This window comes from Corvus moneduloides, chromosome 5, assembly GCF_009650955.1.
Source record: "Corvus moneduloides isolate bCorMon1 chromosome 5, bCorMon1.pri, whole genome shotgun sequence".
Classification (NCBI taxonomy): Eukaryota; Metazoa; Chordata; class Aves; order Passeriformes; family Corvidae; genus Corvus; species Corvus moneduloides.
The window spans coordinates 64,228,083-64,300,171 of record NC_045480.1 but is presented as its reverse complement, the minus strand read 5'-3'; the positions used below and the strand labels follow the sequence as shown (position 1 = coordinate 64,300,171).

Here is a 72,089-nt window from a genome sequence, read left to right as displayed (position 1 = left end):
ACAGAAGAGTTAAAACCCAGGGAAGTTTTTTACTTCCTTGCCCCACCTCCTTCAGCTATATTGATTTAAAAACTTTGGTTTGATACAGCTCTTTTTAACAGACAATGTAAGCTTTCTTTCATTTCTGGAAAGAAATAGAATCACTCCAGGACCATTCTTGAATGAAAATCTAGTTTAAAAAAAATTTACAAAAAACTTTAGTGACTCAACAGTAATCTAAACTACATTTTGTTTTTTATGTTGAACTGCAAATTTCTATGTGAATTTTATCAGAAATTTAATAGTTCCAGTATGCCATTTAGTTTTTTCACCTTCCTAAGTTTTCATTTAATAGGTAAATGAAAATACTGACATTGTTGCTTTTCTGGTCTTGGTTCTATTTTTAAGCCAAGTGAAAGACTCGAGAATATTGTATTCTTCTATACCAGCACTGAGGTATGTTGCTGCACATGGCAGAGGCAAGTGTCTTGGGGAGGGGGAGGGGAAGCTCAGAACAGGCAGCAACAGAGGTACACAATACATCTCTTTCAGAACACAACTTGCTGACATATTGGTTACTTTGGCTAATTCATCTGCTGTCCTTGCACAGCCATTTGAGCAGCCTTGTCAGTTCATGAGCACCCAACAGAACAGTGCTCATAGGAAACAGGGATTTCACTGTCCTGGCACTTACCCATGGAATGCTTAAAATGTCTTTATGTACTTAACTCCCGTATTCAGTAAATTCTCAAAGATGGCTTGTTTTGTGTAATATGAATTGAAATTGGTTTAAATAAGCCCTTATTTTTTGCAAGTTTTCTAAGCTCAAATACATCATGTTTTTTTCCAGGGAAAACAGCATATTCATCTTTCTCCAATGTATTTAAAGTTTGATTCAAGGTTTCCAGATGTCTAACAAAGTATATTTACTGGCTTCTTAAAATAAAATGCATCATAAGACTGTAACATTTACCATATTATATAGTACCATTTAAATGAGCAACTCTGAGACATTATTTGTAAGCACTTAAAATACTTACAAAAATTTGGTAAGAAATATTTCACAGTTATCTGTTTCTGAGATACATCCTTTAAATTTTAAAGAATAGGAATGTCAGAAAGGCTTTGCTTAACACCATCTCAAGTATAAAATAGATATAATAATTCTGTCATTTTCTTCTTTCACAGGATTATCTTCATCACCATCATGGTTGCGTTAATCAAGTTACAAAATCAAACATTATTAACGCAATTATTCAATAATATGTTTTACTGACCTCCTAGATCCACTAATCTACTGATCTCACTAGATCAACTCTTGGAAGCCACTGCAACAATGTCTTCAGAAACAGTATTTCTATCAATTTTGTATTATGAAAGCAACAGATTTTTTTTTCTGTGTTGACAGGAAAAATTAGCTTCATAAAACCATGATGTTGTTGTTTAAGATACCAAGAGGGTGTTTAGATTAAAACTGGAAACATAGTAGTGTCAGGAAATATCTATAAATTTAAGCTTCAAGAAAGCTTTTAGCAATATGCTGAGCTGTAAGTTATGCAGACATAAGAATTACTAAGCTTTACAGACTTCTTAGTGTCAGGAAAAGGAAAACTGCATTTTTTAAAGTATTTACCTCTGAAGAAAAAGGTTATCTACTTCCACAAAACCCCCTTTTCAAACTCGTGCTAAACTGAAGCAAGCAGAAAATTACTCCTGTCCCAGTTGTCAGGAGAATTAACATTAACTTCATCCTAGTAAGGATAGTAAATTATCAGCTACAAATGAGTTTGTAATTTGGTCCAAATGTCATACAAATACATGAGCATAATCAAAGCAGATTTCAAATTCCTGGATAACTTTGGAATCATCTCAGAGCTTCTCATGCCTATTAAGAGCATATTAACAAAATCACTTTGGCACTCCTGTGCCACTTTCACAGATTGCTTTACTGAATTCTTAATTTCATCCTGTTTTTCAAAACAGACTATAACAGCAATCATTTTAGGTACAACCTGAAGTAACACTATTACAAATAGTGTTTGAAAAACCTCCTTCAGCGGTAACCAAGATACCTATAATTATAAAAATGGGAATGCTACAGTACTTATCACCCTGAACCAAGCCTCCCAATTTGCTGCATCTTCCTACATTTTTTATAACTCTAAGAGCATTTCAGAGAAGAAGATACTGTTCGTCACCATTTTACATACAGAGAATAACCATTCATGAAAGGAAAAATAAACAATAGCTTTTTCGTTAAATTCCTTTAACTGGTATTGAATGCCAAAATGTTTAAATCTGACTTCCATGACAGAACCTCGAGATTTTCTCAGCAGATTAATTATTTCTACAAAAGACAGAAGAAAGCCTTATTACTTTATTATTATTTATGTATAAATAGAAAGTGGTGATGTCAGAGAAATAGTTTTAATCCTGCTTGCTACTGTAAAACAAAATAAGCAAACAGTGGGAAGGTGACTTGATATTCCAACAACATGCAACCATTGCTGCTTTCACTCGTGAGAAAAGCACCACTGACTGATAGAATACCTTGATGTAGCCTGTACTTCTTGAAACAAACAAACGCACAAAGATTGCAGTAGAGATTTCATTTCTATTTCACATGAAGTTTGCCTTTTGTGGCCTATGAACACATAAGGGAGAAGCTTAATATATTGATATACTATATCAATATATAGGATATTCTTCCATGGTAAACAACATCACTGAAAAGTAGCTCGGAGATAACAGGTGAATGTCAGAGCAGCAGATGTATCACTCTGGAAGGGCTCCATGCAGAGTGCTCATAAGCTGTTTCTCACCTACCCCTCCCTAGTTATTCACAATATAAAAAGTTCTCCCAGCAACTAAATTAGCAGAACCACCTTGGGGACCAGGGGCCAGCAATAACTCAATGACTACTATGAAGCCTAAAGTGGTCCTGCCATCTAGAGGAAAACTGGCTTCAAGTCTTCAGAAAAAAAATTCAGGAGTCATTCAGAGGAGCATTCAGCAGCACTGGCGAACTCACTGGGCACGGACAGGAAGAAGCCCAAGTTCTTTTGAAGACACTTTGCCTTGAAAATTTTGAAGTTTAATTGATACCTATAGATCTGCATGCATTAGGGATTTGCCTCGGTATGATTTTCCATTCTAACTTTAGCAGATAACAGAAACACCAAATAAAAAGCTTGTCATAAAGTCATTAGTAAGAAAAAAGTAACAACTACTATTGCCAAATAGGTTTCTACATCACCTGCCTCCTGTGTTTATGATTTATTACATCTATTTCTGCACAGAAAGGTGATTTAGAGAGAATTTGTTTGAAATTAAATTCTGGAAAATAATAGGGGTCTGCTAGGAAGGCAAGACTGATTCAGCAAGCAATGTCCTTGGAAAAATGTGATGTAGAAAAATAATACCGCCCAGCCTAGCTCTGCTGTGGTCTTTCAATTTTTTTTTTTTGTGGGCTACCCCATTAGATAGAAGACACAAGACTCTGCTTCCACTGAACTCATGCTTCAAGGAAACAATAAAACGGGGAGAAGGGAGTTGAAACTGAGAAAATTTGGTATATACTTCAACAACTGACAGAACAGTTATCAAGTTTAGTGCAATAGATTAATTAACACTTTAAGCGAATAAAGACCCTTGGGAAAAGAAGTGGGTTTATATTTTAAAGAAGTGTCAGGCATACATATCCTCATGGCTGTTGCTCTTATTGTATTCAAAAGTTAGAAACTGGGCATACTTTTCAGTTTTAACCACAGAGATTGGTGAAGGAGTGATGTTTGCAGCTATTGCAGTTACACAGCCCAGAAGACAGCATTTACAGATGGATCAATTATTTATTTATCAATTTAATTATCAATTATTAATTGTGGGTTAAGATGTACATGCAGAAGCAATCCCATATATATTAAGCACCTAGGCTAAGTTTCAAGACATACAGAAACACAGTGTTAAATAGCAGCATATTAAAAAATCCTTGCAAATCAGGCTATCAAGAAACTTCTGTTTAATACATTATTAGCCCCATCTTGCAACTGAACCGGCATTACTCATTCTTGAGTTCAGTGCTGCACTACAGTTGCTCTCTTTCTGTGCAGATACAGGAATTTCTTTTCTATGAGGTGCTATGATAAATTGCTAGAAGGCTGGGGTTTTGCAGAGAAGCAGAAGCCAGACTCTATGGCTTCTTAACAGAAACCCAGTGCCCTAAAGTCCGCTATTATGCCACCACTACCATTTATATAAATCCAGTGTCTTCCATCATCATTGCAATGGCCCACAGCTGCTTTCACACAGCTCAACTACACTGAATACAAATCCAAGGCAAGTGTGTTCTGCTCCAAGCCAGAAGTGATCTCCTTCCCCACCCATTCCCACAATTTGTCATTTCTCACCGTCCTACAGGGAACTTCCCACCTGCTCCTGGAGAAACCTTAAGGCCCTTTAAAGGACAAGGCTCATTTACATTAATATTTACCCAAGTATATAGTGCACAAGAATCTAAAACACAGTTATTTCATTTATAAATTGCTCTCATAATAGCAACTGATGGCCTTCTGTAGTGTTCTATTTCTAGATTCAGCATTTCAAAAGGCAATTGGAGCTCTGCTTCCTTAGATAATCCTCATCTATCAAGGTAACTGGCTTCAAACTTGCTTCTCTCTTATTCTTAGGTATAGAGATTACCTCATACTATAGTGAGTGTTGATTATATTGAGGTAGTGCTGGTTTTCCTGTTCTACAGTTTATTTCTTTTTTCTTCTCTTGAAATACCACTTTTCATGTATGCTGCTAACTTTAGTATGGATTTTCTTATAAAAATGATAAATAATTTTTCTTTTAATCCTTCTGTGTAAGGAAACATCATGCTTATTATCAGGTTTGTGAGGTTTAAGGAAACACAGAAGGAAAACGAGCATTTTCTCTGCTTGTTCCCAGCTTGTTCCACTGGGAGAGCCTTCTACTATTAAAAAACATGCTGCTGTCAGAACTGACAGTCAGGTACAATCCACTGCCATTGATAAATTGGAGAGTAAGAATCAAACCAGAAAGCAGCCTCACCACTCTGGATTTTAGGGACCGAGTAATAGGCTCAGCTTTCTCACAGTTACAGCCACAAGGACAGGATACCAGTTTTTTTCCATGCCAGGCCAAGGTCCTTTACTCCAGCCTTGCCAGGCTTTTCACAGTCCTGAAGTCCCCTGCACACAGCTCCCAGGGCTGAAGCTGTATTGTGTAGTGCATCTTAAAATCAGTTCACTTCTTCACTTGCACAATAAGGTAATACCTCTTTGAAGCCTAAATTCAAACAGAAGGTCCTCCAAGACTGTTTCCGCTGTAGATCTGCGGCTTTGCATTTTCTAGATCTATTTTGTGTGCATGTTGCATTCATTGTTTCAGTACTGAAGAACAAAATCCCCGCAGATTGACTTAGAAAGCAACAAAATAAAAAATACACTTCTAAAGCATTAAAAAAAACAAACAGGCAACAAACCTGAATTTACAAATAATCTTCTAGTTATTTAAACATAAAATATAGTACAGAAGCATGGCTCCTGAGCATGAATAAGGCATTCGTGAATAAAGGCCTGGAAGTAACAGAGGAGGATGCAGCTGCTCTTAACTAGCACAGAGCAATGCTACCACCTTCTGGAGAAACAGCGGCAGCCGCTGCTTGGCTCACATTGAACTCCCTGTTTGTATGGCTGTTCCGGTTTGGCCAAATTTAGAAATATATCCTCTGAGAGAAGGCACAACCACCCCTCCCCCACCAGGTTCGGGAAAAAAAAAAAAATTTTCCTCGAAGGAAAGTGAAGAAGATAAAACTATTTATTTAACAAACACACGGGAAAGGAAAATAATGTTAAATGGTAAAATCTTTCGCTGCAGAGGAAAAACCTGGGAAAGCGTTAGAGTCCTCCCTTTGGTCTCCTTGGAGCTGGGGCTTGGGCCGGGGCCAGGCCCTCTGTGCCCGATGGAAAGTCATCCCGATGTGCTCTGAGGTTGAAAGCAGTCCAGTAGAAAAGGGAGAAAATCCGGAATTCCAGAGAAGGAAAAGCAAGGTCCAACTCTCAGTCTCTCTCCGGAGAACAAGAAACTGAAAACAACTGGCCAAAAGCTGACTGGAAAGCCGCAAGCCGGGTGCTTCCTCGCTCCCCTGCCGCAGCTGGGGGAAAAAAAACCTGCTACTATCTTTATGTGACCTTGAACGAGCTGCAAACTGCTTTGAGAAAGTTTTGCTCAGTTTTTTCCTTCCCCCTCTCAGGCTCAGTTTAGAGGCATAGAAAGACACAAAAATTAATTTCTGGGCATAGGCAGCAATATGGGATACACATCATAAGGTCACCCCAAGACAATGGCACAAGGAGCAAGATACACTTAACATAAGAGAAAGTATCATTAAACCTTCAATACAAGAAAATGTGCCCCAATTGCATTGCAATAGCAGGCAAAATTATTTTAACTTGACTGCCTTATTTCAGTGAAGAAGTTCTTCTTTTACCATGCATTATCCACTAACATGTCACAGCAACTAACAAGGAAAGTGCTTTTGCAGGTGAATTCTGAAGGAGTTTACATGATTCGCCAAAATGCACACACTCATTTTCAAACTTGTATGATGTTGTGCAGCAATGAGGTTGTGATGAGAGCTGCTCACTGTAGAAGATCACTGCCTTTCTGCAGACAAACTTTGACTTAGCAGCCTAATTCAGCACCATGGAATTCCAAAACATCTGTTGGTAAGCATTCTGCAGAGATGTAAAGGAGTTCATTGTCAAAGTAGTCATCCTGTTCTGCTCTAACAAAGAGGAAACAAACTGGAAAGGAACCTGTACAAGTATTCCTGTGACGTGAAGATGTAGCAATGAAAGAGATATTCCTGCAATATTTTTTCCTGTTTGAAATACTGCTTTTCCGGGACAACATACTCATTCTGCAGAACACAAACAAGGATACATAACATAAAAAAGGAAATACTACGGATGTTTACAAAAACACTTTTAAACTTCTAGATAAATTATAAAAGAGCGAAAGATGAATTTTAAATTCTCTAAGCTACCATGACTCCTTTATAAAGACCATATACTTCAAGTTATGTACAGAAAAAACTTAATGGCAAACCCCATAGCAAGCTATGATTACATTGAACTATACTTTTCTATTTGATAAAGAGAAATATTTTTCCTTTAAATAGAAGATATTCTCCCCAAAAGAACTGTGTTCTGGACATTACTGGCATTTAGCAAGCTATTTGCACACATCAATAGAGGAATATAACCTTCAATACATGTGATGGATGGCATAAATTGAATTCCATCTCAACTTCCAACAAGCAAATTCTTGTTCCAAAGTCTGCGTGTAGATTCTGAGTAACTTACAGATCACAGAAATGAGGGTTTGTGCCCTTTTTTTTCCCCCTGTTTGTTTTTTGGTCTATTTTTAACTCTTGTACTTTTAAAGTGGATTTTAGGCTACTTACAAATCTTTTTCCTCCAGACAGAAGAAAAAAAATCAAAACAGAAAAATGGCACTTAAACACAGTGTTATACATTTCTCCCAGATAATCTGGCATGGAGAAAAGTTTAGGAAGTCTCATTCTTAAATCTTCATCATCTTCCATCAGCCATCCAATAGTTTACATGTAATTGAAAGTTCCTTGTTTCTTCTTTTTCTCCTGCACCGCCCTGTCACCATCACACTCAAACAGTATAAAAGCCTACTGGCTTCTACTCAAAAATATTTAGCTATAGATAGTACAGATAAAGACAGAAGTCTGTTCTTATGAACACAGTCTGAACAGATCCTTAGCAGGACATGAAGCATTTAGGAAATTCTTTAATCTGCTGGTATTTGGCACATCATGTAATCATCACATGCAGAATGATCTGTTAATCGCCATAAACTAAAACTAAAAATGTATAGCAGAAGCTAAAAATGAGCAGGAAGCACTTCTCAAAGGCAAGAGTGAACCAGTCAGTATCTGGTACAGAAATCCAAGGCTAATGAATTATTTGTGCAGTCAAATTTCAAAAATCATGTACTATAGAAAAACTTGCAAAAATAATCATTAAATCATGAGAGGTGCACAAAAGGAATACAGGTTATCTGTATCAATCATGAACCGGGGAAAAAACTGTTGAAAACTTGGTCTCTCATCTAAAGCAATAAGCTTCTGGGTTTTGCTTTTAGCTAGCTGTTGTGGTTTGACACTGGCCAAACCCCAAGCACCCACAAAAGTCTCTCACTCACCCTCCCCTGCAACAGCTGGGCAGAGGAGAGAGAAATTTAATGAAGACTTCACGAGTTGAGATAAGGACCAGGAGAAAACACTCCTGCCGCGGTGCCATTGCTGGCTAGCATGCTGCCCTGAGCACCGGGCAATCTTCTGCCTGCCCCAGAGGGGAGGACGGGGGCCGATCACAGTGCAGGAGGGCAGGCGAAGCTCCTTGCCCACCAATGGCGAAGGTGCACAAAGGAGGCAGGAAAGAAGCAGAGGAACTTCTTCCTGGGGGAGAGGGCTTATTGAAGAACACAGGAAAACCATGGAGAAGCCAAGAAAATGGGACCAACACGGGATTTTATAGCCCTATGGAGTGGGCGTGGAAAACACACGGTAACCAATACTACATCAGTTAGGGGGCGTTACAAAGGTGGGGAAAAGGAGTTGTAGCAAATGGGAGAAGGAGTAGGCGGGGAGGAGTAGCAAGGGCCAATCAACTACCGAGGAACACAGAACTCTCTGGAAAGACAGCCAAATATGAGAAATAAGGGGAGGGGAGGGCAGCAGCCAATGGTAAGGCACAGATCTACATATTTTTCACAGCCTTTTGGGTGCTGCCTGTGACTTCAAGGCTTTTGGGCTGTGGAGGCATCAAACCAATGGACCTTTTGGTCCACTTGATTCGGCTGACCCTGATGTTGGCCATGGTTCACCGCAACACACTCCAAGAGCAAAACAGGCTCAATTTACAGGTACAAAGTGAAATTATTATTAACAAAATCAGAGAAAGATAATGAGAAGTAAAATAAGCCCTTAAAAACACCTTTTCTTCCCCCAACCCTTCTCTCCTTCCCACCAACAGTGCAGGGAGGCAGGGTGTGGGGGTTTGGTCAGTTCGTCACCCGAGATTTTTCTTTTGCTGCTCAGGGGTAGGAGCTCTTCCCCTGCTATGTCATGGGGTGCTTCCCACGGGACACAGTACTCCATGAACTTCTGCAGCATGACTCCAAATCTCACGAGCAGCAATCTTCCCAAAAACTGCTGCAGCTTGAGTCCCTCCCACTATGGGCAAACAGTCCTCCCAAAACTGCTGTGGTATGGCTCTCTCTTTCCATAGGGTGCAGTGCTCCAAGGACAGGCTGCTCCAGTGTGGAAGCAGGGGCCCTCTCTCCACCGTGTCTCCCACTGGATCACAGCCTCCTCCAGGCATCCACCCGCTCCGGCGTGGGCACCTCCCCCACGGGCTGCGGGTGGATCTCTGCATCCCCCGTGGATCCCCATGGGCTGCAGGGGCACAGCTGCTGCACCATGGTCTGCACCATGGGCACCTGGAGCACCTTCTCCCCCTCCTTTTCCACTCACTTTGTTGTCTCCATGTTGTTTCCCTCACATGTTCTCACCTCCTCCTCTTCTCTGGCTGGAATTAAAACTGTGCACTACTTTTCTTTTGATTACTTCTTAAATATGTTATCACAGAGGCATTACCATCATCTCTAATTGGCCCAGCATGTCCACCTTCAGAGCCATCAGGGATTTGCCTCTGCCAGACATGGTGGAAGCTTCCAGCAGCTTCTCACAGGAAGCACCTCTGTGGCCCCCCCACTACCAAAAACCAGGCTGTGCAAAACCAACGCACTAGTTTGTTTCTATAAAGAACTACTATGAAAAACTAAATTTTGTCAACAAAACTCTTGGAAAAGGAACAAGTATAACAACACCTCTTTATGATATGTAAACAAAAAGTAGTAAGAGGTCTGAAACAGGCTGTTTGTCATATTTGAAAATTATCTAAAAAGGTTACTATATAATAAAAGAAATACAGAAATACACATATTTTTCAAGAGAAGCCTAGAAAATTTCAAAACAATAAAATAAAACCTGAAATATTTGGCCTTCTTAGAAAAATAAAATTTTGGAATTGGAAAGTCTTGTAAGTAATAAAAGCATGTAGGGCCTGGAAAGTAGTAAATTGAGATTGGAAACTGGATGGTGACTTCTAATTGTTCTAGATTCTACCTCCTAGGACAGTGAGAGAAATTGCACAAAAACATGCCACTTTTACAGTACGTAAACCTCTCTGAAAAGGCCCTGGGTGCGTTGATTGATGGCAGCGGCTGAACAGGAGTCAGCTGTGCTCAGGTAGCCAAGAAGGCCTATGGCATCCTGGCCTGGATCAGCAATGGTGTGGCCAGCAGGACCACAGCAGTGTTTGTGCCCCTGTACTTGGCACTGGGGAGGCCACATATCAGTTCTGGGCCCCTCACTACAAGAAAGACATTGAGGCACTGGAGCACCTTCCAGAGAAGGACAATGAAGCTGGGGAAGATTCTGGAGCACAAGTCCTGGGGGAAGCAGCTGAGGGAGCTGGGGGTGTTTATCCTGGAGAAAAAGAGGTTCAGGGGGACCTTATTCTCTAGTACTCCCTGAAAGGAGGCTGTAGTCAGGTGGAGGTTGGCCTCTTCTCCCAGGTAACCAGCGACAGGATGAGAAGAAATGGCCACAAGTTGAATCAGAAGAGGAGATTTAGATTGGATATTGGGAAAAATTTCTTCAACAAAAGGGCTGTCAAGCACTGGAACAGGTTGCCCAGGGAAGTAGTGGGATCACCCTACCAGGAGGTATTTTAAAACATATAGATGTGGCACTTGGGGACATGGTTTAGTGATGAACATGGCAGTTTTGGGTTAGTGGTTGGTGCTGATAATCTTAGAATTATAGAATCAGCAAGATGGGAAAATACCTCTAAGCAGGGAAAGGAAGTCTTTTAACTCAATATCAGCTTCTACAACAGAAGAGGTGTAGACTTGTTAACTTAGAAATTCTTGCCCTATAAGCCCACTTACTGCAAGTAAAGAGATGTTACACTGCTGAATTACAACTACAGCCTTTTAAGAACTGACAAATATTTGAAGAAATTAGGTCTTTTTCTCAGACAGCTTATAGTCTTAGGCAAATACCTGTAAGTGTTGCTCATTTTTAAGTAGAATTTATATTTAGAATGAAAGCTACTCATGAGATGTCAATCACTGTCTATCTCAAGTTCACAGCTCCTATCTAAAGGATTCAACAAAATGATAGAACCACCATAAGGATACACAGTGCATTCCATAAGATGGAAGAGTAGCCCATTGCTTTAATTTCTGCATGTTCTTCACTGTACCTTTGAGATAGGATAACTGCATCCACTATGTACAACATTTTTTCCTATTAACTGAGATTACCATTTGCTTACTTGTTCAAGAAGTTTTTTGTCTTCTGAGTTTTCTGTCACAAAACTACAGGTAAACAAAAGACATAAGCCAGGAAGAGGGCAGAGGTAAGCACTGCTTAATCTAAAGACAGAGTTAAAATCCGGTTTAACAAAGATAAGGCTATTATACAATGCAGTCAGAACATTGGTTTAGGTTTCCGTTTCAATAATTTGAGATCAGTTCTAAGTATCCTCAGCAACAGTGCTCAAACTCACTGCCAACATAATTTTTCGATATTTAAAATATAGTGCAAAAGACATGTAGAATGAGAATGACTGAGTTTAATTTAAGTCAGAGTGACAAATGCAAACATTCTATTTGGTCATATATTTAACTCCACAAAGATTTAAATGCACACTTACAATTTTCTAATAAAAAAGTTCAAGATGTTATTGAATTTTTAAAGTATTTTTTGTTAGACAGTAGGTTCATTGTAAGACATTGACTGCACTTAAATGCCACAGCAGGGAGCATGTTCAAAGATTCTGTATTGCATTCACAAGTAATAAAAATTTGCAATAAATCCAATAAGATGAAACAGTCTGTTGAATCCTAAAATACAAAGATGATGAAGTTGCCAAACACACTTATTTGTAATTATTTTATTACATTTCGAGTTTAATTATTGAAACACTTAGTAAGAAATTTGAGTCATCTTTACCACACAGACCAAGGACTTTGCTAGTGTCATGAAGGAATCCATTCTCCTTCAGTCTTGATCCATCAGATTTCAACTAGCTGTCTGAACTTCAGTTGTTTTCTGGCTGCATTCAATTCTATAACTGCTCAACACAAGATCAGACCATCATTTTTAAGTAACACTTTTATTCTTTTTATTCATCCATAACATCCCCATTCATAGGCTAAATAGAGAAAGAAGATCAAGGGTAAAGCAGGTGATAAGTTGAAGACTTAAGCCAGAGCACTATTTTGTTACTAGAGTAGAATGGGGGAGGAAAGGGGGAGAACAAAAAAACCCACAAATACTAACATTCTATTTTACATGTAGGTACCAAAATCACTACCACAGACGCCTCCTAGAAGTCAGAGGCATATGGATTTCATGCCTCTGAAGCCAAGATTTTACGCAGGATTGATGCCCTGAATACAATTACACAGAGCTCTAAACCAGCTGGTTTCTATTTTGTTGTAGAAAAAGGTTAAATTTGACATCCCTAAAACTGAAGCAGATGAACCCAGAATCTGTACGCTGGGATGCTTCTTCCTACATCTCGATCACTTAAAAATTGGGCATGCTCTTGTATTTTACTGATAGTTCATAAAAAGTAACTAAAATTAAAAGGTTGAAGGAAAAAAAAACCTTCTGAAGGGAGAAAACTTGTGAAATTTGGTTATTTTAAATATTGTTTCCCACAATTTATGTACTGTTCATCCAGTCTTGAAGTCTCAAGTTTATCTGAAAAAAGTTCCAAGCAACAAATTTATATTTGGGCTGCAAGTTAAAATAAAATATATATTGAGAGATTTAACTGGAAGATTTTAGCTGAAACTTTTCTAGCATGTTTTTACCAAAAAAAAAAAAAAAAAAAAAAAAAAAAAAGCTGTTCCAAAGCTGTTCCATGGCTTTCTTATATCATTTTTGGCTCTAAATCATGAAAGCATGTAAACATGATAACACACTTGGATTTCATTGATTTCATTTAAAAAATAGTAAAGCCTGTAGCATTTGAAGTATTTCCTCATTTTAATCAGACTTCTAATTCAATAAAAACAAGATTTGAAGATGGGTTTCTTTAATATAGATAATTGGATTTTATTTTTTTAAGTAGATGTTTATATTTACTTCTGAATGGAACTGAACCAGTTCTCCCAATGCACCTCTTAAATTTCTAACTAGGCCAACGTACAAAACCAGAAAAAAAATATCACCCATCACTACTATTGATTACATGAACACTAAAAATAAAAGATCTGGTAGAGGAATGCTTATATTTCGTAATAGGATTGCTTGTTTGATGCAGAACTGTTATAAATTATCAAGGCGGTGTGGCATAGAAATCAGGCTCTAAAAGTTACAAATATAAAGAGGTAGGTACACGGAAACACTGAATATTATATCCTAATATATAAAGAATCAAAAAAAAGAATAGAGTGGGGCTGTTTTTAAAAAGGTTTTCGTAATATCTGCAGAGGAAGCAAAAGGCAGAATGCAAATAAAGTAGTCTGATCTTTTTCAACTAGCACTTTCATTAGTCACACATTGTCATTCTAGGATTTGTTTCTCAGCTCATCAATGAATAGTTCAACTGTTACCTTTCTTCTCTTTCAATTTACAAGCACTTCTCTATGCCTCAATAAGCTTAACAATCTAAGGTTTCTTTTTGCATATGCAGTTATTTAGGGTGTTTTTGTGTGTTATGTTAGGAGAGGGAGGAGGATGCATTTCATTATTATTTCTTAAAACTACCAAGACATCGAAAACAGGTCCAGAAAAGCTTATAAAAGAGAACGACAGGTTAACATTATTTATATTCACCTTTTCAATCGTCTTGAGGTATGTAAGTGGCTTAAAAAGTATTTAATGTAAAAAAAGAACTCTATCATCACATACAGTCATTATAAATGATGATCCTTGTGGGTCCCTTTCAACTCAGCAAATAAATAGATATTCCTTAAGAGGAAAAATCCAATGAAGGATTTTGCTACTTAATACTTTAGAAGATGATGAAGTTCTCTGGCCCTTAGGTCTAGTGAAAGTGTGTTAAGGAAGCATATGAATACTTGTCAGAAATTGCCATTCAACAATAATGGCCATGCTGGAGCCTATAAAATACAGCATTTATTTGAGTTTATGCATATAGTTTACTTCCTGTCAAAAGCAACTTCAGTTATGCCTCTTTTTAAACTTTTTGGAAAGGACTACATTTGTGTAAAGCAAAATGTTTCCAACTGGAAAGACAGTCCCTATTAAATGACACTTGAATTTTCATAGGGCTTTCTCTCTGAAAGCTTGCACTGTAAATGGTTATGCTATCCACACCCACTACCTACCTAGCTTAAGACAGACATTACTTCTGAGATGATTTGACCTTTCCTTTTACAAATTATGTTCACAGAAATAAAGCCAAACCACAACGGGTTTAAAGAGAAATGTCAAGTCCTCTCTGCTTCAAGCAATTTCAGCACTGTACCTCTTAAGAATGGCAAGTTTTCCCCACTATAATGACACCAAAACTGACTTTCTCTTAGTCTCGCACTCAGTGAAAGTATGAAAGTACTTACTTTTAAGCACGAGGTTAACTTCATTCAAATGAACAGAGATTGTCTCCCTTAATATTAAAGACCTGCTTTATCGTTTTTGTCAAATGAATGGATTTTTGACTAGTTTAGAGCCTTATTCCAGCACCATGTAAGGGAAACTCCTTAGTCTTGCTCAAATCAATGTAGATATTACCATCAACTTCAGCAAATTTGAAATGTTACCCTAGGGTGACTTAGTCTTTGTGCTGTCTTTTTCAATGCCACTTACACAATTTGAAATTAATAGAAAATCAGGCATTCAGAATGCTCAAACAGCTTTTGAAAATTCAGACCTATTTCTAAGCAATTCAGTTAAAGAAAGAAGAAAAAAAATCAAAGTGAAATTATTCTCAGAAGTTCATAGCAACTTTTAGGCAAAAAAAAAAAAAGCATGTAATGGATATAAGTTACACGGAAGTACAAAACAAAGAAGCATTTCTGATAGATGTCAAACCACAATAGACACAAATGCATTTTATTAGATAATTTTTCTACCCAACAGCATCCAATCATTAAAGTGTAATACCAGAGCCCTGCATTTTCTACCTAGAAAGGGCTGTGGTTGACCTGACTGAAATAATAAACTGTTGGAAAATAGTACAGTCAGAGAATACTTCTAAAAAGCAGATTTCCATAGAACTCTCTCAGTGCTAGTTCAATCACACATGGCTTTTTTAATAGGTGTGTTGTGAGCACTTCTGGAAAGTAAAAGTGTTTTTTGTAAGCTGGTTTTAGTTTCATGTAGTAGTGGAAGCTATATGAAAACATGAAGACAAACACTGTAGCTGTACCATGTGTCTCTTCCTATATACAATGGAAGGAAGGGAGGGAAAGAAAAATCCCTTACTCTCTATTTACCTGGTGCTGACTTATTGCTAGGTAAGAAATAACAAGGAATACTTAACAAATAACAAAGAACCAGAGTTTCAGGCCTTCAGATGGGTCTGTCTCATCTTCATACATGAAGTACTCCATATCAGGAAGTCCAACAGATGGAGAAAAAGGAATATTGAGACACTGACGGAGACAGCAACACAGACATGGAGAAAGATATGAGTATCTACAATGTCAGTGGTAGGTTCTGCCACTCTTCAATCTCAAGTGCAAAACTGCACTTGAAATTATGAAAGGTTTAGCAAAGGCTTAAAGACAAATGAGAGAAACAGCTGTGGTGACTCAAATTAAGGCAAAGCAGTTAGAGCATCTCAAACCTTTAAAGACTTGAACACAAGATACAGAATTCAACTTAACAGGAGATGCATCTTAACTGAACATCTTCCATCCTATATATGTCTAGAGACCAGTCTTAAGAAGGAGTAATCATAAAATGAAATAAAAAAGTGCCTTAGCAGTAATTAATTCAGGTAGTGCAGAACACAAGACAGAACACTGTCTGACTAACAAGGAATGTGTGCACATTTTGCATCTGTGGCTGTTAGTGTTACATTTTATTACAAAGCAGTACTCTGGGGATATTTTTAGCTGGAAAAAACCCAAATTATTCACCAAAACCCTAGTAATTTTGCATAGTTCCGTCTCTGGCTCTTTCCTGTCACAAATGACCAGCAATAAAAAAGTGGTTTATTCCAGGTCAGCACAGAAATATAATACAGCAGTCTGCAAAGCCTTCATACTAACTTCTTAAGTTTGAGCATTAAATTTAATTATTTATCAAAAAGCTATAATGTTGCAATTCAGGTGGCAGTGGCCACTGCAGCAGAGCATTCAGAAGACTGGTGGACAGGCCTTCAGAACACAGAGGTCTGATTCTCACCCCTTGGTTACAGTGAGTGCCCATATTCCTAGTGGTTCTTAGTTTACATGTTTTAAGTTTATTTGTTGAGGAGTTCTCCACTAAGTTCATGTTTATGTATTTCCACTAGTTGCTTATGTATTAGTTCTGGAAAGTTCTCCCTTCTTTGATGGCCCATTGGTCTACTCATGTAATTCCCTCCCCTAAGTTATCCCCATTGGTTATTCCCCATTATCTCCTCCTCCTCAGTCAATCCCCATTGGTTGTTTCCCTTTGTTCCACCCCCATATAAAATCCTGGTCTTTATCCCTGGCAATAAAACAGCTGGAACCTACACACAGACCCGTCTCTCATGCTTTGCTTCTGCCAACGCTTTTACACCACCTTTGTTTGGGGTTCACTCCTGCGAAGGAGCCAGCTTTCCCTGCTTGCTGCAGCTGACAGCTTTCCCTCCTTGCTGCAGCTGACAGCTTTCCCTGCTAGCTGCAGCCGATCCCTGCCTGCAGCAACAGAAGCCAAGGACGTCTGCAGCTGGACACTGTGCTGCCTCAGGCAGCCCCAACAGTGTCACTATAACACACACCTATTCTCTAACTTCAAAAAGTATTGCCTTTAATACTGAAATATCTTCCATACTTCTCAATATTGAAATTTGCTCTTGTATAGGCTCTTTAGAACAGTGATAAGTAGTTATTTTAATTCAGCTTCTCTGCTACAGAAAAAATTCCAAATTTTTCAGCATTCAAACGAAATAATCTCCTTACTTCTTTCCCGACCAACCCTTCAAAACTTCTTGTCTTACAAACCTAAGAAATTGGCAGTCTGCACTGACTTGAAATTCCAAAAGGTGTAAAGTTCTGATGGGGGTGAGGGTAGGGAAGACATCAAGGATTTTTAAAGTTTATCTCAACAGGTTAACTACTTGGATTACAAATAATGTGGCTTCATGACATTATGACAGTAAAGTGGGCCTTAGTGGTCCCTGGTTTTTGGCAACTTCAGTGGGACTCTGTTCCAGTTCAGAAATAGAAAAATACCAGAAACAAAAAAATGAAACAACTTATTAGGGAAAAGTGTCTGCAAACAATTAAAAGAATTTTTACTCTTAACTGTATTTCTAGTTGTACCAGACAAACACAAGGATGATGCATCCCCAAGTGGGCATTTTGAAGTCATTCAGTATTCGGTGCTACTAGTTTGTTATTCTGAGGATAAAATCTAGTACTCCTCCATCATTGAAACCTAGACTGCACATTTTATGTGTAGTGCATAAAAGTAGTTTGAGGACTATTGCTAGGAAAAATATAAATGTTATCTGTGTGTGTTACTTCTTTCCAGAGATCTACTATTTTCATGGGTTTTGCCTACCCATTCAGGATTTTTATTCAGTTTTAACTAGATGTAGACAATAATTCTTTTGTCCATCATGCCATACTCTCCGAGCTCTCATCTGGTGCTAGAACTGTCTTTCCATCTATAAGTCACCGTGAGACAATCTGTGGCCCTTACTCCACATTCAGAGAGTATTGTACCAAATTACACTTATTTCAAAGACAAAGAAAAAGGAAAATAACTGAAATACATCAGAGAAAGACTAAATTAGAATCAACTGTTCTAAAGTTCCTGGCATCATCTTCAAGCACAATCAGTAATAACCCTTTAGAAGGGCACATCAGAATTACGGTGAACAATTTAAACAGATTTTGCTGGTGGTCAGTGCTCTTTCAATATTGAAATAGAAGCTGCTGTAACAGCAATAACGTAATTAAAATTAATAATGATACATATATATAAAGTATGTTTTTAGACATTATATTTTTAGACACTGGAGTCCATTATAATTGTTAGGTGCAGTGAAACACCGGCAGAGCCACACACACTATTTACGTAAGTGCACAGTAAGTTACTGTGTATGTGCTTGGGCAGTTATTTGACTGACCTACAGAAGTATATTGGCTGGGAGTATTGAGATAGCAAACTATTCGTTCCTTTTATGTATGTGTGTATGCACAAATTAATTGTATAATACACTGTAAAACTACATTATAGCCGATCACAATGATCTTTATGATATCTAGACAAAAATTATCCACAATACCTGAAAAATATATAAGCAAAGAGCAAATAAATGACAAATTTTGTCCTCATCTAGACTGATAACTTGGAAACCGCAAATCTGTGTCCAACTGCAAAGGGAAGAACAAAGAATGAGATGATTATCTCAAACACCATTGACATCTTCCATTTTCTAAGAAACCAACTGAGCTTGACACAGGCTGTTTAAGAGGAAAGATGATAGAGTAAATGAATAAGTCTTTCATCAAGACAATTTAGTATTTTATGAAACTATATTCATACATTATTATTCTTCCAAACAGGATTGCAATAAAAGGTATAGAGACAAACAGAACACTCAAAGGGTAGAAGACAATGAATTGCCAGGCTAGGTCAAGGTCTGTGACTAAAATTCAACAAGAAAACCTAATAATACACACTACAAAAATGTGTGATCTTAAAATCAGAGCAAAGGTGATGTTAAAACAAAGTGTTGCTAATCCAGTGAAGTTTACTGCAATGTATTTGGGATTATAAAAAACTCCAAATTTAGCAGTCCAACTTATTTAACCTAACTTGCAGGAATTCAGTCTCAGCCATATAGAAAGATTCTTCTACTATCCCATAATCCTACCTATTCACATAATGAAACAAGTCATACACACATATAATACACCCAGATTTTCCATTTGCCTTTACAGCAAAAAGATAAGAATCAGCACCATTTATTTTTTATTTTGAAATAAAATTACTATTAATCTCACAGTAACACCACCACCACCCCTCCCCTGATCCAGCTAGAACTCAGGAAAACTTACTACAAAATAATAATTTCTGGTTTTCAAATTGATACTAAGAATTTCTTATAAAACAAGCTAGAACATAAAATCATCTGCAACATATTCTATCACAGCACAATATTTTCTAACCTGAAATAATGCTTTAAACAAAGAATTACTGCAATCTTTATTTTCACCAGTGAGATTTGACAGTGCAACAACATATAAGCATTCTGCAGAAAACTGTCCATTGCAGCATCAATGACAACATGTAAACATGTAAGAAACATGAGGAAACCTACCACTAGACACATGATGCTTCTAAATTAAGACCTCTCAGAAGTTTGAGGCCACTTCAGAATTAAAATACTATGGACTCATTCAGTCTTCTTTCCATCAAAGACTGGATAGTGAAATAGAAATATTTTGTTTGGGCTTTTGTTAATATCCATGCTGTTACAATTTTTTTTTAATTCGATTTTCTTTTTCTAGTCAGCCCCTTTAGTACTATTGGTTAAGTAGCATTATCTTCTCATGTTACAGCTTTTCATAAAGTTTATGGCCATTCAATAATGACAAGTTATTTATATTTCAAGAAAAACCACTGTATGTTTGTCTCACCAATACAAAGTCTGGAATATACACACTGTATATTCCAATAGTCCAGTGGAGGAGGGGGGAAATCACTCCAAACTGTGCTACACTGCAAATATAACATGAGTAAGAAGGCCAAAAATTTATCACAATACTGTTTTGTTTCTACATTTATAATTTCTTTCTCCAGAAATAAATTTATTTCAGAAATTTTGGCAGCCCAGAAGAGTACAGGCAGGACCTACTTCTAAAAATATTTACTGCAACACCGTATTTCTCCAAAAAGGAGTCTGCAGGATTCATTAACCACTATATATTACCTACAAGCTAAGGAAAACCACAATAGAAGTGGGTAGTCCTAAATCTGCCATATTAAAAAAAAATTCCTCTTTTTATGAATCAAGAGTTATTCAATGTATGTTACAGTTGTGGCTTGTTGGATATTAAAGCCACTTAAGTGTAGGACTGCAGACCAGTTTTTCATAGACCTTAGTACCTACCAAGTCTAGTTTTTCTTGCAAAACCCAAGGTTTACATTTTAATTTTCTCATCCCTCTCCCCATCTGAAGTTTTACACAACTAAAAACAGCAGTTGTTTGACAAACAATATAGACAATAAGTTTTGATAAGCAACAATTTTGCCTGGCCTACAGAGTTTAGGATTCTTCTAACAGCATGTAAAGAATGAACCAATATTAGATAAACCCGAGTTCACCAGAATTTAAATAAGAATATAAAATTCAGTGCAGTATGAGCTGACATTCAAGGATCAGTGGTTGATACAGACAATTCATTACTTTTTACAGCAGTAGGTTTGCACACTGGAAATGGACATGAACAAAAATAACAACAAAAAACACCAAACAACCCAAAACACAGGTGAGATTAAAAAACCAGAAAGCAATGAATACCTTTAACTCCAGTGTTCCACAACAACAGTATATGTTTTTGCAACAAAACTTACAAATCATTCTGAAGCAGCGTCGTAATTTTATAACAGTTTCCTAGAGAAGATTGGCTTTATTAACTCTGTGCTCTTGAAGGACAAGAGGGTTGCATACAAATTCTCTTAACAAAAAAATGTGCTGTTTTAATTAATATTTAGGAAAAGGGAGATTTAGCATCTTGTCTTGGGGTGACTTTATGATGTGTATCCCATGTCGCTGCCTTATGCCCAGAAATTAATTTTGTGCCTTTCTATGCCTTTAAGCCTGAGAAGAGAAGAAAACCCGACCAAAACTTTCAAAGCAGTTTTGCAGTTTGTTTTCATGTTTTTGAGGACACAAAGATAAAACCAGTCTATTTCTGCAGCGACAGGAGCGGGAGGAAGCAGCTTGCTTTCCAGGCAGTTTTTGGCTTTCCTTTTCTCCTGAGAGAGATGGAGAGTTGAACTTTGTTTTCCTGGGACTTAATTTTTTCCTTTTTTTCTCTGCTGGACGGTTTCAACATCAGAATACATCGGGAGGAATTTACACCGAGGCCTTGGCCCTGGAGGTGGGCCCGCCACCCCCTCCCAGCTCCAAGGAGGGGGAGAGAGAGAGACTACAGAAGGACTCTGAAATTTTCCCAGGTTTTCTCTGTACAGCAAGAGGTATTATTATTTAGCATTAGTATCTTTTTTTCCTGTGTATTTGTTAAATAAATAGTTTTTATCTCTTTCAGTTTCCTTCAAGGAAAATGGGTTTTTTTCCTGAACCTGGTGGGGGAGGGGTGGTTTGTAACCTGTCTTCTCTCAGAGGATATATTTCTAAATTTGGCCAAACTGGCACAGCCTCTTAACAGCAGGGAAAAGGATAGCAAACATATAGACAACTGCTGAGATTGGTTTCAATTAAACATTCAATGCATAATTTCTGTATAAGGTCAATAGGCAAATATAAATGAAATCTAATTTTTTCTAGCTTTGAAAATGAATGCTAGAAATGAAGTTGCACTGGTTTGGGTTTGCTTGGGTTTTTCCTGGATTACTAGTTTTAGTGAGACAAGAGCCTTTATAAAGATAGTTCAAAAGAACAGTTTACAAGTAATTTAAAAGTTAGCTGAAACGTACAACTTTGTAATAGTCAAGAGTGTTCAGTTTTAACATCATAGAATATTAGTTGTATAATATAGTGTTCTCACTAAAAACACTTACTGAGTTCTGGCCCACACCATGACATCACATGGTCTGGAATATCCCTTTGGTCATTTGGGGTCACCTGTCCTGGCTGTGTCTCCTCCCACCCTCCCAGGCACCCCCAACTTCCTCACCAGCATGGCCGGTCCGAAAAGCAGAAAAGGCCTTGGCTCTGTGTAAGCCCTGCTCAGCAATAACAAAAACATCTCTGTATTTTCAACCCTGTGTTCAGCACAAATCCAAAACACAGCCCCAGTCCAGCCACTGGGAAGAAAATTAACTCTACCCCAGCCAAAACCAGAACACTTCAAATGAGCACAGCTGAAAAAAAAATAATTTAAGTAGTGAAAACAGAACCAAAAAGGGATAAAGACATTTCTTTTATGGAGGTCTTTTAAAGCCATGATTTCCTAGATTTCCGTCATATAAAATATAAAATATATCCATGGACTCCCTAACCCAATATTACTTTTACTAAAAGTACCACGTATAGGGGCTATAGTTGATAAGAGCTAAAAAGTTTCTGTAAAATATGTTTCTAACAGCATACTATAAAGAATTAACAACAAATACGTGTTAGTGTACTGAACACAGCAGAGGAAAATTATTTTTAATATGGATATTAAAACTGTAGGAAAATGGTTGTGCATTTAATAACTATATCATGAATTAGTGAAATAGATGCATATAATTTCATATATTACATCAGACATAAACCCCTCTGTTTAGTAGTAGAGTAGCAAAACAACCAGAAAGTGTTAATAAATAATGCAGTATTTAAGGTACTATAATAACTCTTAAATTCAGGAGGTAGAAAGCTATGTGGTTTTCATGCTTTCTAAAGCATAGTAAGTACTAAAGAATGCCTTATTTTTATTTTTATTTATAATTTAAATCACACAGAGCATGAGAAAGAAAATACCAAGCTGTAGCATCAATAATCACTCCATTAGCCAGTAGCTGCAAGAGAGAATCTCTGAGTACCTTATGCATAGCAGAAGAAAAAACTGAGGTTCTTTTTGGGACTTAAAAACGTTACCTTTTATGGTTCAACAAACTAATTTATTCAAAACTGGCAAACTCAACAGTCAGGCAAAAAAAGCAGTGTTGCCAACAACTTCATCAGCGGTAATGTCTAGTTTATTACCATTTCTTCTTGAATATTCAGGGAATTTTCTTGCCGTAAGGGGAGCCTACAGAAGTCCTATCTACTCTACAAATTTTTGCAGGTATGGCTTAGTTAAATTTTGACTGTTGGAACTGGCAGACCCCATAGGCAGTCACACTACCAGTTAGTTCTGGAGTTGTATTCAACAGAAAGCATTATGAAAATGTGATTTCCTATGATTAACAGACTACATTAAGTTCTTTTCTGGTTAAAAAACAACATTCAATTAATATTTTGTATTAGAATTCAGCAGAAAGGAAAGTTTTTTAATGGAATTGTCATGAGCTAGAAAGACACATCTAGGTTCAAAACAGAATACGATAATTAAGTTAAAGTACGAATTGAGTGTGTTACTGAACATGTAGGTAGGAATTTTGAAGTATGCCAGCAAAGAAGCTAATGTTAGTCATTAATAGCCTAATCTATTGATCCTAGTACCTAAAAATACTTCTCCAAAATTACCTGAAGAGTTTAAATTTCACTTACTTTTGAGCTTTTGACAGGATACCCTTCCTTCTCGGACCAGGGTAAAAGAGCAGAGGAGGTTGCTGTTCTGCTAAATTCTTTATTTCATAGTATCATAGCTTTCTTGAAGGTAGAGATCGAAGGGGGTTACATGATAAAGGCAAGCAGCAACAGCAACAGCAGGCAGAAAACAGCTTCTTATATGCTCTATATGCTCTATATAGTCTATACTCTGTATACTCTATTTTCTAGACTCTATATTTTTTCTTACAGAAGTGTGGATTATATTTGTTAATTGACCAATAACATTAACACACGATTCTAGTTTTCCTTTTCTTAACCTATCCTGATCTAATTCTAACAGTTGTAAGTCTTACACAAGTGTTACATAGGTATTACACACATTTGCATATACAGTTTCTATCAGTTCTTATCGTTTATGTGAACACTATCTAAAAAATGTGAACAGTATAATTCTATCTATATTTTGTCTAAGAACTGTGTTTAAGGTCTCTGCTACAGCTTTTTAATGTTTAAGGCACTTAGCATATATTTCTACTAAATGTTAAAAAATCTGTATTTCTATTTCACTTTGGTATGGCTTCATGTATCTCAGCTTGTCTAAAGGTTTTAATTCAACCCCTGTGCTTTGGCTTCCCTCTGGGCCTGAGTCCAGAGGAGCTTTCACTCCAACAACTTACCTTTCCACATTTCCAGTTTCCAATAAGATGTGTGCCGATTTGGACAAATCTGGAGGAATATAATATCCTCTGATACAAGGCAGGTTACAACCATCCCTCCTCCACCAGGTTCAGGAAAAAAGAAATTTTCCTCAGAGGAAAGTGGAAGAGATAAAAAACTATTTATTTAACACAGGAAAAGGATATTAATGCCTAAATAATAAAACCTCTCACTGTGGAGAGAAACCTGGGAAGATTTCAGCGTCCTTCTGTAGATGTGGTCTCTCTCCTCCTCCTCGGAGCTGGGTCGATGTGCACCCACCTCCGGGGCCTCAGTGGAAAATTCTCCCGATGTGTTCTGACGTTGAAACAGTCCAGAAGAGAAGAAGGGAAAAACTAAAGCCCCAGGAAAACAAAGTTCAACTTGCCATCTCCCTCCAGAGAAAAGGAGCCAAAAGCTGACTGAAAAGCAAGAAAGGTGCTTCCCCCGCTCTTGGCTGCTGCAGCAGGACGCAGAGGAGTGTGTATCTGTGTCCTTAAACAACTGTTTTGAAAAGTTCACTCAGTTTTTTCCTCTCCCCCCTCTCGGGCTCAGTTTAAAGGCACAGAAAGGCACAAAATTAATTTCTGGGCATAGAGCAGTGATAGGGGATACACATCATAAAGTAACCCCAAGACAAGATGCTAACCTAGTATGCTCAAATCAAAAGGGAAATGTTATTAATATTTACTGGATTTAAAAATAAAAATGGAGTACAAAACCTGGAAATATATGTAACTATACCACAAAAATACAAAACTACAGACTGCATTATTGACATCTGTAAAATATAACCTGCCCCCAGATTCTCTGCACTTGCAGAATTTTTCTCTATAAACTATCTGATCTTATCCTGTAATAGACGTGAAAGTCATGGAGCCTTTAGAAATCATGAAAAATGTTGGACATCACTTATGAATGAATATTTAAAGTGTTTGCTTCATTGCACTAGGTACCATAACCAAATCTCTTTAAATAAGTGACTGTTAGTATAGAATAGGAGAGAATTTCTATACACAAAACTCAATGCACCCGGCAAGGAGAATGTGAAGAAAAGGACAAAAATGTGAAAGATGGCCAATTTAAATTACAGTTATTTGAACTAAAACTTTAGAAGACCATTAGACTATGAAAAAAGGAAAAGCAACAAAGCTAAGACACTTCTTATCCACATGTGTACATTGACAAAACACTTGCTCATCCAGCTATGTCTCTTCTATATCTTTTATTCTAAACCATTTAGTTTCTGTAAAAAGTATTTTAATTGCAGAAGATGGTACAAAAAAAGAAACTTAACTCGATATTTACTTGCAAGAATTGGGCTGCTAAGCAGAAACCCTGATTTAGACACCAGCCTTACCTTCTCATCCCTGAAGTCTGAGAGATTACTTTCTGCAAGTCAGAGGCATTTGTGTCTCACTAAGCTGTGTCAGGAAAATTTGCTTTTAAATAAATAACTGCAATTAAGAGTTTGTTAAGTCACTTTGACTGTCACCAATCAAGAGTTATTATTAGAACTGTTATCTTTTTCCTTCCTCTTTGTGAAATTCTTTGTGACATTTTTCATAGAACATTGTGACACTTACTATAAAAAAAGTGTTTCAAATCCATCTCAATTTTTCCCCTCTAGCCCAGAGTAATAAAACCATACAACTAAAAAAGAATGTTTTCTGTTTAAGTGTGGCTATATTGCAAGACTCTCACACAGAAGAAAAATTTTAAATACATTTACTGTTCTTAAAAAACAGATTACCTGTGCAATACTAGGAAATGTAACACAAAATGTCTACATCAGTAATATGGGACCATTTTTCTTCCCTCACGGTTATATTACAGCATCTATAGACCTATGCTATAAATCTCACAAGAACAGAAATTGTCCTCTGTCAGCTTTCAAGCCTGCACAGATTCCTAAATATTTCCAATACATCTGGAGAATTTAAACAAGTTATTTGCAGTTATTAGTATTGCAAAAGCCAGCTTCTTACATCTCCACCACTCATCAAGCAACTTAGAAACTTAAGTTAAAAAACTTAAGTGACAGAGGTTAGAAAGTATGTTATCAATTTAAAATAGAAGCCTCTGCACTAAGAAATAAAGGTTTTCCTGTTCAGTTTCTAGATCCTGACAAAATCCCAATCTTTCAAGACCCAGAACTCAATACTTTAACTTTACCTTGTTACTTTGGACTGAATTACAGGAAGAACAAAAATTGTTCGACCATTCCAATATACTCAGTTGCTAAACAAATGCATTTGTAGCAAGTTTTTGTTTAAAGTGCCTTTTGCAAAGATCAAATGAACCAACTCTATTTTTGGTTAGCTGTTTATTTTTTCTATGACTAAATGTTGAAGATAGTGGCAAAAGGAATAGATTAACTTACCTAACTTGAAATAGCTCTGGTTTATGACTTAAATTTTAGCAAATAGCTTTGAACATCCAAATATTCTGGTTTGGTTTTGGTTTTGGTTTTTTTAGTTTGGTTCTTCCCAGTAATTTAAATTGACACCTCCCACCACTATTAAAACTCTTTTATCCCATTTATGCCAGATATATTTCAGTAGTGTAATGCATTTTAGCATATTTTCCCTTAGAATGCTGTGTATTTTAGTCTTTTTGCAGAGGTGATTTCTAAAGTAACTAAATACCTATTTTTAAAGTAGCTAAGTACCTATACAGAAATTGTTCTCTATGACAGGGCAGGATACTACACATCATATTTATTCCTTTCTCTATTTGCTATCTCTGAAGCAATCAGAATCCAAGGCATATGTTTTTGACTGCACAAGGGCCAGCATTCTCCCTATGTTTTCTTTCCCTCTTTGTTCATCAAAACCATTCTTCTTAAGAGAAGAGAAAGAGACAGATGCACGCACTCACATATGTAGCTTATATAGAAAGAAGCTGTCTCTGAGAAAATGTTACTCTCTTTGGCCAGCAATTAATCCATTGATTTAAATGGTTGCCACAGAGCTAATTCACTAGGAAGCAAGATAGGAACAATTCTAACTACATGGGGAATGTGCCAAGAAACATTTGTAACCACAAATACCATCCTTTCTTTCATGAATGAGACGTTTCCTTTATATAATCTAAAAGCAAACTTGCAGTGAAAAACAGATACTAGAAATCAATAAGGGGCAGAGAGAATTGAAGTGGTGACTGAAGCTTAGCAAAAAATGTATGCATTTAATTCACCCAAATTTCAAGTGCCCATAAAAATAAGTGTTTCCTAATACATTACCAGTCAGTGATAACATTATTACAATGTTTTAGTATTAAAGAGTATGAAGAACCTCTTGTTAAAATTTGAGACCATGCAATTTATTGCAGTTTTGGGTGAAGTCCCCATATCCAACACTAACAATTCAGTTGTCAGACTGATAAACTACAAACCAACCAACGTATCACCATACAACAAGAACATTCCTATCTTACACAGTCAGGCAAGAGTGAGACAATGCTTCATAGCACTGCTCAACATCTACATGCCTTAACACGCAAATGGTATTTCCTTTATCTTAAGTTTTAAATGGGCATGGTTCTGGTATAGTTGGCTATCAGGAAGGAGCTAACAGGAGTCTGTGCATCATTTTGTTAAGAGGTGACTTAATTGTCAGAATATTTCATAGAGAAAATTATTTGAGGTAAAGTTTTCAGATGTTCTCCATTCAATAATTATACTGTGCACATCTTATATAGAAATGCAAGACCTTTCTTTTTTACATAACCGGCAGCTAGGGCTGAGAACGATTTGGCCACTTGGAGCCTGGACTCAGTCTTGGTGGTTTGATCGATATTGGAGATACTGGGAGGAATCAATTTCGCTTTTTTGTTGTGGCAAATTTTTTGAATACTCATTTAATTAGGTCTTATTTCATTAACCAAAAAAATGGCTCCCACCATTGACTTATTTTGTTCTTCAGTCACCATCTTAAACTGACCAAGTATATTCAAGCAATGGAAAAGAAACAAATGCACAACAAAAAAAAAAGCTATCACTTTTTTTTGTTTCAAATATAAATTGAAATGCAAAATTAAAGCAATTATTCAAATATTTATTACCACCTGCACATACCATTTATTGTACCACACCTACAATAAATTAGCCAAGGTTGCCAAAGTAGTTGTGATTTAATTAGTTCTTAGTCAGAATGGCTTTCTAGTGAGAACTTCATCAAACTACTCAAAGAAAAAGAGACCATTTTCAAAATTTGGGTTTCATTATCATCACATGCAGCATAAAAGGAAATTGTATTCCTGTTCTTTTAAGTAGATGCCTTACTGTAGCTGTAACTACAGTACTGTACTGTACTGTAGCTACATTTCTTAGTACTATTTATACCAGATGCAGCTGAATTGAAACCCCAGTAAAAATAATCTACACAGAAACTTTTTCCAGGGGGACAAGTGCAAGTTCCTTTTTGCTCTAAGCTGAACTCATTCAGTCTCACACTGAGCTTTTATTTCCACCTTTGTAGAAGTACATCAGTCAGAATGGCAATTGGGTAGCCACAGGAGTAAACCTTCAGCATCCAAGGATTTTCATGAGTTAGAATAGCACATATTTCCTCAGGTGTGCAGAAATCCAAACCGCTTTCTCCTCTATCCAGCTCTGAGCACTTCTCACTCCCCACATGGTTTTTAGAAGAAAGGAACATAGAAGGAAGTTCGTTAGTCCCTGAAGCAGCACACTCTACTAAGATGATGAGTGTAGGGATTCATCCAGCAGCAACACATTCACTTAGTATCATGTACTAAAGATCACTTCTAAATATCATGTACTGCAAATTAGCAACAATTCTTCATTGCTTCTATCTAATAATGTGGGGGGTTCTTTGATTTAATTCTGGCTTTTTTTCACTGCAGTGTCATGCTTTTTGCATGCTGCAAAACCACTGACAAATCTAGTTGTCAGGTTATTCTTGATATACCAGAGTAAATACTGGTTTCCATAGCACCAGTACATGCTGGGAGCTCTCTCTTGTTTTAAATACTCCAGGGATTTTAAACATCATCTTCAGTGTCAAGATAAGATTGCTACTAATACTTGACTGTCGTAAAAAAATGCAGTGATAACCAATGGCAATCAAAGTAATAAAATAAACCATGATCTTGGTTTATTTTTTTTGAAATACTTTTGAAAGTGGCTGTTTAAGTAATCTCTCTGTTTTAATTAAACTAGCATTCAAAAAGTCTTTTTTACGGAATAGAGAAAAAGACACAGTCCCTCTGGAGAAGACTGGAGAGATTATTTTTCTTTTAAATGCTTGTTAAGTGACATCAACACAGTGCAGAGTGTACTTTCAGAACTCTTCTGGGAATATTGACATCCCACCAGCTGCAAACAACGTCATGATTTTAACCTTGAACTGAATACTTGAAGTCGTAAGCCTGTACATGTTAAGGAGTGAGAAAAGAGCTTCACAAATAATTTTAATTCACTAATATTAATTCCCTAGTTTATTGATAGCTGTATTCTTTTGTCAGGTAAAATTTAGAACATCTCTCTCTATGGACAGTATCCTATCACAGAAACAGATACTGGTGTGCTGGAGTTACTAGAGTAAACTAAGCATCTGAGGTTATAAATTTTGTGTTTGTCATTCAAGAGCTTGCCTTCCCTCCCTTCCTTCCTTCCTTCCTTCCTTCCTTCCTTCCTTCTGAATTCCTTCCGAATTCCTTCCGAATTCCTTCCAAATTCCTTCCTTCCGAATTCCTTCCTTCCGAATTCCTTCTTTCCTTCCTTCCTCTTTTCTGCTTCAGTTAATTCTTTCACATTTTGTCATTAAAATGAAAATACAGGTTTACAGTTAATTAGACACAATCAATCAATGGTGTCACAACAGAAATAGATTTACCTTGGATCCAGGTAGTACTTTAACAAGCATAGCATTTGAATTTTTCACTCAAATTTTCATCATAAATCCAGTATACTGCAAAGATGAAAGATGGGCACAAAATTAATATTTTATGCAGGATTAAAGGAAATTACAGAGTTTCATCTCTATATGAATACCACAAAGATACATCAAAAGCTACCATATTCTGCTAAGGTATAAATCTAATTCCTAGCAGAAGAAAAACTCTCCCTCAAGAAAGTAACTCAATTACCCTGTCTCCTTCAGTGATTCCCCACAAAATACATCAACTAGAAAACTTCAAATTAGGCAGAGCAACAGTCAAAAATAATGAGAAAAAAGCAGGTTGCAAAAAAACAACATTCCATTTCTTTTAAGCAAAGGAATAGAGGAATATTTCTCCCTTATTTATACCATTGAGTACATTATGTTTATGTGTTATTGTTACAAAGCAATGTTGTTTTTAACTCAGGAACACATCTATATTATAAAAATCTTGCAAAAGGTCCATTTCGACTATTCAACCAGCTTTTAAGGTCTGGCCGCTTCAGTGCCAACCCCTGGAATTTTGACGGTCCGAAATAATAGAGACTGGATCACATCATTCATCTTCGTTGATAGGAGAGATGTTTATCCATTTGGAAAAAAAAATCCCTTTCTTCTGAATAGTGTATACACATCTCCAAAATGCAACACAGAACCAGATTTCAATTAGGCCTCCCAGAATACGACCTCTGAGCGAGTTCTGCATCATCTCCTTGGCTAAAGGAAAGGAGCTTTATGTTAGGTTTTGTTTTTTTGCCTAATCTCTACCTTAGCCAAAGCTTCATCTTCCAAGGCTTGAAAAAGTTCCACGTTTTCAACTGTGTTATATAAGATTCACAAGCACACACATGCTTTATCTTTTGCCAGCAACCTTCACTTCTGTAGATCTGTGATCATAATACACAAGCCCTGTTAATTATGACGTCAAATATCTGTGTAATAGCTAATGAAATACAATTACCAAATTCAGATCCTTAATAAGATATTGGAAAGTTTTTAAGCAGTACATACATCTGAAAAGGCAGCTACACTCTATTCTCTCTTCCATGCAACTTGCTTAGTCTCCTTGGGCAAAAACCCCTCACTTTGGATTACCAGATGACTCTTCTCCCTTTTGATGGCAGCAACAGATTACACAATAGCTTGATATTTCTTTATTTCATCTTTGACTAAACAAGATTCTAAAAATTAATTTCGACTTAACATGAAAGTAACATCTTTCAGAATTTCTCACCTGAAAGGATTGGGAGTTAAACACTTTATTTGCAGAATTTTAACTGAAAATGAGCAGAGGGATTTAAAAATCTTCAAATCACAGAAGAGAGAAATGTGAAATAACACACTCCCAGAGAAGAGGACAGGACAGTTAACGTGCAGAAGGAGACCTAAGTTCATATTTGTCTGCTTACTTGCTTCACAGCAGAAATTGAGGTCTGCCACTTTACTGCTGTGTGCTAATGGGCTGTATTAGGTATTCTGCATGAGCCCTGTACTGCAAAAAGTGTTTTAAGTAAATGTAAAGGAGATCTCAGGTTTTCACCACTTGCACAGGTGTCCTAAAAAATGGCTACAAAGTAATTTTCTCCATCTTAATGAATATTCATTGAAGTGAAACTGTTTCTGCAGGAAAGACAGAAAAACACAATAATATTCTGTATACACAAATAAATGAGATAGCATTGTGGAAGGGTGAAAATCTTGGTTCTATTTTGTTTTCCAATAAAGCAGAATGAAGAATTGAAATTACCTCTACCAAGATCCGTGTATTGGAACTGCTAAGTAAAATAATTTAAAAATCAACAGGGCAGATACTTCGAAGCACATAGCAACCACAGAGTTTTGTCTACTTTGGAAACAATATTTCCTGGGTCTTACAAGATTTAAGTGTCTAGCTGAGAGTATCTCTGGAAGTCCTTGAACAACTTACACGATTTCTGTGTCTGCAACAAGACCTTCTGACAAGAGGGCTTCACCAAGGAACATTCCTTATTCTTTTATTCCTCCTTCCACTGTCCTTGTCTTTTGAGTTGTACAAAATTCTTGCTTTTTTTTTTTTTTTTCCCGCAGGGAACACTGGTCATTTTCTGGTGGAAAAAGTCTCTGTTGCCATATCAACTGAAGTCAAAACCAATGCCCCCACTCAATCATCCTACTATTATTAGAAGGAACAATATTTACATGATCTAGCCTCACAGTAGAACTCAAGGAAATGTTATGGAAACTTCCAGTCCAACCATCCAGGAGCCACTCTGGCAGTCACACTCCATCACTTGAGCCAGGACCGAGGCCCCTTCCCAGCTATGCCCTCATACTCATACAGTTGGACCAGGTTTCCTCACCGACTCAGCCTCAGGTTTTCCATGGCAGAGTCTCAGACATCCAGTTCCTTCAAACAATTTAATCTCAAACAAATAATTTCTACTTTGGAAATTATTTCCAGTGTATGCTAAAATATTTCTGGAAACATATTGCATGTGACTTTGTTTATCCTAGTATGCACAGTTATTTGAAATATGCTTCTCTACAATGCCATAGGAAAGTGATTTTGATATTAACTAATATGGACCTTTTACAATAGAGTTTTAATTACAGCCTCAAACTTAACATCACTTAGAAAGGGCATAGATTTGTGAAGGGAAAAAAAGACTGAAAAGGAATTAGTAATAATTTTTCAGCCCAAAAAAATTATTACATAATTTAAACTTGTTTATTTAGTTAAATATAGAACTGAGTAAGAATTCACTGTCATAAGATCATAACTTACTTGGCATCATGGTTGAGAAGACTAAAACAACATTCACCTCCTGAGACACAAGGTTTGCACAGATGAACAAGTGGGGATTTTTACTCAAAAGGAAGGTCACAGAAAGTGCAAGTACTTCTTCGTAGATCTCCACCAATACTTTTGTCCCTTACTAGAAACAAAACATAAACAAGTCTTGAAAATAATTTTCTGTCTGTGTAAAAAATGAGATTGACACACAGTAGCCTTTTTACCATAAGAAAGTAACCTCTGGCTAACAGCATCTTCCTAACATTTCTACAAATCTCAAACTTACCTTTCAGGAAAACTCTAGAGGAAAAAACATAGTTCAGTCTCCACATACTTTGTTAGTTGCCCCTTTTCTTGAGGAGACAAGTAATTGCCAACCTATGCCAGCTGTAATGCTAGTTCCTGCAGTCTGGAAGCCAACACTGGACCAGGAACATTTTAATTAATCATCCAACAATCCTTTAACATTAAGAGGTTCCTACACAAAGTCACATCTTTGCTCATTTGACATAGCAAAGTCTGATAAACTTAGTTAAGTCCATAATATTTAGGAAGCATAATACAATTAGGAAACAATATCACCTTACAAATTAAATTAAACATTGATAATTGGGAGTCACCACTGTCTATAGTACCCTGATTTAATCAATTTTATTTTCTCTTATAAGCAAACACATTGGGGAAGGTATGCACTGCAACTTGAAAATGAGGAAAATCCGAATTATAATAACCTGCCTTTAGAGCACAGTTACGGGCAAAGTGTGTCAAAACTCTTCCCCTCCAAATACAGAGGGAGTTCATCCAGATATTAACTCAACAGGTAACCTGGAGAACCATTGCTAAAGATGTATGAATATTTTTCATGCACATTTGTGGAGAAAGATCTACTTTATTCAGATCGGGGAAATAAAAATTATTTGCTTGAATTAAACCTTGCCATTTGCAGTTTACTGCCTTTGAAGACTCTCCATTATAAATAAATGTAGATGATGTATGGATGTTCTGAAATTGACTGCTGATATAAGTGGGCACAACTCCACTTTTATTTAATGAAATCATGCCAATTTATTCCAACACTGATTCTGGCCTCTTGCATCTCAGTTGGAAGCAGTCCTAACACTTGAAACTTTCTATTCCAATAGCAAGTCTCCAATTTTTCTTCCTTCAGAGATAAAAAAACTGCTATAGCTTCATTGTATACAGTCATTGCTATTCTCTGGATCAAGTGGGGAATTGCCTATTAAGTAAACTACATCTATTTTTCCATTTGTGAATTGACTGAAAATAACTGAAGATCTCCACTGATGTAATGACTAAGGCATAGACTCAGACCAGCAGGGAATCTGAGACGTTTATTCAAAGAAACCAGCTGGTTTTATACACTTCTTCAAGGCCCAGTATTTCCTAATATGGTATTTTTCACTAACCAACCTATCACACATTGCCACGTCAGCAACACACTTTCTTAATGTCATTATATGGGGGTGATCACCCATCTGGCAGCTTCTGGCAGGCTCCTCTCCGCAGGGCTCTGCTGTGTGGCAACTCCTCCCCACAAGGTCAGGCGGAGACAAGCTTCTTTGTGCTGCCATGGCGTTCTGCAGGCACATCCCACAGCCCACAGCTCAACTCCATCCTATCTCTTCCCACACTCCACAGATAAATTATTGATCCAAAATGTAGCTACCCACATAAGTTTTAAAGCAAAAAAAGAAGGGCCAAGTAGTGTTCTCAGGGATGAAATTATTTAGTGAAAAATTTAGTGGATTTGCTTAGAAGTATGCCTTGAAGAAAATTGTACAAACTTTCTTCTATAAGGAATATAAAAATATCTTTACAGGTTCAGCAGAACACCCAAAGTTCTGAACTTTACATTTAAAGTGGTTAACTCACCAGACAGTAGATGCTGGGACACTCCATTAATAAATAATGGCAGTAGATGAAACAAGACTGGCCAACATTTGGAAACAAAACTAAAATCTAATACATCTTTTTTTGGGGGGGAGAGGATGTAAATAATGTCAGCTATAGAGCGTTTGGTGCAGGTTTGTGGATTCAGAAATATTGTTACAATATTGAATCTTGAGCACAACACTGTAGTGGCAAAATAAATCTCACATTCTATTAAAAGGCTCCATTAAAAGTCTGTTGTGTTAGAGTCTGACATACTCTAAAACTGTGAATAAACCTTATACGAAAACATCACAATTTGCAGGAATTTAATATGAAACATAAACTCTTTCCAGGAACTTGTCAAGATCCTGGGAGTAGACTGACATTTACTCAAAATGTTTGAAACTTCAATCAAATTTTGCAGAAGCAATTGAGTTCCAAATTTATAAAAAGAAGAAAATTTAAAAAAAAAAATCAGAAAGCTTTGCAACTGAAGGCTTCCCAGATGTCTGGAGATGTTTCAATGTTTCATACAGTACTTGTTAGCTTGTGAATTGTTTACATTATGACTCTAGAGAATTTAGATTCTGACAACCTGATTTAAACTGGCAACAGACTCTGATAGACTAATTAAGTCTGGCACAAATGTTATCTGCATAACATAAGTAAAACATATTTTGTCTAACAGACTGGAAATAATTAAATACAACACAATCCTGTGAAGACATCACATCATCCACATCCCTTTCCTGCCCTCCCCTTCCCCTCTCCTTTAAGTTTTCCATTCCTTCCCCCCAGTTCATTTCTAATGAAACTTCTGCATCTCATGTTGTAACCTGCTGCCTCAGGATACAGGGCAAGGGTTCCATCTGATTTACACTTCACTACCTTCACATATTATTCTACAGCAAAGTAATTGTATGTCATCCTTTGTAACAGATTCAAACAGTATCAGAGCCTTGAGTGACAATGGTGGAAGGTGGTCACAAACATCACAAGTGAGAAAATAACAACCAAACAATGTACTGGTGAACCAATTTCTACAAGTGATATAGAATTAAGTAAGTACAGCAAAGCTTCCATCACAAGGTAAAATACCTGATATTGAACAGTTATGCACGTAAGTTCCCAAGGAAAGAAATAAACCAGTGAGGATAGTAGAATTTATAAAGTAATAATCTAGGTCGACTGGACAAAAAAAAAAAAAAACATAGTAGAGCAAATTGAGAATTCTTTGTTCATTTTGCATTTTTTATACATCAGTTTCACTAAAATAACCAGGGACCATTTTCTGAACAATGAGATTTGAACATGGGACTTCTCAGCATGACAGTTAAATACATTGCCCAGAGAAGTTGTGGATCCTTCCTCCCCAGAATTGTTGAGAGTCAGGTTGGATGGGGCTTTGAGAAACCTGATCTATTGAAAGATATCCCAGCCTATGGCAGGGTGGGTGGACTAGATGATCTTTAAAGATCCCTTCCTACCCAAAGCATTCTGTGATTCTCTGATCATGGTATCATCATCCCATCTCTGCAGCATATCTGAACAAACAATCTTTTATGTCAGACAGCTTCTCTTCCAATGACATTTCAGGTTGGAGAAGCCATTTGAACATTTTTCACACAAGAAAGATGTGAAGACTAAAAAATCAGGGTAGGACTGACCTCATGTTAGAGAACCAACACGTAATAAATTAACAACTAAAAAGGAATCAGATGAGATCTATCTAGATGGTGAAATGTGCTATTAGAAAGGGAAGCAGAAATAATCACTTGAAAACTATAACCCTTTCAATACAGTTCTCAGTTATGGAGTCTTATATTCCTATCCTTTATGATGAATTGGTAAGAAAAAAAATCCTACAAACTCAATTTTCAAAGACTTCAGTATAATCAAATTAGAATAATCATTTTTTGCCCTCACACAGAGATGAATATATAGCATCATTAAGGCACTTGCATTTGGAATGATCAGTGACAGAACACTTTAAGCAACCTTCTAAAAGAAAAAGAGCTTAGCCTTTGAATTTTTTCTTAATGAAGACTACAAGGAGATCGTTCTCTTACTCCATAATTTCTGGCATACATACATTCTTACATTTCAGTTTCATAGGTAACACAGAAAGCAGTTTTTTGATAAATGTTGTGAAATCTTGGTGAATAGGTAAAACTTACTTTACCTTTGGCAGGTGAAATAAAGGCCTAGTTTTCTAAGGGAGCAACCTGTTAGGCTGGTAGGTTTTTTTGAGGGAAAAATCATAGAATGGTTCTGGTTGCAAGGGACATTAGAGATTGTATCATTCCAACCCGAGTGCAATGGTGAGGTGTCAGTGTCCCTTCCCCCCTGCCATGTAGTCCTGGGAGAGGGGCCCCGGGGGGGAGACACGGGGTTTCCCTGGCCCCTGATCAGCCTCGTTCCCCATTGGTTGTTTTGTGTTCCCCTGCGCGGGCAAGGACCCTCAGGTCCCGTGATTGCAGCAGTTCCTCAGCAGAGTCCCAGCCATGCGGCTGGAGAAATAAACATCTCTGAAACATCTATCAAGAATCAGTCCGTATATATTTCTTTTCCACTGCCCTCCTTGTTTGATACGCATGTTGCAGTCTCCGCACAGTAACAGTGAGGGACACCTTTCACCGGACCAGCTTGCTAAGAGGTCCATCCAGCCTAGACTTGAACACCTCCAGGGATGGGGCATCCACAACTTTCCTGGGAAACCCGTTCCAGTGCCTCACCACCCTCACAGTAAAGAATTTTTTCTTAATATCCAATCTAAACCTACCCTCTTCCAGGTTGAAGCCATTCACCCTTCTTCCATCACTACACGCCCTTGTAAAAAGTCCCTCTCGATCTTTCTTGCAGGCTCCCTTCAGGTACTGGAGGGCTGATGTTAAATCACGCCAAAGCCAAATTGCCTAAGCCTTCTCTTCTAGACTGAACAAAACAAATTCTCTCAGCCTTTCCTTGTAGGAGAGGTGCTCCATTCCTCTAATGATCTTGGTGGCCTCCAACATGCATGTGTCTTTTCTGTGCTGGGGACCCCAGAGCTGGATGCAGCATTGCAGGTGGGAGTAGAGGACCAGTTCTGTCTTGAACATTCTGAGTATTGCTACAGGAAAGGAGACTAGTGGAGACGGTCCTGCGGAGGTGGACCAGCACTGCTCTGAGCCAATTTCCTGCTCGGCCTGGTTTTTTGAGACTCTTGCTCAATCCCCTCTCCTGTTCACTTCCTGGAGAAAGGCTGGCTGTGAGTAAAAAAGTGTGAAAAGTCTAATTTACATAAGAGGTGTGCACCAAGTTAATTATTAAAGGAAACAGATTGGGCCCCTCCCTCTCTTTCTTTCTCTGGCTCTCTTTCTTCTCACTCTTTCTCCTTTCTTTCCTTCTCTTTGTCTCACAACCCCAGCTCCAGACCGTCCATGCGGCAGACTCTAAGGACTGGTGATATTAACAAATTCGAGAGCTTCATACCTATTCTGTAATGGCACTTGGGAAGGTGAGAGATGGCAGGAGGGTATACTCTTACATCTCTGAGAAGGAACCTACTTCCGTTCATCCTCATCTTTTAGGGCTCCTCCTTAGTAATGAGGAACTGTTGAGGGCTCCTCCGACCCTTTCTGAGCTCCTGTCCTCTGCATTTCTCTCAGGGATTTCACCAGTCTATTTCTCTCTCACGCTTCCTGATAATCCTCAGCTTCTCTACTTCCTTTCTTCAAAATCTTGCCATTGAGATTAAGAACCTTACAGAGAAGCACAATTAGGAAGCCATGAAGACTTGTAAACTAATAATATAGGGGTACCCTAGATAGCTAATTCTTTAAAGAGCTGCATTTTTGATTATCTTAAGCATCCTCTGTACATACACCCAGAAATCTAAATGAAGAAATTGTACCCACTACACAGAATCTATGGCATGTACTCTTTTCACTAAAACCTAAGCAGACATTTCTATGAAAGGAAAAAGACACTAAAATATTCTGACTCAAATTTTAATATATAAAACTGGGTGCACAGTTTTCTTCCCCTATTATAATATAGAGAACTAAATGTTTCAGTTATTGCATATATAGCACAAATCTTTCATGTTAATTTCTGCTTCATTCTATAACCTGCAGTTTTCTGATTTTTATTGTCTGTCTTTTTTTTGCATAATAAACTGATGTTTAAGCAGCTGAAGTAAGATTTGGCAAAATTAAACTTTAACATTACAAAGCCAGACACTTCCAGTATCATAGGCAATACAGACTAACGTATTTTCTCTTATTTACAGTCTTAAGGATGCAAGGGGTGGTATTAATACAGTCTCCTTTTATATATTTCAGAAGGAAAATTCTAATATAATACACGATAAAAACATATAGGAAGAGGGGAACTAGAAATGTTCTTTCCTTTTCAGGGACTGTGAGAATCTTTCAGGAGAATTGCATTCTATTTCTAAGAGCATATACAGACTTGGTCCATTTGCTGTGCTAATTTACTACAGCTCTGTAAACCCAATGTCTTTCAATTTAATTTCTGGTGAAATCAAAACAGCTTCTAGCCTGTGCTATGTTCTAAATTCCTTCTCCTGTCTTTTCTGTTCTCATTTCTTTCACTCTGCAAAAAATATTTCTGCTTCTTTTTTCTATCCTATTCTACTAATCTTTGTCCTTTCTACTGATTAATCTGTTTTCCGAGATGTATCTAACAAAAATATTCTCTTATACACATAGGTGCTCATTCATAAACTGATGAGGATATAAAAGCATCTTAAGTTAGTTAAGTAATGAACAGATAGGTGGCTTAACCGATCACCAAGTGCAAAATGGGAAATGAAGTATGAAGGACATTTGACTCCATAGGTCTTATTTGGAAGAGGGACAATTTTCTGCACATGCCAATTCCAGGACCTTTGCTAGAAATAAGATTGAAAAATTGGTATTTCACTCACTTTACTAATGCAGCTCATAGCATCAGGAGACAGAGCCTTACGCCATAGCTATGACAGTGAAAAGGACAAGGAAATATTTTTCCAGGATCATCAATGATATTCTGACATTGTCTTGAGGATTGTTTATCATCCCATCCCATTTTGGGGGTTTTTGATGTGTTTGGTTTAGTTAGTGCCTGGGGTGGCTGCTGTCCCCTCCCCACCCCCCATCCTTCCTGGCTCTGGGACTATCGAGATGTTTGGGAGCCAAGCAGGGTTTCTGGAGGGAGTTGGGGGGGGGGGGGGGGGGGCAAGGGGCAGCCCCATCTTTTTTGAAGCGGGCTGTTCGACTGGACACACGCAGTCGGTGTCTATGATCAGGGATCCTGCTGTTTCTGTGGCGTTTGCCCTGCTTCAGCACTGTGACTGGGCCTGCATTTTTTTTTCTCTGCTGCTCTGCTGTCGGAAAGCCCAAAGCCAGTGTGTGCTGCATCAGTGCCCGGGACCGCCCTCGTTTCCTGCCAGGGGTGCTGCCCCCTCCTCTGCAGGGCCCAGACCCAGGGACCGGGCAGCGAGAGTGAGAAATCCCAGGGGACCTTTCCCTGCTGTGTTTGGGAGCTGGGCTACTGCTGCCCAGCCCCCGCCGTTCCTCAACTGCTGCTCTCCGGTTTTTTGCTACACTGTAGCTGTTTCACCCCTGCCTGCCGCGAGGTCCCACAGTCCAGCTACAGCTGCCGAGTTTCTGCTGCCTCTTGCTTGCTGCCAGAGGGAGCCTGCCCTGCTGTTCTGGGTTGCTGCTTCTGAGGTTTCCTGCTACAGCCCCTTTCTCTATCCAGAGGGGGCACCAGGATCGGCTGCCCCTGTGAGTTGTAAAGGAAAGCCCCTTGTCCATCCTTCTCTGCCCGCTGTTCCGCCATTACCACGTGAAGAGAGGCAGCTGAGCTCTCCCCACAGCGCCCCCTACAGGCGCAGGGGAATCATTGCAGCCACCCTGCCTGGCCGGGAGCCACCAGCGCCCCTGCCGGCTGTGAGCGGAACTGCACCCAAGGGGAAAGGGCCCGCGGCCGAGAGAGGCTGCCACTGGCTTCTGAGGGGGGGGGGGGGTGGGTGTAAAGTTCCACAATTTCAATATCTAGCATTTTTTCAATTTTTTTTGGTTAATAAACACGATCTTTTCACTTTCACTCCCTGGTATCCATTTCTTTCATTGGCAGAAATAAAGAGAGTTACTGAAGCCCTTTCTCCGTAGAGGAAATGCTCATTTCAGGGCGTTTTCTTTTGAAATTTGTCTTGAAACTGAGACAGACATTAATGGAAACTGCTATTGCATTTTCAGGAAAATTCTTTGCAAAGGGAAAAACTGAATGTTATGGCTGGATAATATTTGTGTGTTACACCTTAGGAAGAAGGGCTGGACAGACCAAGCCTGGAAGACAATGCTACAGCAAAGAACAGATGCATGAACTTCTCTTGTATTCATACTGCTCTTAATTGTTTTTCAGGTTTGTAGCTAACATGACAAGAAGTTCCTCATCCTTAAGGAATAGGGTTACTTTCTTGTGAAGAAATTACATATTAGCTCTATGGAAGAAAATGGGAGATCTCTCCACAGACAGGGTCTGCTCTGATCTGGACAATGCACCATGGGAGAACCCATCCAGGCTCCATCCAAAGATGCGTGAACACAAAGTGCCCACCATCTGAAGGGACATAAGGTTCACCACTAACTGTCTATATTCCTCTTCCTGTTCTGTGTTATCATATCAGTTATCTTATCAAGCATTTTGGTTTGGTGCCTCTATCATTAAGATTCAGAAAGAACCCTGCACCACCTCTCTCCATCACCACAGTGCAGAATATCATCTAACAACTCAACTCAAAAATAAATAATAAATAAATTACATCATAAAGGCTAAGAATGCTGGTTTTAGCTGCCTTTTATACTAAACTACACAGACCAGCACTACTGGTTATGCAAAAATCATTAGAGATAACCAAAGCTGATCATGATGAATTCCAAGCTTTACCTTCTGACTTTTGCAGAGCAGGCTGTATTTACCTCCAAATGGAAGACAATTTATGTGGTACAATAACCATAAAATGGATGAAGGTTTTCCAGGGATATTATAGGTTAGCAAGCATCAGGTTTTATTCTTTATGGAGTATTTTTTCATAAGGATCACAGTTTCTACAGAAAATAATGATAAAGTCAGGATGTCAGGAATGAGGACCACATGGTTATTGTGAGGAATAACATTTAACCTTTCTCTTGTGGCTGATGGAGGCCAATGCAGTATTTTATTATCAACATTGGCAGGTGATTTATTACCACTGTTTCTACTCCAGTAAAACCACATTAGGCTGTGCTTGATGTATCATTTGTTATCTTCAAACTCCCTATACACTTTCTGCATGCATAATCTCTTTCTTCTAACACACTTCAACAGAAAATGGTAAATATTTAAGTCATGATTCCAAATTCATCAACAGCTTAGGGACTGAAATACAGTTACTAAATGGATTGTGCAAGACAAACTTGATGCCAACATAAAGCTTAAGTCTTATAAAGAGTGATGTAATACATCTGAAACAGCAGCCATGCATAATAATGCATTAAGGTAGATTCAGGAATGACAGAAAGTAAATCATTAAGATACTTCAAAGAAGAACAGAACTTTATAGAATAAACTCACATCAGCTATTGCTACGCCATTTGCTTATGTAAAAGTAAAATTTACATCAAGAAATCTATGAAGTAACTTTTCAGATACAATTCTAATGCAATTTGCGCCTGGACTCCTTGAAATACAAAGAGATTAATGGGAAAATTTCCATTAACTGCAATAGCACAAGTATTTATAATGTATTTAATAGTCAAAATGTGTTACTCCAGTATCAGCAGACAGTTGTACAGCTAACTTTTCTGTTCTCTTCTGGTGGTTACCATAGTATTTTTCGTAAACGCAATAAAAATAAGTCCTAATTTTATAATAAAATAAAAAGAATTACAGGAGAATATCAGAAACAGAGCATGAATAATGCTGATGGTCAGAAATACACTTCTTTTGACACTCAGCATTTTGTCCATTAGGTACAAAAGGATAAAATAAGAATTCTGGCAATTTTTGCATCACTATTTCCACTTGATTTGACTTCCACCAGATTGTGTCATTACATTTTCCTTAATTCCATAGGTAAGAATATATGACAAAAATATTATGCAGTATAAGGAAAAGAGTATATAAAACTTGTTTTACTGTTTTAACTTTGTTGTACGACCTTTGCTTTTAGCAGCTTAATGTAACATACATAGTAAGTAATGGGTTTTGCCTTATTAGAAGTGTGGGGGGGTGTGTTATGGAATTTTGTCTGTTGCAATCTGAATTGTGAATCTGAGAACACTTGACTTCACTGAAAGCTCAGATCAGAATCAACACTGGCACCCACATTTACTTAGAAAATGAATGGTATTAGTAATGATAAATTATGCAGATTTATCTGAACAGCTACTTGTATCAATTGTATAGATCTTGAACTGAAAATTCAGTCACATGGCTCTTACAAGTATTACATTAGGTATCACAGCAGTTCAAAGGTGACAGTCATTATATTGTCTCATTTTCTTAGGAGGATGTCCAAGAGTCAAAACAAGGGAACAAAAAACCTCTACATCCTTGAATCAAAGAATTTTCTTACCTTGTCAAAATTTTGTTGTTGGATATACAATAACAAAGACCAGGCTTTTCAAAAGAAAATGTAAAAAGTTGTATGCAATCACAGTTCATATCTCATAGGGCTTTCTCATCTCTCTAGATATTTAGGAACAATTCTTTTCCACACTTGTGGGAAGGACTGCATCCATGCAGATCATCACTAGAGAATGGGAATACTAAAAGTAAATACATAAATTTAAAATTAAATGGGATGGCAAGAGGACATAAAATTGCCTTATATCTGAAAGGAATTATTGATGCATAAAAATGTTACAAGTTATATCTTGTGTCTGTTGCTCTGAAGAGTAGTGCTGTGCAAAATGTTGAGACTCAGGTGTAGACTAGAGAACCTTTTAACTAGAGGGATGAAATCTGAGAAGAACCAAAATCCTGATAATGGAGATGTGCATTGCCAGCGCTAATATTCATTCATGAAGTATTTAATCTGATTCAATATTGTTGGAGGTTAGAATTCTTTTTCTTTCTTTCTTTCTTTTTTTCCTTTCTTTCTTGTTTTTTCCTTTCTTCCTTTCTTTCTTTCTTTCTTTCTTTCTCTCTCTCTCTCTCTCTCTCACACAGAATTTTGTCCCATTTGTTGCTGAGACAATAACAACTGGTACTTAAGAGAGACAAAAGATATGGCCAAGGAGGAGGGGGAGGAGTGCAGCTGGCTGCACTCCTGTAGCTGAGGGGCCTTCTTGAGGGAAGGGCTGAGATACCACGAGATTTTGGCTGGGGGGTGAGGGGTTGGGCTCAGCTCCTCTCTCTCTCTTGCTCTCGGGATCAAAGGGAGACAGGCTGTGGTTGCTGTGGTGAGAATTCGCCACCATTGCGGAGTCCCGTCTCCTATTTTCTCCTACCATGGGTGAGCCTTTGCTCATAAGAGTGGACATTGCACTGGGACCTTATTAACACCCTACCTCACTGGAAAGGATCCTCACCATCTACTCAGGTGCTTCAGGGGAAAACCCGAGCCCCCTCCCCGCTCCGAGGGAGCCTCTCCCGGCTGCGTACAGGAGCCCTGATGCCTCTGCCCAGCCCTGCTGTTTTTCTGCCACTGCTCCAGGTTTTTCGCTACACTGTAACACAGCACCTGGTGCCTGCTGGGACACTGCCCACGGCTCCTGCTACAGCTGCCGAGTTTCTGACACATTTTGTTTGCTAACCCGAGTGTGCTCACCTCTGCCATTCCAACCTGATGCTCCAAGGTTCCTGCTACAGCCCATTTCACCATCTGGAGGGGCACTGGCACCAGCTGCCTCTGTGAGTTTGCAGAGGAAAACTCTTTTCCATCTCTTTCCGCCAGCTGCGCCCAGCATTACCACATGAAGAGAGGCAGCTGAGCCCGCGCCACAGCGCCCCCTGCAGGCGCAGGGGAATCATTGCAGCCACCCTGCCCGGCCGGGAGCCATCAGCGCCCCTGCCGGCTGTGAGCGGAACTGCACCCAAGGGGAAAGGGCCCGCGGCCGAGAGAGGCTGCCACTGGCTTCTGGTTCCGCTTGCTGCTTGCTGCTGCTGTTGTCGTTTGCTTGCCTTGTTATATATGTACAAACTAGTAAAGAACTGTTATTCCTTTTCCTGTATCTTTTCCCGAAAGCCCTGTAATTTCAAAGTTATAATAATTCAGAGAGAAGGGGGTCATATATTCCATTCCAAGGGAGGTTCCCATCTTCCTTGGCAGACACCTGTCTTTCAAACCAAGACAAATATTTATAAAAGCCGTGACATTTTTGTTGAGATTTTTCATCTGGTTTCTTATGGAAGCAAGGTTTGTACAAATGCTCTCTCTCTTCTGTCCCCAGTAACCTTTCCATGTGTTGGACAATTTCCTCTTAACTTGAGGGATGGAAACAGATTAGAGATTTCACTGAGGAAAATTTGCAGCATGTTACCCACACATTTTCCTGTATATCTGCAGAGCGAGGTCAGGCATATTATTAAAACTAGAGAGAGATTAGGAATACTTCACCGAACAGAGCTCATCTCTTATTAGATATAGGGTAACCCAACCATGAGACATGAAGAAAAACCCATCTTCTAAAAATTTAATTGCACAGTCAACAACTTGTCATATCTATCCCAGAAAAGTCAAATTAAGTATTTCTTAGTTTTGCTTGAAAATGTACCGTCTATCATCTTGAGACTTAAGGGTTTTGTGACTACAGTTATGAAGAAAGATAAACTCTTTTTCTGAAAAGCACTCAGGAACTGAAATTCATAGAGTTAATCAAAATAAACAAAATGCTATGAATGTTGTATAGTCTAAGTAAGAATTAATTCAGTCATTTTGAAATATTTTATCTTTTCTGATAGGAAAAAACATTAGCTATCTCATAAACATAAAGTTTTCCTTGATAATCAAGATATCTTTTTTTCATGATCATGAAAAAACAATTAATGGAGACATTCCTCTTTTTACTTTCGAAATTTAAAAAATAAATCTTATTTTATTAGAAAAAATGTCTGGGAATAGAAGGTGTTTGATTTTCTTTATGACAAGGACAAAACTTTGCAGCTTTTCTAATCTTTTTGTCTTAATTTCAAAGGCTGGTAAGAATATACATTGTTGAATAACAAGAAAACTTCGAAATGGAAAGGTCTCTTCTGCCTTTGTCTAACAGTTTTCTTCTGTTTGGGACAGTTCCTCCTTCCCCACATGCATGTACTCTGCTTTGCTTTGAAGGCTCATTAGATATGTATGAGTTCATTATTTAGCAAACTGGTGAAATATCTTTTTCAAAAGCTGAGCTTGGCAGTGTGATATTTGACTAAACAAGTCAATTAAACTGAAGAAGATAAATTACATTCCAAAAGAAAGGTACCATTAGATAACTACCACAAATTCCTAGCAATTCATTAGAGTGCTCCTGAGTTTATCTTTCCCAATTTAGTATGCAAGGAGAATGTGATAGTAATGAAAACAACACAGATTATTTATTCACTTAATCAATCAGTTTCAAACTTTTGAGTAACAAGTTTACTCAAGTTAATTGAACTTATAACTTTGTCAAATCCAAGCCTAGTGCAAGCACAACCAAAATCTGCCAGTCCACAGTGAAGCACACAAGGAAGGGCTGCCACCTATTGTACTATTCAAAGGACTGGTTTTGTCAGCGCAATCAGAGATAAATTACTTAATTACTAAAAAATAGAACATTATGGTATCCTCCTGCCTATCCTGCTGAATTGAAAAATAAGTATTACTGTAGACAGAAAATGCATTCAGTCTCATTTTTAAATTCAGAAGAAACCAATAAATAAACTCCACTTCAAAAAAATGAGCTTCATTTCTTAACATCAACTAACTTCTGCATGGAAAGAGTTTTATTTCAACTTCAGTTGTTTTAACTGTTTTAAATAATGGGTGTGGTTTTGAAGTAAAACAAATTACTTATGTACTTACTACTTATCATCTTGAAACCACCTAACTTGTATGGGAAGAAAATTAGCCAAATTATCTGCAAATCAATTCAGTAAGTCAAAAATTTATTTACTACTATTTAATTTTAAAGTGAAAAAGGAGAAAGTGAACCAATGTAGAGTTCAGTTCAGCCATTGTATGGCTGTTTGGATACATCAGACTAACTTCTGACCGCTTCACTTGTTATCCATTGAAAATAAAAGTTGGGGAAAAAAATGAGTGCAGAGGAAAATCCAGATCATTTTGGTTGGTATAAAGATTTTATGTTACTGTTTCATGACAATTTCCCATGTGTTCTTGGTGGCCTGTGTGTGTCCTGTGTTTCAGCTGAATGTTTGTGACCCTAGCTGGTCTTGAGTAATTCCTCACATCTGCATGTTTTTCTTCAGTTTGGAATACTTCAGTGTTTAAAAAGCTGTTTGGTTTATTTTACTGTCCATAGTTGTAAATTCCAGCACTTCAGTAGATTTCAACAACAGTGGTGTTGCTGGAGAGATCTGTGTAGATTTCATGCTCAAGTGGTGGTCTCTGCAGGATCAGGGCTATAGTTTGCAGTTTGAGCTTTATGGGAAGACTGATTATGTCTGATATAATTCCATGATAATTTTATCAACTTCAGTAATACAACCAGAGTTTGAATTTGTTGTCTGTTGCCACATTAAAATACATAAAATTATTTTTCAGAGAAATTAGAATTTCAGCTTTCCTAACAGCATGCAATCCTTTGCAAGGGTGTACTGTCTGTCACATGGTTCATATCTAGCTGCATGGCATGAGTTCTACTTAAACAGAATAGAAATAGAAGAGAACATGATCAAATAGGACTTGGCTCAGCCACATAAAATAGATTGTACTGCTGCCTTTGAATAATTTAGATCAGTTCCATGAATTAAAAACAAAAACCTCCAAACGCTCAACGACAAAAGACAGCAAAGAGACAAAAAGATAATGATTCTACAGGTTGTTATTTCATGCTGAGTATCTGGTACTAGACCCAAGATTATCAGCTGACTTTGTCTCTCTTTATGACAATAAATATTCACAGTGCACAGAGATTGCTGCCTACATAGACTGAAAGAAATGATAACTGCTGCAAAGATTCTCAGCAGTCTGCTTTCAATATAAGATTTGGAAAGCAGATAATCACTTGGTTGGAAATCCCCTGTGCTGATGAATATGCTGCTTAGTTCACTTCCCTGCTGAGTTATTATTAGATGGCACGTTGTTATCAAATAAATAGTTCACTTTTCAGCAGGAGCTAGGTATCATTTTCATATGAATAATTGTGATTCTCCCTTTTATCCTCCTCAACAAAAAGGAAATACTGATTGTCAAAATGCAGGATTTCTGAATTCGTATTGTGCGTAGTTTCCCCCTCTATTAGGTAGAGAGTGTAGGAGACAATAAGACATAAATAAGAGGAAGAATATATTGGGGAACAACAGGAACAGGCCAATGTCTACCTACACCATCTACATATCCCAATTATCTCTGCATATTGAGCAGTAAGACAGACCTTTTGGTGCAAGAACCATGCAAAACTGTGATGGGAGTTATTTCATTTGCAGTGAGCAATGCAGTTATCTGTGCAAGACACACCACTAAGGGGTTTTGGTGGAGCACTTGTCCTTCTCTCTTGCTAGTCAAATATACATTTGTGTGTCAGCCACAAAAATGCTGGAAGATCGTGCCTGCACAAGGACATGGTATTTCTGTAAGATGTGTTTCTCTTCTCATAATGTACAGTGATAACTTGCATTACACTTTACCTCCACGTTTACCTTCCATAACTGGTTCAATTTTAAGGTTAATGAAAATTAAATGAGGAATTTTATAGACCCTGATTGTCTCAGAGGGACAGAATTTAAAAAGATATTTTGATCATTGTGAAAGTAATATGAAAGTATTCAAAGTTATAGTTCAAAGTCCTTTTTCAAACTTAGTCTCACTCTAGTTGTCCCTAACGGATAATTAAAATTTAAACCTTTTGCATTTGGAGGTATATGCTTGCACTTCACTCATTCAAAAGTAATATTGACTTTGCAACTCTAGTAATAAACAGTCACATGTTTGAATTGCCTTGTAAAAATAATAATTGTTCTACTTTTAGAATGGTGCAATATATTTATGTCCTGCCAACATAATTTTTTATATCAAACTTGTTCAGTCTGAAGTAAACAGACTTCTCTCAGCACTCCTTCCAGAGCTTTAAAAGTAATTTTAACAAAATAATTGTCTTAAATGCAATATAATTAATGGCACTTAATAAAATGGATTTTTGGTGATAAGATTTGAAGGTGGAAAATTGGAACAGTTGCCCAGGTAAATTTTCTCTTTTTTGTTGTTGGTTGGTTGGGGTTTGTTTTGATTGGGTTTTGTGGGTTTGTTGTTGCTGCTCTTGTTGTTGTTGTTTTGGGAGGTTTTTGTTTCTTCTTTTGGGGTTTCATTTTTGTTTTTTTTTAACAAAACCATACATGTGTGGAGAAATATGTGATTGTCAATTTGCTGTGTTTGTTTTTCCACATGCTTCATTTACATCAGTTGATATCTGGTTTCCACTGAATCATAACTGAGACAGACTCCAACACAAGTCTCACACACCTTTATATATCCTCAGTGTATATGTTTCCTTTTAAAATTTACTCAGGGAATGCACAGAAAAACTCCTGTTTTCCACTAGCAACAGTTAACATTTCATCTATGTGTTTGTTACCAGTGCAAAATACAAAGAAGACTTCGAAATTCTCTGGTACTGCTGTAGCATTTGCTTTCTTATCCTTAAATTTTGTAATATCTATGTTTGTATAGCTGGGCTCATGATAAATAGCTAACATGAACGTACAGAAGTAAAAAACTTCTAGCTTGTGAGAGCCTTATATGATTTCAAAGTTTTACTGAATATCTTGATTATAAGATTATTTAAGTTATACCTTAAATTGGCCCTGCCAGCACAGCTGGAGTGGTGCTGGGTGCTGGTAAAAGCACAGGATGCATGGATATGAGCTTATTGTCTGCACTCATTTTTCTTAAGAAAAAAAAATGTGTTAAGTTACATTTATGGAACTGTTATGATAGCAGAACAGAATGTTATAGCAACCTCAATTTTTTTCTGCTGATTAGTTTCATAGTATACTTTCCCATTTCTTAGTCATTTAAGGGTTGCGTGTAAGTTATGAGCAGTCAGCCAACATTAAGTGTAATGTATTTTATGACCATGTATAAATATATATAATGAACATATGGTGTTACTTTGATTTATCAAACTGTGATTAAATATTAAACTTTTATAGCTTCATCCTCCATGCAGCATAAATTCTACATCATATTCTATGTATGTTGCTCTATAATTTCAGATAAGAAATATTATGAAGTATGTAATTTTGCTGTTGAAAAATTGTCAGCAAAACTAATTAAAGTATTCCAAGATATAACAGAATAACTTGATCTTTTTTTGTATTAACAATTACAATAAAACTGTTTGCTCCCCAAACAGAAAGACAAGTTAAACATGATTTCTGTGTTCTCAGTCTTTAACTACTTACAATTTGTATTCCATACCTATAAATTCAATAAAAGCTGTGAATAACTCTTCCTCAAAATTAGAAACCTGGTGGAATTGGTACTCTTCAGATGAGGCAGAACCTTTCATATAAAAGGACTATTTCCTATAAAATCTAGACACCTCTTCCTGGATTTACTGTGTGGAATACACATACCTTCCTTGATGATGCTTATCTTAGGAAAGGTAAGCTGGACGGTATGATTTCAGATCCCCCTTTTCACTTCATAGCCAGCAAAAAAAAGTCTAATAAGTGTAAAGTTAAATTGTCTTGAATTCAGTCAAGAACTAGGCTCAGCTTCAAACTGGTTTTAATTTTGCCCACATTTAATGGAAAGGAAAAGGATAAAATGGAGTTTGCTGGGTGTCATGGTTTAGCAGTGGGCTACATGCATAAGACTTGTTGTCTGTGAGAAATGATAAATAGTTCATGAAAAGAAGGAAGAATAGAGGACAGTCTGCTAACATGCATTTATATGCCCCAATATTCCATGTCAAAACTACATATGTTTTAGACACTTTGAATGTTTCCTTCCAATTGTTTAATGACAGCAGAAAATATTATATACTGAGTAATCATACTTATTATGGCTTGTATTTAGTATGATTAGAGATACATACGTATGTCTCTTGGTAAGGGCTCCTACATGGCTTCACAGGATATTGACACGCTGCAATACAAGAGTATTTGCAGTTGTTCAAATATGAGAAAACACAGTGTTATAGACTATTTTAGTATAAACATTGATTGTTAAGAAAATTAGGAAAATTACTAAATCCAAATTCATAGAGTACCAGAGTTCAGACTTATGGACTTATGTTCTGCAGGCTATAGAAACAAATCAATATTAGATAATGGTCTAATATATCCATTAGATACTTAGTTATTTCCATAAGTGCTCTCACTAAACACTAAGAGAACAACCAAAACAAACTGTTTGTAATGAAAGCCTAGAACCATTAAATGAATAATATATCTCACTGGAATTTTTTTAACTGTATGTTTTCCTATGTTTATATATATATATATAGACACATATATATATATATGTCTGTTAACAAGGTAGAAAAATTAACATAAATGTAGATAAAGGTCTCCAGAAAAACACAAAATCTCCATGGATATTGACAGGTCTGGGTGGTGATGTGCTATGAGTTTTAGAAATTGACTGTATGGAAGGGAAGAGAGGTAGTATAGCACAGGACATTGAAAAGATAAGAGTACTGGATATTTAAGGAAAAGGAAATAATTTGGAGATAAATACTTGGTATTCTCCAAAAGGCCAACTGTACTCTCACTTTTTTTTCAAAGCAGGAGTCTTGTTTGCATTTTACAGGTCTGTGGAATTTTCCAGATTATGCAACAATATGTTATTACAATATGTCTAGCAGCTGGAGAGTTCATCTGAGACATTTGTGGAGTAAAGTCAACAATACCAAAACCAAAATGTTACTAAATTCTTGAGCATCTTTTGAAGAGTCCTGCCTCAAAGAGGGAAATTAGCGTGAATGTTTCTTTCCAAACGAACAGGAGATGAAAAAAACAGAGTGCTTGATGGCAGTCCCACAGAAGTCACTGATTCCTTATTTCAAAATAAGAAATACCAACCTGGACCTTTAACCAGTGACTGGATTCACTGACAGTTCTGCTATTCCCTGAGTTCCATGGGACTTGGCATCAAACAACTGGCTGCTCCTACTTGGTTTGGAAAAATCAAAATCTCAGCATGTGCTTTTCATGTTGTTTTCTGTTCTCATCTATTTTCATCCAATACACTTCATCATGAAAAAAACATTACTTTAAATTTTAAGATTGCTTTGCTACCTCATGACAGGGTTTTATACGGGAAAAGACTGGGATATCCTTCTTCTAGTGTGTATGATTCTGTGTGCTATCTGGAGTCAAACTGACAATTTTGGAAATAATTTGCCAGTAACTAGCATATGTTTTCTACTTGTCGGATATAGTTTTAGGATAACTTCATGATGAGATTTAATTGTGCAATACCAACTACTTCTGTATCAATTTGCTGAAATAAACCTGGAGTCTTAGTGCTTCTGTAGCTATGGTATTCTAAATTTATCTGGTGAATAGGCAGCTTAGATAGATTGATAAGTATGTCAATGTCATTCTTTTATCTCTTAGAAGCCTTCTGAAAAGTCTAATTAGGATGACAATTAAGGAAAGGCCATAATGGAAAGATGCCCTTATGCAAAGGTAATTGTTGATAAGAAAGCTGAAAGCAATTGAGTTCATATGAAAAGGTAATTCTCATTAGAAAGTAAAAAAAAAGGTCTCATTACTTCCGTTCCAATAGAATTTTGCCAGTTACCTGACAAAATTGGTAAATAAACAGTAGAGAACACAATACTTTACCGTAATGACAAACATGATCCAAGAGTAGTAAAGATTGTATTGAATGGCCTTAATATCAGTACAGTTCTGGTTTTTGGTGATGGAGGTATGTTGTTTGAGCACCAAAGTCCTGATAATGGACAAATGCACTTGAAACTTGGTGGCTAAGGACAATACAACTTTACAGTTAATTCTCCAACCTGAAAACGACTACCAATGCCTGACTTACAACAGTGGGTTTGTGCTATAAGTTCTTGTGTAAAAGTCACTTTCCAGTCCTTAGTCAGAATAAAGGTTATGTTTTTTAACTGCTTGACCTTAAACCCTGTCATGATTTCACACCAGCCAGCCACCAAGCCCCATGGAGCCACTCACTCACTCCCCACAAGAAGGATCAGGGAGAAAATCCAGAAGGGTAAAAGCAAGAAAACTCATGGGTTGTGATAAAGAGAGTTTAATAGGGAAAGCAAAAGCAATGCACACAAGAAAAGAAAAACAAGGCATTAATTCACTGCTTCCCCTGGGCAGACAGGTATTCAGCCATCTCCAGGAGAGCAAGGCTTCATCATGCCCAACGGTGACATGGGAAGACAAACTCCATCACTCCAAATTTCCCCTGCTTCCTCCTTCCCCCCTCTTTATATACTGAGCATGATGTCACATGGTCTGGAATATCCCTCTGGTCATTTGGGGTCACCTGTCCTGGCTGTGTCTCCTCCCACCCTCCCAGGCCCCCTCAGCTTCCTCACCAGCATGGCCGACACAAAAAGCAGAAAAGGCCTTGGCTCTGTGTAAGCCCTGCTCAGCAACAGCAAAAACATCTCTGTATTATCAACCCTGTGTTCAGCACAAATCCAAAACACAGCCTCATAGCAGGCCCTGGGAAGAAAATTAACCCAGCCAAAACCAGCACAAGCCCACAGGAAAAAATTCACAGTACTCGTTAATCCTATTGCAAACAATGTGGGTGCTCAGTAGACTGTTTTGTGTGCTTTAGATCTCCTTGTGGAGCAAGGAACATGTTAAAGAACATTACTGTAATTCACTGCGAATATTGATTGCAATTGACTCGTTAAGAAGGAAATCAGTTCCTCTGAAGTATATAAATTTGAAAGTGGGAATCAAAGGTGAGTGGAGATAGGGTTTTGGTACTCATGATACACATCTAATAATAGGTTCTGAAGATTGAAACTAAAATGTTTTGCACTAGAAAAAGACAGGTTCATTCTTAATACCCCTGATTTTTATATACTGCTGCTATCTGTCTCTTTACTACACGTTCTGCATTCCTTTTCAGTAAACATAGTTGTTATACTTTGTGCTACCTAGCACTGTTTTGACATATTTACAGTACTGTGAATGCCTTTCTCCTTTAAACTCCTTATCAACCCTTAGCAGTAAGTATTTTTCATCCCTTTTTTACTCACAACATGAAATGAAACACTTCATGAATATTTGAGAATTTTAAATTAAGCCATTCAGCAACCCCCCACTCTGTACTTCATATTCCATGTAAATTGAACATATAATGAAGGGAAATATCATTAAAGTATATTTTCTTAATTATAAAATACTATCTTAAATTATTATAAAATGGAAACTGGAAGAAAGAAACTTCTAGCAAGAAATGACATGATCTTTTTCTGTCCAAGAGATATTTCCTAAACAGTTTCTGAAATGTTCTACTTCCGCATTTTGAGAACTTTGATTCTAGCATCTCTATGTTTCTATATGGAAACACTAAATTTTTTTTGTGTACATTAATAGTAAAGAATCAAAGATCTTTAAAGTAAAATACGCAATTAAACTATAAAATCTGTTTTGTCATACCCTTAATTTTGATGAAAGCCTGTTCTAGGGGAAAAAAAAACATTTTGGCATTTTCAAGTTAATTTTAGAGCCTTTGCAGTAAGACTTCCTAAGGAAAAATTCATCCCATTCCTCACCATCCTAAAATTGACATGCTTATCAGTGTTTTCTCATTCAATTAATTAGCCTCCAATTCAATTAATTAACCTACACTGGTTCTGCCAGAAGTTGTCTGGGCTGTGGAGGAGCACCCAGGGGTTGTTCACTCAGATCTAGCTGTGATCCTAAGGCCTTGTCATCTTTACAAAGAAACAGGAAGAAATAATCCTTTGGGGTTTAAGCCTGATAGTGGACACAGAAGTTTGGTCTATGTGTGACTGATTGCTAAATGCTTCAGGATAACTACTGGAAAACACTGAACAGATGGGGTGACAGATGGGATGACACAGTAATGCTAAACAAGATTTGTTTGTGTAGGCAGAAAGATTTACAGATTTTATCCACCACCACTAGACTTTAAAAGCTACAAATATCTCCACAGCCACACAGCAGACACCTGATAGAACATCTTACCCTTAGAAAACCATCTCCTGAGGGTATAGAAGTGCACTTGCAAGGAATTCCAGGAAAGTGAGTGCCTAGAAAGAGAATTAATGTTAGACATCCATCTTATGAAATGTTTGGAATTTTGTATTTTTCATGTTTTATTTCATCCAATCAAATTGAGATGGTCACTCTCATGGCAGAATGAATGATGTTTGCCCCTAATACAAATGGAATCTATATTTATAGTATTTAACTTCATCCCACTTCTCTCACTCAATTCCTATAGATTCTTGACATTTTCATTATCTTCTGTCAAGGAAAGGGCTTCCAGCTTCATGTCATTAAATTACATTTACACCATCCTTTTTCTTGTGTGCCAAGATAACTAATTAAATGACTTAAGATTTTTTCTGCTAAGATTCCTGCAGCCTGATACTCTCCCCTTTCAACATACCCAGTTACTATGTCTAATTCATCCAGTTCCTTAAAACATTAATATTAATATGCCAATCACTTCAATTAATTTCTCCCTTGTGACTATTAGTACTTTTGGGCTACTGCTGCAGAACACTGAAGAGCCATGCATGGAAGTGCACAGCCTTAGTAGCATCTGCTTTTCCCTAGTCATACACGACTGAATAATTCTCATCAACTCTGGCTTTTTTCATGAGGAACTGATTTGTAAAACACAGTGTAAGCCCACACCTATGTAGTATTATGTGGCCAACTCTAGTACACAGAATTATGTGCAATTTCTATGATTTGTTTTCTTGTTTTTCAAATGGCATCAAATCTAACTGCCATGGAAGTAATAGATTTCTATATGCCTAAATTATTCTTCTGGAATAAAATAAACCAAAATAAGTCTTGGAGGATCACTCCATACTTTATGACTTTTGTCTTGGGGTTTTGGAGCTGCTAAAAAATAGCTGGTGTTAAAACATTCCTAACCTTCAGTCAGTGAGACTACAGTCCATGTGTTTTACCAGCTGACAGCTTGCCTATGTTTGCTTGTAGTTAGGATGAATTGCTTGGGACAATTGCTAGTAGAAGGAAGTCGTAGACTTGAATCCCCAGCTATGTTTTTCTACCAGCAGTGTCATTTTGTTTGCTTCAGGCACATTTGCAATACAGTCAACTCAAAAATTTAGGATATATCCCTGAAACTTTGCTGTAAATATTTATCTTCTTTCATTTTATTTTTTTTAGACTTTATGAAGTCACAAAAAATCAGTGTATCTCTATCTGAATAAAATACAACTGCAATAAGTCTTGTGCAAGTCTGAAAAAGTGTAATAAAACATGTATTTCTTGAAAAGATGGCTTTTTTTCAAACTGAGGAGTGAGGCCTCTTAAAGATAATAAATGGTAATAATGGTTATATGAGACACAGGAAATTTTTATTTTCCTCTTCCTGAGCTTTTTAGAAATTAAGGATTTATATAAACCTAGTTCAGAATCACCATTAGGCTGCTGCTACAATGGGCTTCCATAACATGGTAACAGCAAGATTTTTTCCTGAATGATAAATATATTTGGGATATATATATATTTGGGATGGGTAAGACTATGTTTTTACCCTAACTCAGCAGATATGGTTTTCATCCTAGATGTGCCAACAGCCTAAAGAGTTGACAATTTCTATGGTCGGTGCATTTTCATTTTGACTTTGGACATAAATATTTGTAGTCTTAGAAAACTTACAATCCTTCTGACTTGACATTCAGGTATAAACCCAGAACTGGGCCAATGATCATCTTATTGCATTATTATCACAACGTTAGACTTTGGTTATATCACCATAACTCTCCAGACTGTGCTACTGGAACTATACGTTATTTACAGTCTTGGTCTTAAACAACCACATAAGTTATAAAATAAAGACCACGCAAGGAAGTGAGACCCCTAATCAGTCGTTCCTTACCTACATAGGACTTTCTTGGCAAACAATCAGAAGTGCCATAGATACTTCAGTCTCTTTAGCCACATGGTGCTATTAGGCCTTTCAACTTCAATACTGTATTTTCAGGAAGGAAAATTAAACAGCATTGTCTTAAAATACTTTCAGACAGTGGCCTGGAAATCTAAAGAAAATGGGAGCGATGAGCTCACTTTCTTTTTTTTTTAATTTTCAGTTGAAAAATTTTCTCTGCTTAGGACATTCTCGACAGCCAGATAAGATGTTCAGAGTACCCAGCCAGATATGTCCAGTGTGACTATTGTAAAACCTTGGCATAGGCAGTAGCTGATACTGAACTGAAATCTGTCAAAAATTCATGGAATTCATTAATATAATTTTTTAATTTTTTTGGAGGGGGTGATGAGCATTTTGATGTTTCTTTTTCACTAGATAATGGTTTTAAGCTTCTCTGGTTTTTCTTTCTTTTTCACTCAGTCTCTATTTCTGACAACTATTAACTCTGAAGAAGCCACTGAAATAAACAAACGAGAAAACAATTCCACACTCTAATAATTTGGTTTTGCTTTAAGAAAAGCCTTTTAATAACCATATGTTATATTTATTATATTATTTTTTTATTTTTATACCATAGATCTTCAGATTTCATAGAAGATCACCCCAGGATAGAAGAATACCAATTCAGCAATTCAGATCTTCCTTTCATACCCTGAAATCTGAACTCTTGCCATTTTTTAACTTAAAGAAATGAACACCCAAAAAGATGGTTTGGTGTTGGGTTGGAAGTGAGGGTGGAAATCAGGTCCTCAAGTGCATCTTTTTCTAACTTTTTGGGAAAATTAAAAAACAGAGGTTCATGCAGGTAGGACATTTTAAAAAACAGTCTTTAGGCCCCAGTGCATCTGATTAAAGTTCATTACAGATGAAACTGTGATAAACACAAGAACTGACAGGGAGCAATGCACCAACTGCCAGAGCAGCACTTAGATGAAAACGTACAAAATAATGAGCATATTTTTCAGTACCTCTGACTGGACGCTCAAAGCAAAGCTAAAGTCAATTCACCTTACTATTTATCACTACAGGCATGTATTAAACACCAGTTTCAAGCATTTCATGTATTGAACTAGTTTTTCTCCCCAAGCACAGTGATGTTGTTCATGGAGAATGATAGGATGAAATGAGTGTTCTCAGGGAAGTGACCCTGAAAGTCTGAATGTCAGCACACACTTCAAGATTTCTTGAAACACATTTTGAAAACCTGTGAAAATTACCTCTACATTTTCAGTGTCTATGTACACACACCTCAAAGCAGACTGCCTCCACAAAAATACCTTCCAGCCTGCCCTCAGCAAAGCTTAAATTGTCTGGGACAAAAAAGGTCCACTGAGCTCTAGTGAATAATTTTAGACATAGCCCAGCAGATTAGTTTCCCTCCTACAGATTGCATTTTATTGTCAACATTTATTTGGCAGGTTCATTTGAAATTTTTAGAAATTCTGTTCATAAGGGAATTTAAGAAGAGATTATGAGGCCTGCTTCTTATTTTTTCTAGACAAAAATCTAGGCAAAAAAGAAAGTCTAATTCATGGAGTGCTACATATCAAAAAGTGAAATTCTGCTTTTGTTGTATAATTTTAGGAGCAAGACCTTAATTTCCTTGAGTTCTCTTGGAACTTGGACATTTCATTGGACATTTATATTGACTTATTAAGTTAATGTTGAATCCTTGACTTAAAAACCTACGTAATAGCCTGAAGGACAAAGAAATTAAAAAAATAAACTTTTAAAGTTGCACTGTAATATAAAATCAGAGACATTGGAGACATTAAATATGCACATGATACCTTTAACACATACGGTAAAAAAGTCAAAAAACATTTCAAGAGTTGAAATTTAGGTTTTTGTTACTTTGTCTGCTTTCATATTGCGAAGAGTTATCTTTGTTTCCTTTGATACAGTTGTCTTGGGGTGTCCTTATGATGTGTATCCCATATCGCTGCCTATGCCCAGAAATTAATTCCTGTGCCTTTCTATGCCTCTAAACTGAGCCTGAGAGGGGGAAGGAAAAAAACTGAGCAAAACTTTTTCAAAGCAGTTTGCAGCTTGTTCAAGGTCACACACAGATAGCAATTTGTTTCCCGGCTGCAGCAGGGGAGGGAGGAAGCACCCGGCTTGCTGCGCCCAGGACAGTTCTTTTTTTGGCCAGTGGTTCAGCTGCTTTTTTCTCCGGAGAGAGACTGAGAGTTGAATTTTTCCTTCCCTGGAATTCCGGATTTTCTCCCTTTTCTACTGGACTGCTTGATTGCTTTAACATCAGAGCACATCGGGAGGACTTTCCACCAGGCACAGAGGGCCTGGCCCTGGCCCGAGCCCCAGCTCCAAGGAGACCAAAGGGAGGACTCTAACACTTTCCCAGGTTTTTCCTCTGCAGCGAAAGATTTTATTATTTAGCATTTTTTTTCCGTTCCTGTGTGTTTGTTAAATAAATAGTTTTATCTCCTTCACTTTCCTTCGAGGAAAATTTATTTTTTCCCTAACCTGGTGGGGGAGGGGTGGTTGTGCCTTCTCTCAGAGGATATATTTCTAAATTTGGCCAAACCGGAACAACAGTTTTCCATGCTGGCAATCAAAATGGCTTGAGACAAGGATAGCTCCAGAAGTCCTATTAGCAAAACATAAGCTTACCAGTATTTCAGACCTGAAAAGCCAGACACAGTTGCCTACTTGCATTTGACTATCATTTAATTCAAAAATTAACTCTGCTTTTCTGTGTGCTTTACAGAGTTGGTAATTTGGCTTAGTCAAGTCCACTTTTGTAGGAAATTGAATGCAGAAACACTTTTTGTTGAAATAATTGAAATCTGCGTTTGGATCTGCATGGTGGTTTTTCATCGACTTCCAAACACGCAATTTTCTCTGTGCTTCATCTACGAAGTCAGAACTTTGACATGCCCAATAATTGGTATTAGCTGTACAGCCACAATCAAGGCCTAAGAGGAAAACAGAGGATGCATTGTAACAATTGCAAGAAAGACCACTTCAGGCCAAAGTGTTTCCTTGTTTCCAAGTCAAATTCCCTGTGCTCAAACACACAAGAGGACCCACTGAAGCAAAGACATACCTAACACAAAGCTGAGGGCTTGGAAACACTGAATTGCACAAAAAAAGTACAGAAGCAGCAACACAAAGATTAAGCTGGAGCTGTAGTTCAAACTTCAGTGTCGTTCAAGGTGAGTGCGGTTTTTCCATGCTCAAACATATCAAGAGGTGCTCACTGGAAAAATAAATGAGGTAACACCTCAGTCTGAATTACAAGTACAGCTAATGACAATCCCACAAAGGTCTCTTTCAGAGTTATAATTAGCTCTGAACTCAACCAGAACCTTGTGGCATCTCTCAGACAATGTTAAGAGATGTGGCTTCTAAAAAGACTTCAGGCAAGTAAAAAAACAAGCAGATTAATATAGCAATGGGTTCACAAATGGATTCCAAATTCTAGGAACTTGCAGCATAGGAACTGAGCTCACAGTGGTTTTGAAGATTCTGTTATTTAACATTGTATTTTTACATAAGGAAAGCATAGAATGCATTTGGGGTAAACTACATCACTTTCAAGAACATGACTTTTGCCCCACAGATTAAGAGAGTCTGTATCAGATCCTTGACTCTTAAACCTGCTCAAGGCAGATGATTTCATCAACACACACCACGGAGCAATCCCTGCACTACATTGGATGCAGTTCGCTTTTCCAGTCTCCAGAGGTCTCTGCATATCGCGGTTTAGTTCCGTGACAGCTCCGCGGGCAACGCATTTTGAGGGAGAGGCTGAAGAGCTGCCTGTGAAAGGGCTGCTGGAACCAGCTCTCACTCTGACAGCGCTGTCCTGAGAATTTAAGTCTCCTAGGAGTTTCTAGAAACGAAAGCGAGGGAGGGAGATTTATACTGCTGCATTAGCTGACACCAGCATTGCACAAGCAGGAACATTTTGTCCTTAGAATTCAGATAATCATAGCTCTTAGCATCCACGTAGAAACAGTGGAATCCAGCAATATTAAAGGATGGCTGCTAAGCCCTGCTGCCAGAAATATTTCCTTTTTTACTGGAACCTCAGTCACACCTGTGTTGGTTTCTTTTTTTCCTGCCTTCATGGTTGATGATTTTTTCCTCAAAAAGAATATTTCTGACTTAAATTATTATGATTTAGCTAACCATGGAAGAATTGATTTACAGTAATTTGGATGTAGATGCAGTTTTTGGATAGGTCATATCTTCCACCTGTACATTGCTTTCAACTCTTGTATAGGCATCTGCTTCCTGGCTGCTGAGTCCATCCTTCTTGATTGACCCTGCAGTACTACTTACATCTAGAATATATTGAACATACTAAAATATCTTATATATATATGAAGAAGAGATTCTGAAAATAGTAATAAAACATTAAATCCAAGGAAAATCAAAGAAATCAACTGCTTCTTCAACCTGAAAGGTGTCCCTGCCCATGGTAGGGGGGTTGGAAGTAGATGATCATTAAAGTGCTTCAAGCCCAGGCCATTCCGTGATTCTATGATCTTAGAGTCTCCTCAATACCTCACACCAACTTTAGATTCAGGATCCAGTCTTGCCTATGGACTGATTAAACCAAATAGATAATAAGTAAGTAAGATGAGATACAGGCAATACTCAAGGACATTTGTGATTCTTGAGACCTTTTTCAGGCATTGCAGCCTTCATAACCACTCACATTATCACACAAGTAACTTGGAAGAACAGGTACTTGCTAAGGCAGCCAAATTCAAACAGCAAAATCAGCTTTGTTGAAGACACAGCTTCTGCAAAGATAAGAAGATGGCATTTGATTTCATTATTTTTCATGTACCACAACCATTAGAAAGTGAAGAAAAAATTAGGTGAGCCTCCTGTTCTACTATAGCTTAAAGAATGTTAATAGACTTATAAATAATATATTTATGTTACAGTAGCAATAGTTCTTTGAGGTGTCTTTTGAACTCTATATTTTTTTTTACTCTTTACTGAGCTGTGTGCAGAAGATTAAATTCTCCCAGTAAACCATGTGTGCCTGTACTCTTAGATTCCCCTTTGGTGCTAGGAAGCAAGAGACAGGTACAATAATGGATTACAGAACAGAGAAGGGCAGATCTTTTAGTAGCTGTAGTTTACTTTTTCTTTTCTCTGAGAATTAATAATGTGCTTCTTTCTTCAAGTAATATAAAACCAGGCAAGTCTTGGTTTGTTCTGTAAAACTATGACTAGCACCTGTTTCCTTGTTATTTTACTGCTCTATGCCTCTAATCATCTTCGTGGCCTCCTCTGGACTCACTCCAACAGCTCCACATCTTTCCTGTACTTGGGATCCCAGCTGATGCAGAACTCCAGGAGAAAGTTATGAGAGCAGAGCAGAGAGGCAGAATCCCCAACTTCACCCTGCTGGCCACAGTCCTCTGGATGCAGCCTGGGACACATTTGACTTTCTGGGCTGCAAGTGCACATGGCCGGCTAATTTCAGCCTCTCATCTACCAACATCCCCAAGTCCTTCTGGGCAGGGCTGCTCTCCATCTGCTCATCCCCCAGATGGGATTGACACCAGGGGTTGCCCTGATCCAGGTGCAGCACCAGCACTTGGTCTTGCTAAACCTCATGAGACTCCCATGGGCCCACATCTCAAGCTTGTTCAGGTCCCTCTGGACGCACTCCATCCTTCAGGTGTGTCAACAGCACCAACTGTATATGTGTACCTAGTTTCTTGAAAAGGTCAGGACAACTGATATGTTTAAAAATATATTGTCCATCTCTGCACTGCTGCTATATTAATTTCTTTGTGCAAGGATTGTCTGTTACTATATGGCTGCAGAGGGATTAATAATATAAGCCTTTGGAAATTTACACACAGTAGAAATAGTTCTTACACTTCCTCTTGTAGGAATCCTTCAATAATCACACAAGTGTTCAGTCTTCATTAGTGATTTGTTAATATAGGGATTTTTGGCTGGGTGCTTGTTTTTCCTCTACATTCAGAAATACCTTGTAAATTATACTGAATTTACAGTATAATTCAAAGTATAAAAATCTGAAGTAAATTTGAAAATGCTAGACACAGGTCATCAGCATTATTTAGATTATGAGTTTTATTATTTGGCAGAGAAAGTAATTCAAGAGGTCCAAGACTATCAATCTCATGTTTTGTCCAATTTCAGGTGAAAATGATATTTTCTGTGGGGATTTTCCATGGTCCATTTATATCAGTGAAATATTAGCACTCATATGATTGTTAGAAAATATTATTTAAAGGAAAAAAAATAGTAGTAAAGACCTTTGGGTTAAGAAATTGATTATATGACTGTTTATACATATTGATAACTAGAAATCAGATATAATCTTAAGTTCAATAGTCTTTTTTTTCCATAGACTTCATGTTAATAAAGGATTTCACATTTTAGCAACTCACCAGGAATTTCTGTCACAATACTGTTCAGGAGTTGGTAAGGTTCTTAGAATACATTTAGCTTTGAAGGAGAAGAATGCATTGTAAGTAGTGTAAGGCTCTCCTGAAGAAAGCTAAAATCACATTTACATAAATTGATCTTTTATTTGTTTGAGTTCCTAATGGAGTTCCTAATGTTACCTGGTGGTTTTTTTGTTTGATTCGTTTTTTGGGTTTTTTTAATTAGTTACATTCAGTGTTGTAAAATGCTGCACCCTATTGCCAGCAAAGAAGTGTCTCTTTGAAAATAATAAATAGCTTTTGTTCTCACGTTTTACAGTGGCATTAAGTTTCTCTATCTTTGACCAGATTTATTTAAAGATGAGGAAAATCCTCTATCCTATGTAGTGTGAATGGCATTGCAAAATTTGTCTCAACAGTAGACAAGAACTTTAGAGTTTGTACACATGTTTAGTATTTAATAAAATTATTTGATACATCACTTTTGAAGTTTTCTCTCATAGAGAGCAATTAACTGTCCTACCTTAAGTGATTAAAAAAAAGGTCATTAAAAATTATCTTTTTACTACTGACCTACTGTAGAAACTTCATCATCTAAATATTCTCTAAATTCTTCACCTCTGATGGGGGAAAAATACATTTCATCAGCAGAGAGATATGTCTTATCCACATATTTATTCTTGCACTCAAATAGATTTAATTTACAACAGAAAGAGATTTCCCTATTCATGAATTTTTGTACTGTTCAAGTGAAAAATCCCACAAGATTTTTTTGTTTTGTTTTAAGTGTGTAATAAGGAAACCAATCAAGCATTTCCTAGAGTTGTTGGTACTCCAGGATGTTTCCAGGTTTTCCTCTGGCATGGCCCCAGCAATAGTAGCCTCCTACCATTGGAGGGAGCCACAAGCACTTGTTCAGAAATTCTCTCTCATAAGTCTGTGGTTTGTAAACAACTTTCTCAGTACTACAGCAGTTGAATTATACACTGAAAAGTTCCATCACTCTCCACTTTTCTTAATAAAGAAAATCTCTAAAAAATAATGGCCTATTCCTTATGATGCAGTGTGGCTACCCTTATTTTGAAGTATTAAGGAGCACACTTTAAGCTTAGAGTGAGCTATATTTGCTGCTTATTTTAATATTTTTATAATGAGCAATAAATTAATTTTATAAAGCTGCCACATACACATTTTATTTTTCTAAAGACATACATAAAAACTATGTGTTAAATGCTAATTAAATATTTTAAATGTTTGAATTAAAACCACATTTTTCTTCAACATCTTGCTTAACTGTACACTTAGAGACAGTAGAAATAGGAAAAAAGTAATATAGAGAAATGTATTATATTTGGATTTTATACACCAGGATGGTGTATCAATGAAGATTTTACCTTTCTTATGTTTATCCACTGATATGGGAACAAAATATAACATTGGCTATTCTGTCAAATAAGATACTAGGTTCTCACTAGGTTCTGCAGCAAATAAGATCAATTGAGGACACACAATGCTCATATCCAACTTCCAGAAATGTTTTCATATTTTTTGTCTTAGACTGCAGTTTTAATTACATCTGACCAACACATAGAGGGCCAAGAAAAACAGAAAATAAGTTAACATAAGAAGTCACCAAGGCTGTGCTCTAAATAAAATTAAGGAAGACACTAGTTATAGGCAGAAAGAAAAAAGAAATTAATCAATCCAGTTTGTATTCCAGCTTGTAAATATTTATCCTCTATAACTCAAAATAACTGTATAAAAAGAAAAAATGCTGTGAAAATTCAAGTGCTTTCCATTCACACGAGGGTACATTGTAGCCTGGCCTGTGCTTACGTATAGAGAAATAAGGAAGACTAAACCCTCTGCTTTGTTTCAGAGCACAACATTGTGGGAAACTGGTATCAAATATTACCCTCCTTTAATGCTGCCTGAGGAATCTTTGGATGATACTCCTGTGATGACAGCCATGCTATTGCTACATTACAATGCCAAGCACAATCTACCTTAATTTTTGGCTTACTTCCACATCACCAAGCTAAGATTACAAAAACATTAAGAAGTCTCAAATTTCTCGAATTGTCTCAGCCAAATTCCCTCTGTTCTTAAAGGAGTCCTTTTTCCTCCTTGCTAAGTAGATCAACTGAAGTTCTGGGTTGCAACAGAAAATCAGAGCAACACAGACCTTATGCTTATTTAATTAGTCTTGACCTTTTATTTGTTTTCAAAGGGGATTTCTATTTACTGAAAGGAGTAACGGCTGACAACTCTGATTGCAAATGTTGGTGTTCCCAGAATTAGACAAGTAGTCTATAGCAGAAAGTTTCACTGCAATCAAGTGACAACTATTCTTTTGTAGCATTCCAGATTCAATGGCATAAACTGGATGTGTTGTTTTCTTCATTCTGTTCAGCATATTCCAAGAAGCTAAACTGTTTTCTCACTGTGCCTAACTTGTCAGCAAAGTATTGTGTGTCTTCTCACAGCCACCATCTGTGAGAATAGACTGTCACTGTCCTTGATGTGCTTTGAGATAGGCAATATGCAAACTACCAATATATGCAAGATTGTTTATCTTGCCATGAGATGATGCTTTTCATCAGGTCTCACTCTTTCAAAATGTCCTGGTTTAAAGAAGTAGCCTAAATAGGAGGATTTAGCAAAAGCAGTTTAGGACTGTAAAATTTTCATGTGTCGTAATTTTAGCATTCAACGCAACTCATTTAAGAAAACTCTTGGTATCATAGGATAATTCCAACTGGAAGGAACCTTGAGAGGTGTCTAATCCAACTTCCTGCTCACAGCAAGGACATATTTGAGGTCAGACCAGGCTGACCTTGTCTTTGCATTGTAACCCCCGGAGGACAGAGACTGTACAAGCCCTCTGGGCAGCCTGCTGCACTGCTTGACTGTACCCAAGGTAAGAAAGCCATGAGATGATGCGTGCAAAAGCAATTTAACTCTCTTTCAATATGTTGGAATTATGTATTCAGGCAACTCAACTTTTCTGATCTGCTGGTTTTTCATATGTCATTTGAAAAACTCCTACAAGACACTCTGTAAGAATTTTCCAAATCATTGAGGATAAAGACCAAGATCTTTTTTGAGGTTGCTGAAGGAGAAACTTTTCCTGTTCAGAAACTTTATGAGTGAAGCTTAGTGCAGTACTATATACCAATTTTTGAAGACTAAAAAATTGCCAACTACAGATGGAAAGGAAAAGGACAAAACATTGTTCCCATGTGGTTGATGGCCACACTCAATGACTAATGTGACTGACTCAGATAGCATCACAGAGTATCCTGAGCTGGAAAGGATCTACAAGGAACTGAACTCCTGGCTCTGCCCAGAACCATTCCAAGAATCACAGCAAATTCCTTGGAGCATTGTCCAAGTGCTTCTTGAACTCTGGCAGTCTTGGTGCCGTGACTTCTTCCCTGGGGATCTTGATCACTTGAGCTACACCTACCATGATTCTCAGGTTTTTTTTACTCTAAGTAATCTTTGAATCAAGATAAGTTAACAAACAACCAGTAGTAAGAATGGATATTCAAATTTATTTAAGTGATCTACCATAGAACAGGATTATCATCTGGCACCACAGTTTTCTACAACAAAGGTCCATTACTCTGTACCAGAACAACAGTGCAGCATAGGACTAATAAATTATAATGGTTATTTATCCAATGTGCTGGATAAAATGTGTTTTCTTTGGTGAGAGAACTAGTAAAGTTGTGTTGGAGGAAAATCAGGACTACATATGCATCTCATTTTTGAGAAGTCTGCAGTCAGTTTTATAATCTCTCTCCAAAAAGGATTACATTAACAATCTAATGCCTGAACTAATTCAGACTGTGCATTTTTTGTTTCACTTCACAAAAATTATGACCATGTTTTCAAGGTATGTAACAAGAAAAACTTCCGAAAAAGACATAGCTAAGAAAGACTAAAACAGCTGCAGACCAATTACATGGAAAAAACCCAAAAAGCCTACCTAAACTTGATAAAGAAGGCTCTGTATATACATTTGACATTGCATAAATTTCCCAAGAAACAAGTGAGGTAAGCATTGATTTATAAAGTGTTATATGTTTTTTTTAATATATAACCACACTTCAAACAGCCTGATACATGGTTGAGACATTGAGAGGGACCAATATATATCCCTCAACATATGTCACAAATGAGGTGACGAAAATTTCTATAAAAAAACTGTGTTGCCCTGTCCCCAAAGATGCTTCATCTGGCAGCCAATCAGGGCAGAGAAAACTTCCATGATTAGACTGTGAGCAGCTCCCTGCCCCCCCCACACGCACTTGCTAGGGAAGGTAAGTATCCGGATGCCTGCAAAAGATGCCAGCCAAAAATGGGCCCAGAAAGCCGAGTCGGGGGAGGATTTTGGGGGCACATTAAAGCAGCTAGCCACAATACCACGAGATCTGTCTTGTCTTTTTGCTTTGTGTATCTTGGAAGGTCAGCTTGGCCCCTTCTGCTCCTGCATGCACGCCCTCTTCCCTGTGGTCCTCTCTCCCTGCCTGTGCCTGCTTCTCCCTGCTGTGCCAATTCCAGGAACTAGCTTGTCGTGAGGATCTCATGCTGGCAGCCACCACCCGCACCCAGCTTGTGTGCCGTCCACAGCTGCTATCCACAGCTGCCACCCGCACCCGTTTCCAGCTGCCACCTGCACCCAACTTGCAGCCACTGCTACTCGCAGCCATCACACCCCAACTTTGAGAGACCGCAGCTGCTCCAGAAGCATGCTTGTAACCGCAGCAGCCTGTCTCTGCTGACGGAAGGGACACGCAGCCTGCTGCTCTTTAAAAATCGTGCTCAGCCTGCCACGGAAACTACACAAACACACCACAGTTCACAACACTCATGCTCCGTCTGCCAAACCGACGCTGACAAATAGCCAGGGTTCTGTGGTAATGCTGTCCCCTGCCTTCTGTTTCTTTCCCCCTCCCTCTCTTTTCTCTCTCTCTGCTCCTTTTTCCTGTTCTCCCCCACTCCCTTTTTAATAAGAACACTTAGTTGTTTTTGTTTGTTTGTTTTTTAAACTTTATTTCAATAAACAGTTTTCAGATATAATATTGCCACATTAGTGCTTGCTTTTTCATCAGAAAAATCTATCAAAAGAATCCTTCCCAGCTCTCCCTTTTATAGTGGAATGGGACAGAGGTCTTTTGAATGTCTTGGAAAGGGTGCACCTTATAAACATGAACTATTCTGTAAAAGTTCAAGGATGACCATCATTGCAGGTGTAGAATGATGACTAAAAGCTATTTTGAAAGCATACTGAGTGCTTTGCACTCAGTTCTTCATACATTATAGTATTGTTTTGGGTTAAAATGGAAGGTGTAACCAAAACTATGTATTCTATTACCACCTACATAAGCTGTTAAAATAGGTGGAGCAGTGTTCTTTATCTTCTCTATGACTCAACCCTGATAACTCCCTCCAGGGAAGCAGCAGCCACCCTGAGGGGGCCATCTCTGCTAGTGGTCCATCAAGGTCTCACAGAGTGATTCATAGAATTACATCATCCCATTGTGAAATGCCCTGCCCTGGGGGGAGAAACTGAACATTCCTACCTGTATATAACCTGAGGCTTGGAATACCAGAGCCGAAGGGTCATGACATCCCCTCTTCTGTCCTTCACATGGATGTGGCTTTTCCTGGGGTGAAGGGCCCCACAGCTGAGCTGGTCTGCACTGTGGAGGATGGGTGTTAACTGTCTCTGACCAGAGACTTTTTTACCACACACCGGAAGGAAAGGAAAGGAAAGGGAAAGGGAAAGGGAAAGGAAAAGGAAAAGGAAAAGGAAAAGGAAAAGGAAAAGGAAAAGGAAAAGGAAAAGGAAAGGAAAAGGAAAGGAAAAGGAAAGGAAAGGAGGAAGGAATTCGGAAGGAAGGAAGGAATTCGGAAGGAATTCGGAAGGAATTCGGAAGGAAGGAAGGAAGGAAGGAAGGAAGGAAGGAAGGAAGGAAGGAAGGAAGGAAGGAAGGAAGGAAGGAAGGAAGGAAGGAAGGAAGGAAGGAAGGAAGGAAAGAGAGGAAGGAAGGAAAGGAAAGAGAGGAAGGAAGGAAAGGAAAGAGAGGAAGGAAGGAAAGGAAAGAGAGGAAGGAAGGAAGGAAGGAAAGGAAAGAGAGGAAGGAAGGAAGGAAGGAAAGGAAAGAGAGGAAGGAAGGAAAGGAAAGAGAGGAAGAAAGAAAGAGAGGAAGAAAAGAAAGAAAAGAAAGAAAAGAAAGAAGAGAAAGAAAGAGAAGAAAGAAGGAAAGAAAAGAAAGAAGGAAAGAAAAGAAAGAAGGAAAGAGCAGGGAGAGTGATAGGGTTTAGGCAGAAACATATCACCCTTCTGAGGGTCCCAGTCGTACCTCGTTGCTCCGCTCCATCTGGTCTTCTTGGTGGTGAGGGTCCCCTGCCCACCACATGCCAAAAAGTATAGAATGCCATGGATTAACATCCGTGTGGGCCAGGTGGGAGCGCCCAGGTGCCTCCCCTGGGGAGGGCAAGTTTGACACAGTCCCTTGCAACACTGTGGATCTGTTGCAGCATGTGCAGTGCTTGGGTGCAGGGTCTGGGGACCCCTTTGTGGAGGGCCTTTGATGGGTCATGACATCCCCTCTTCTGTCCTTCACGTGGATGCGGCTTTTCCTGGGGTGAAGGGCCCCACAGCTGAGCTGGTCTGCACTGTGGAGGATGGGTGTTAACTGTCTCTGACCAGAGGCTTTTTTACCACACACCCAAAACCTCTTCTTCCGCCCTCTTTGGTGTAGGAGTCTGTGCAATCTTCCCAGCAAATAAGCCTGGGGCTGTGGTCTCCACTCCAAAGGCATGAGGCTTAATCCTCCTGTGAATGTATTCTCCTCCCCCAGCCCAGACTTGAATATTTTATCTCCATCAACGTGCAGTCCAGGGCTTCAGTCAGGGCCCCATTCAGGGTGTGGTGGTCTTCCATGCAGCTTTTGTAATACAGTTTTGCTATAATAGTTAAAAGTACTTCATGAAGATGCTTAAGCCATAAACTATAACATTTCAGTCTCTGACAGTCCAGCACCCTAAAATAGTCTATATTCAGTTGGTTTTCTCCTTGCCTCCACAAGTCTAACATTTTAGACCTGTGTGTACCAAAGAAAAGAAAAATCTTTGATGTCAAATGTACCTGATTTTCTAACAGTGTGTGATATTTGAAGACATTTTAACAATGTTAACTAAATTGTAATGTCTGCTATTTTTTAAAAAGTCAATACAACTTTCAAGGAGGGCAAAGTTAGCAAGCCAAAGACCAATTGCTATAATCTATTTCTTCAATATTACATGACAACACACTGTGATTACATGGAGGCCTAAAAGCTTTTGGCATATGATTTCTTTAATAATTTAAAAATTTTTCAAACTACTATATCAAAGTGGTACTTCTGAGTATATAAATTTTAAGAAGTAAGATAATTAAAACATGCTTAACTAGTAATATTGTTTCTCAGACTGAATCTCTTTTGAATGAACCCATTCAAAGCAAAAAAAAAAAAAAAGAAATTTAATTAAGGGTGGTTCTGAGTCATATTATTACTTTCCCACAAGACTTACTGAATTTTAATTATGTTATAATGTGCTTAATAACAAGAGCTGGGTTTTAATGAAAATCTTGTCAGAAAAAAATGCTTTAAGGGGGATCTTTGATTTCTTTTTAGTACCAAATATAGATACAGCATGTAATGCTGTTGTACTTTGTAGCCGTGAGCAAAAGAATCTGTTACTACACTGCTCATTTTCTTTCCATAATATAATTTTGCTTTTGAAAGATTCACGCTGGTGTGCTTGTAAGAATTCTCTTACGCAGCTAAAGAGAAATGTTGCCATCTTACATATATCCAAGAAGTTTCAAGTGCCTTTCAGTTGTCACTTCTCACAGTGTCTGATACTTTTTCCCCCATTTTCCACATATATGTCACAGTTATTTTCCATGGAGCATAAGAATCTCTGCTACAACGTGTTAGCAGAAAATCTCCTAGAAAGACTCCATTAGAAGCTCTTATAGTATTAAGTGGCTTAGGTGTTTGGATTCTATGGTAGTGGAGCAGGCTGAGAACATGAATAGAGAAGGGAAAGACAATGCATCTTCTCTACAGGGGTAAGGAGACATGGGGGAAGGTGCGGGGGGGAGGCTGAGAACTTCCCCCAGTTGCAATTGTAAAAGCTACACAGGAGGAATCCTTCCACACAGCAACATTGCTGGAAAACCAAGCAGCTGGTTTAAATCAGGGTTTGGTGGAACACAACGGGACACAGAATTAGTAACACTTTCCATCATGCTCTGAAACTGGACATAAGGAGAGATGAGCTGGAGGGCATGACATTGGATGATGGAGATTTAAGCTCCCCAGTTTATGCAGAGGGCCTCTCACATTGGGCCAAAAAGTCTTGAATTAATGATGACACTATCTTCCC

General features: G+C 37.7%; 1 long non-coding RNA gene across 2 annotated transcripts; it reads right to left on the bottom strand.

Annotated features, from left to right (window-relative positions):
* Positions 1–30,107: 30,107 nt before the first annotated feature.
* On the bottom strand, positions 30,108–59,228 carry LOC116444723. Of its 2 annotated transcripts, XR_004240464.1 has the most exons (4): positions 59,089–59,228; positions 55,287–55,351; positions 33,045–33,195; positions 30,108–30,310 (listed from the first exon to the last, which is right to left on the bottom strand). It is a non-coding gene; the product is annotated as an uncharacterized LOC116444723 (long non-coding RNA). The 2 variants fall into 2 exon arrangements; XR_004240465.1 differs by lacking the exon at positions 33,045–33,195.
* Positions 59,229–72,089: the final 12,861 nt, after the last annotated feature.